The sequence below is a fragment of the Olea europaea genome, unplaced genomic scaffold (assembly GCF_002742605.1).
Source record: "Olea europaea var. sylvestris unplaced genomic scaffold, O_europaea_v1 scaffold453, whole genome shotgun sequence".
In the NCBI taxonomy this organism is placed as follows: Eukaryota; Viridiplantae; Streptophyta; class Magnoliopsida; order Lamiales; family Oleaceae; genus Olea; species Olea europaea.
This window is the reverse complement of record NW_019262837.1, coordinates 2,754-74,842: the sequence shown is the minus strand read 5'-3', so window position 1 is coordinate 74,842 and position 72,089 is coordinate 2,754. Positions and strand designations below refer to the sequence as shown.

Below are 72,089 nucleotides of genomic sequence, written 5' to 3'. Positions count from 1 at the left end.
TACAAGGGTTTGCACTATGTCAGCGAACCACCCCCATCTAGGCTAGCTACAGGCTGTCATTAATCACACATGTGTCGAAGGAATCTAATGTGACATTGTTAAAAAAATAGTAATGAGTTAATCAATAAACAGTCACCGTCTATCATATTATCCAAATGATTGAAATATCCTAAAGTTTAGAGGAAAATCTATAAGTACCACTCATTTCAGAAGAGAAGAGCATGCATTCCAAATCTTTCTAATTGCTCCAAAATTGAGCTTTGAAACTAATGAGCTTAGTATTTGTTGATTCGTTTTTACCATCAACATATAGCTTGTTTTAATACATTTTCTTTAATTTTTATATTTATAATCTTAACATTTACATGACATTAATTTTAGAAAATCAAAATAGAACTTCCATAAATGAAATAATATAACAAAGTTGATGCTGCATTTAAAAATTAATTTTATCTTAACAAAATTAGTTAAGAGTTAATCAATAAGGAGTCGCCATCTGTTATATTACCCAAATGATCTATATATCCCCAAACTTTGAGGGAAATCTATAAGTACCTCCCATTCCAGAAGAGAAGAGAATGCATTACAGATCTTTCCCTCTCAAATAGCTACATCCCTTTAAATTGTTCCAAAATTGACTATCGAAACTAGTGAGTGTAGTACTTGTTAATTCGATTTTTACCATCAACACTAGTGGGTTTAACGTGCATCACACATTAATTGGTTAATGTTAAAAATAAGTAAATGTAAATTTTAGTGAAATTCATTTCTAAACATAGAAGATAATATACGTTGGTTAAAATCAACTTTTTTTTTGCATATTTTTATATTTTATATTTTCGATATGAAAATTTGGTATTCATTGTATTTAAATTCTCGTTGCAACTGTATTCTTCATATCGTCGTAATTAGATACTAACCAAAATGGTTCTATTTGACAAGGGTAAAAGCATGAGCAATTGAATGTCAATTGAATGAAAAATAAAACAAATTATAATAAAGAACGGTAATAAAGTATGCTCAACCAATAAAGGAATTATTTTGGCATTTCTTTCATACATTCACATCGATGGTTTACAAGCTTTCTCAATTGAATCAGCCTAAATTTCTATTGAGGGAGGGATGCTTTGTCAATCTATCAGACATACAGCATCATGCATTATAGAAAAAAAAGGATTTTCTTTTATTTTCTTTTATTTTTATTTTTTGGGCAAAGAAGCAACAAACTGAATGAAGAAAATCATCATTAAACCTATTATGGAACCCACGTACCAAAAATCTTCTTTACGGATCTCATAATAGAATCATGAAGCATGAATACCCAATCAAGATAAAACAAGAACATTTAAAATAGAAATAGCACGTGAAAGCAAAATTTTCAAAAGCACTTGCAGGGGATATATTTTGAAAATCAGCAATTTGCACTATCTCATAAGAATGATGAAGGCAACTGAAATCCATGAACCATAAGGGCCAAGAGATAATGGTTTGTCAACCATTTGCTGGAAACTTTGATCTCCATATGGAATTTCCATAAACATGATATATGGGTCATAGTTAATTCAACATTACCTACAGGGTCTCAAAAGCAACGCTTGAAGGCTAAATGAACAAGAAGAAAAACATTGATGAACTTAATATTCCATATGTTGTCATGCATACACTTATCCTACAATAACAGGTGAAAAAATAATGTTCAGAAACTTCTAATGAAAATAGCATTTAGCAATGAAGGGTTCCATAATTATTAGAAAATGTTGATTAATATTGTACGAGGGGAAAATCTTGATATTGGGATAAAACAATTTTATAACTCAATAACTTGATCCTATTGTTCAAATTGGTAAAATAACTTGCAAGGTGTCTTACATACAAAACATGTGCTTGAGATTACTGATCGATGTACTCTACCATTGCATTGACAATGTCAATTTGCATATTTTCCTGGTTCTCTTTCATGCATGGCTATATAAAAAGGGTTTCGCAGAAACATCTCATCATAAAAGCAACCTTCAGTCTAAAAATATTGACACATCCTCTCAAGTAGAATTCATCTAGAACATATGGTCACTGTTGGATTTGACATACAAGGAGTGGAAGGAAGAATTATCATAAATGAGAGGAAGAATCAAGTCTAAATTATAGTAATAATATAGCCTGAATGCAAGTGTAATACACCCAAGGAAACAAGTGGCATGTGTCATAAACTTGGATCGTTGTCAGCGATATAAGCTTTATGAAAAGGGTTCCAAATATTAATATGGAACGGGCATGCTGGAGAAGTCCATAGTGAGGTGACCAAACAAGTCTTGAAAGGATCCTTCAAAAAATGAGATGGCGTTGGTTCTCTCATTAATATCATAACATGGTCGGTGCAATGCCTCAAGGAAGTGCAATTGACATATATCTTCCAGTAACTAAAAGAAGCCTATATATATATAAGCAAATCAAAAGGCATCAAGTGGGTGCAACACACATGCCAAGGTTCATACATATTTTGTTTTGCTATTGTTATGAAAAAAATTATAAATCCCAAGCCTAGCTCGAGGAGCAGTCAATGTTACATTTCAAATCATTTGATGTTCTCTATTTACAAGAAAAAGTTTAAGAGTCTTTTGAACAATGGCAAGTACATACCAGGGTGTGGGCACCAGAGAGTGCAAAAATATCCTTGTCGTTCAGACCCATTTGTTTGATAAATACATCCCTTGGTCCGATCCGACAATAGTAATTTAAGATTAGCATGAGACTTGCCATTTTTTAGGCTGAGGACGCTTGAATTTTCAGTAATTTGGTTTACTCTTTGTAGCACCGGGCAAACGATCTTCAACAGGAGCTCCTTCTTATCCTGATATTAGAGAAGCACAATCATGAACATGTGCTAATCTAATAAAGATGCATTTATTAAATAAAACATATACTCATTTTTTTGATCAACGAGTAATTGATGGAAGGTATAAGTTTCTTTGTAGGAGAAGGTATCAAATATATAGGGGTTGGATGCATATAATAAATATTTTAGCTCCATATTAATGCCAGAGTTCAATTAGAGTCTTTCTAGGCATATTCACATTTTTAGGAAAAACAAATTCACTAACTTGCCTTCCTGGATTGAAAGGCATTTCTAGTCCTCCGGCAACTTCAACAGCAACAACTCCCACCAACTACTAAGTACAAGTAAGGACCATGAAACATTCAAATTATCTAATAAATAATTCAAAAACATGTTCAAATTTCACAATACAAATTTCATGCATTAATGAATTGAAAGGCAAAAATACTTGATGGAAGTTAGCATAAGAAATAGTAGGGAATTGCTCCTTGATGAGTTCCAAGAGTTGCCTTGAACCTCATGGTCCCAAAAGGACCTCCAATCTGGCTTTGCACATCAAAGGTATCAGTAGAATGCCACCTAGAGTCACAGCACACCACATTCCAATACAATCGAACATGACCTCTATCATATCATCAAAATCACTCATATACAATGTGCTGAATACACTACTAGACAACAAAATAGAATAGCACTACATCATTTCAAAATGAATTGGGTTCATTGACGTATTTGTACAAATAGGAATTTACTGAGAGCCACATCCCATTTATCTAAGATTTGGAAATCTTTTGGATTTGAATCAGGAAGTACATACAAGTATCTTGCTTACGGTTCATTTTAAGGGTCTGCCAACAAAATCAGGCCAATGACATTTTAAATGTCTCTTTCTAAACGCTAAGTGCAGCGTGGTTATAAGAGTACAAAAATCTAAACTCTCCGCGAAGGGCACATAGGAGAGATCTTATAATCTCCACGACAGTTCAACTTCTTGAATAACTTTGATATCTTCAGACCAAAACCAACAAATGTTGAAGCTCTATTTTACACCAATATTTATTTAGTTGTTCAAAACGGTTGGAAAATATGGGTCATGGGTAACCCATGTGATGTAACCCGACCTGCAAGACATCAAAAGGGTTGGAGGAGTGGTTTGAACTTGAAATTTAAATCTACAATTCCCCATAACCTCTCTTTACTTCCCACACAACCTCTAATCATGGTCTAGGACAAGAGAAGGAAAACGATGCCAAGAAAATATAGTGAAATTTGTATCTAAAAATGCAACAAAACTAGAAAGACGCTCCAATATAAGGCATTTATATTGTAGAAAATAATACTTTTTCACTGTCATCGGGGAATTCGGGACATAAGTAGCAAAGTGATTTAATCACACAAATATTGGAATACTTGAACCAAATTTATTCAAGCATGCTACGATTTCTTTCATTATGTTCAAAATAATTCAGCAAGTACGGGGAGATCTTCGTGTTATTACAATGCATATGCAATAATATCATTCAAAATGTAACAAATAATTAAGATATATTTCACTAACAGAGGATCAATATTAGCAAAAAGTCTATATTCACAGAATACTAAAAGTGAATTCCAATTTAAATGAAAAATTGAAATTTTAAATAGGAGGGTTGGGGGAACATAGGCAATACGTAGCATGATAGGAGCGCAATTCTTCTCGGCAAATAGACCTCTGAGCTTCTTCTTCTGGCATTTCTCAATAGCCTTTTAGTACTCCTCATTCACATTTGGATACGACTTCACCATTTTTCAGCATCGCTTCAATCGATTTTCACAAAATTACACAATTCAAATAACCAACTTGTAAAAATAAATAAATAAACATGAGCATTCATACAAAAACTTCGGGTCCATCAGTTTAGAAATTCACATAAAAATAAGGGAAATTTTTCATAAATCCAAGTATATATAAGAAATCGGCTAAATGAAAATGAACCCTTTGGCGGAGTTGTGACGGTGAAGTTTCGGCTTCTTAATGCCGTTAACTCCACTTTGAATCACATCAAGATGTCCCTTAGAGAGTGAAAAAAATGATGCATTATAAACAAAGTCCACAAGGGTATTTGAATTCTTGTGAACGAAACTGTACATAAACAGTATTAACATTGGACAATTTGTATCATTGTTCAATCTACTTCTAAACCAAGAATCAAGAAATCATCACGTAGCAGCTGCCCTGCGTCGGCTTGACGTTACTATGAAGGTCAAGCATCTTATTCTACAGGACTCTCTCTTTATCAAGGTTGAGTCAAAATCATCTTGTATGTGAATGGTTGTTTACTTACTAATGAATAGAGTTCTTATGTGATATTATATTTTTCCCTGATTTTCTGCATTGATGTTTAAATATGATTTCATGCTAATTCCAACTGTGTCTTTCCTAGGAGATAATAGGCCTTATGACATTTTTCATCAAGTATAGTAAGTACAGTTTATCTTTTATCATACTGAGTTATGGTTCAATTTTTTACCCATAGAGGCAGATGAGAGCACCATTTTCAAAGGCCGTAGGACTAGTTGAGTCAATGATGTGTCTAGCTGAGAAGAAACAAGAATGAACCTTCCCGCCCTAATCACTTCCACAGCAGATGCTCTGTCACCATATTTGGTTCTTTTGTGTGAGAGGACGGTGATGGATGGGGGAGTAGTATCAACTAAGAAGAGTGTGAACACCTGAAGATCAAAGAGTGGGATGGATAGTTTTTGAGTTTGAATGTGAAAATGGATAAGACGATGATTGTGTGTTGATATGTGTTTTTACACACTTATTTAGCTCACAAACATGACTTAAACATGGACAAAGTAGTTGAATTGTGACTTAATCTCATTAAATTTATGCAATGTAGGTGTTTCTATGGAAAAGATGAAATTCAGAAGAAAAGAGCCGAAAAAGGACCTAAACGGAACAAAGCGATAGTTCGGGGACCAAAAGTGTAAATATTGGAAAGTTGAGCTAAAGTGCAGAATGAGAATGAAAATATGCCAAGTATGAGATTGAGGTTGATACAAGACGATCGGAGGAAGAAAGAAGTAATATTGGATTGAATTGAAGAAAAGTGAAAGATGAAGGACTAAATTGCAATTAATCAAAAGATGAGCCGAGCAAGTGATCAAGGAATTGATTGAGTCAAACGTCAAATAGGAGTCAATATTTGATGATGGAACAAAGGAAAGAAAGAAAAGAGATCATGAATAGAGAAAACGAAGTTCAGGGACCAAAATAGCAAGGTTGAAAGTTACAATCATGCGGCCGCACAAAACTATGCCATGCAGACACACAGAAGGATGCAAGGATTTCATAGAGCCATTTGACTTGAACCATGTGGTCGCATGGTTTAACACCATGCGGCCATATGGTTATAAAAACCAAAAAAAAAATCTGAACTTGCATTTTTAATTGAAACGCTTTTGGGGCTCCGTGAGGACATGATATAAAAGCCAAAATTCATCAAAAATAGGGTAGAACGTCCAGGGAGAAGAAAATTACAACTTTTGGAGGCAAGAAACACGATCTTGAAGCTGATTCCATAAGAATTCAAGCGGGTTTTCAAGGCTTTATTCAAGATTTCAAGAAATTTTCATACGGGTGCTATTCTTTCAATTTATTAATTTCATTTTTTATTCTGTAATTATGAATATTCTAGGCTAGGTTTTCAATTCACTAGGTGATCGATGAACCATTGTTTGTTATTTTAATTCCATATTTCATGAATTTAATATAAAGACTCGTTTGGATAATTTGATTGGTTTATATGCATTGATTTTCTTCCGCAATTAGTGGCCAATGATTGTGTGAGTATTGATGACTTATTTCTTACATTCGAGAGAAGTGGAATAGGTTCGATAGGGTGTAAATCAATATAGGGTCAGATATCAATATAGGGTCAAATAGGGGATAGAGATATACCCCTATGCTTTCTGCAATTCTCTAATTGTTCACAAAACCACATGCATTCTTGTATATTTACATCATCCATAGAGATATGGGCTGGTGGTGTGCAAGAATAGGTCTAATATATATCGAGAAAATATGTTGGATAGATTTAGGAACATTGAATTGACAAATTTCCATCGGGTCATTGATTTTATGAAATTAGGGTTTTTATAGCTTCAATTGGGGATTCATGATCCTAGTGACTTTATTTTAATTCATTTCCATAAATGAACTTTTGAATTTGCATAATATCATTTACTTGAGTGTTTGAGTCGTTTAATTAGAGAAATTTCGAGATTAGGGTTTCTAATTAAGAAATTAGGGTTTTTAATTGAAATTAGGGTTTTTTGCATTTTGACCATATTTTTACTCAATTAGATTCGGTTAAGGCTAGATTATATAGAATTGAACTACTCAATCTTTGTGAGACGATATTCGGACTTTTAAAAATTCACTTTATTACTTGTTACGATCCGTACACTTGCGGTAGTTTTAAATCGAAAGAATTATTTCATGAACGAGTTTTTGGCGCCGTTGCCGGAGATTGAGTATTCATTTAATTTTATTCAATTTAGCACTAATTCAAACTTTTTATTTTTAATTTTATTTTATTGCTTATTTAGTTTTATTACATAAGTGCATATTTTAGTTATTTAAGTGTTTAAATTGAATTCTCTTGCAGAAGTGCATGCTAAGATCTGCTGAAAGAAATTTACTCCTAGCCAATCCAGAGATCGAACGAAGCTTAAGAAGAAGGCAGAGAGAAAACAGAGCAGTGAGAAATCAGATGGAGAATGTACAACACAATCCTGTTATACAAGCCAATAAAAGAGGGGAAGAAGATGAAAGAAACATGCTCATTGGAGAGTTCATGACCCCTCAAATCATTCAAAGCCAGTCCAGCATAGTATATCCACCGTTCGGGCAGCCAAATTTCCAGTTGAAGACAAATGTGATACAACTGTTCCAGAACGGACATCAATTTTATGGAAGAATTGAAGAGAATTCGCACACGCATGTCTCACGTTTCTTAGAGATGTGCCAGCACTTCAGATATCAAGGAATCTCTGACGACGCCATAAGATTAAGATTGTTTCCACAAACTTTGCTGGACAAGGCGATTGAATGGCTTGATTCTCAGTCGATAACCAGCATTACTACCTGGAATGACCTAGCTCAGAAGTTCTGTACTAAGTTCTTCCCACCGGCCAAGACAGCAAAGCTAAAGCACGACATATCTATCTTCAGGCAAGGTGAATCTGAGAATTTTGATGAGGCTTGGAATAGATTCAAAAATCTACTAAGGAAGTGTCCACACCACGGGATTAGCAAGGGACTTCAGGTCCAATATTTCTATCCGGGGCTACTTTTAGCTTTCAAGAGCATGGTCGACTCTTCAGCTAATGGGTCATTGTCCACGAAAACAATTGACGAAGCATTGAAGTTATATGAGACAATGGCTACGACCTCAGCAATGTGGACCATGGAACGAGTAGTACCAAAGAAGACACCAGGAGTTTATGAAGTGCATGTATATTCAGCATTATCCGCTAAGATTGATTCCTTATTTCACAAGGTGGAAAACTTTACCCAGTCAGCTAACGCAGGGCAGACAAAGAAAGCAAATTGTGAGGAATGTGGAGCTGAGCATGTGACAGCAGAATGTCCAATTTTGACACAAGGAAAAGAGCAAGCAGATTTTGCTCAATGGGGACAGCGCCAGCAGAATAACACGTATGGAGAGACCTTCAACCCAAGCTGGAAAAAGCACCCCAACTTTTCTTGGAGCAACCAAAATCAGAATAGGTCGCAGGGGCAATATCAACAGTAAGAGAAGAAGCCTCAATTGGAAGAAATGTTCGGCAAATTCATAGAACAGACCAACTAATATATGGAGGCGAACAACCAATTCATGAAGAAGATAGAAGCCACTCTTCAGGACCAGAATGCAGCCATCAAAAATTTGGAAACTCAGATGGGACAGATGACAGTTGCATTAACAGGTAGAGCACCAGGCAGCTTGCCAAGTAACACAGAAGTCAATCCGAAAGAGCATGCAAAGGCTATAACAACGAGAAGTGGAATGGAATTACCTGAGAGACAGGTGAATAATCCCGAGGCAAACAGAGAAGAGATGTCTCCTGAAGTAGAAGAGATTTTGGAGCAAGAAGAGTAGACAAAAGAGCCAACACCGAGAGCAAATAAAGGAAACTCAAGGGATAAAGAGACTGTAACTGTGAACCCATATGAGCCACCCATACCGTTTCCACAGAGGCTGAAGAAGCAAAAGATGGAACACCAATACAAGAAGTTTCTCGAAGTCTTCAAGAAGCTCCATATCAACATCCCATTCGCTAAAGCACTGGTTCAGATGCCTAGCTATGCAAAATTCCTTAAAGACATCCTATCAAACAAAAGGAAGTTAGGAGATCACGAGACAGTTATGCTAACAGAGGAGTGCAGTGCCAGGATTCAGAGAAAGCTCCCTCCAAAATTTAAAGATCCAGGGAGTTTCACTGTCCCTTGTACCATTGGTGAAATTTATTTTGATAAAGCTTTATGTGATCTTGGTGCAAGTATTAACTTAATGCCATTGTCTGTTTTCAGGAAATTAGGATTGGGAGAAGCTAAAGCTACCACGGTGACCTTACAGCTGGCTGACAGATCATTGACACATCCACGAAGAATAATTGAAGACGTATTGGTTAAAGTGGAGAAGTTCATATTCCCAGCAGATTTTCTGATCCTGGATATGGAAGAAGATAAAGATGTTCCTTTAATATTGGACAGACCATTCTTGGCCATAGGCAGAGCTTTGATCGATGCTCAGAATGGGCAGTTGATACTGAGATTGGGAGAAGAATAGGTTTCATTCAATGTCTTCAAGGCTATGAAACTGCCAATAGAGACTGACAGATGTTTCAGGGTTGACATGATCGATAAAATGATTGAAGAGTCGTTTACACTGCAAAATCCATCAGATGCATTGGAAGCCTGCATTGCACATTCTCAATCCACAAAATTTGATTCTGTGGTCATAGAAATGTGTGCAAGATTTTTGGAGTCCAACCCATCCTACACGCGAAAACGATACTTTGAGCACCTTGGGACAGGGCCTGAGAAATCACAGCCATCTATTCTGAAGCCACCAAAGTTGGAACTTAAGCAGTTGTCCCCACACCTAAGATATGCATATTTGGGGGAGTCTAATACACTTCCAGTGATAATTTCAAACATGATTAGTGAAGTGGAGGAGGAAAAACTGCTTAGGGTGCTTAGAGATAACAAGCAAGCAATTGGGTGGATCATAGCAGATATCAAAGGGATCAGCCCTTCCTTATGTATGTATAAAATTCTCATGGAGGAGAATTTTTGACCAACAGTTGAAAGTCAAAGGAGGCTAAACCCAAACATGAAGGAGGTGGTAAGAGCTTAGGTGATTAAACTTCTGGATGCTGGAATAATCTACCCAATATCAGATAGTAAATGGACTAGTCTAGTGCAAGTTGTGCCCAAGAAAGGAGGAATTACAGTGGTTCAGAATGAAAAGAATGAGTTGATTCCGACAAGGACGGTAACAGGGCGGAGAGTTGCATTGATTACCGCAAACTAAATACCGCTACAAGGAAAGATCACTTCCCTCTTCCGTTTATAGATCAGATGTTGGAGAGATTGGCAGGCCATTCCCACTACTATTTTTTGGATGGGTATTCAGGTTATAATCATATACCAGTGGCACCGGATGATCAGGAGAAGACCATCTTCACATGCCCCTATGGTATCTTTGCATACCAAAGAATGCCATTTGGACTTTGCAACGCTCCTGCCACATTTTAGCAATACATGATGGCAATTTTCTCATATATGGTGGAGAAATTCATTGAAATCTTTATGGATGACTTCTTGGTCTTTGGGACCTCATTTGATGAGTGTTTGGATCACTTAAACTTGGTTTTACAAAGATGCAGAGAAACGAACTTAGTATTAAACTGGGAGAAATGTCATTTCATGGTTCAAGAGGGAATAGTCTTGGGACATAGAGTATCGACAAAGGGGATAGAGGTGGATAAGGCGAAAATTTAGGTTATTGAGAAACTACCACCACCTACATCAGTAAAAGGAGTTCGAAGCTTCCTTGGGCATGCAGGGTTTTACAGGAGGTTTATAAAGGACTTCTCAAAAATTACCAAGCCCCTGTGCAACTTGCTAATGAAAGAGGTATCTTTTGAGTTTAATGAGGCATGTTTTATAGCGTTCAATACTTTGAAGCAAAAACTAACCACAGTGCCTGTGATTGTGTCACCTGATTGGGATTTGCCCTTTGAGCTAATGTGCGATGCGAGTGATCATGCAGTTGGTGCGGTATTGGGACAAAGAAAGAATAAAATCTTTCATGTGATATACTATGCAAGTAGAACTTTGAACGATGCCCAAATCAACTATGCGACAACCGAAAAGGAATTGCTAGCTGTGGTTTATGCATTCGACAAGTTCAGATCGTATCTTGTTAGGTCTAAGGTCATCGTCTACATGGATCATGCCGCTCTGAAGTACCTTATGACAAAGAAGGATGCTAAGCCGAGATTAATCCGCTGGATATTGTTGTTGCAAGAGTTTGATATTGAGATCAAGGATAAGAAGGGCAGTGAAAATGTGGTATCCGACCACCTATCAAGATTGGAATGGGATGAACCTGAGATGTCAGTTGACATCAATGAAATCTTTCCAGATGAGCAAATTTTTGGAGTAGAAATAGTCGCATGGTACGCTGATATTATTAACTACCTTGCTAAGTCCATTCCTCCACCAGAGTATTCTAGCCATCAAAGAAAGAAGTTCTTCGCAGAGCTGAAATATTACTTTTGGGAGGATCCCATTCTCTACAGAAGAGGGGCAGATCAGATAATCAGAAGATGCATTCCCGAAGATGAAGTACCGAAGATTCTAGAGCATTGTCACTCTTCTGCATATGCTGGGCATTTTGGAGCTTCAAAGACTGATACAAAGATACTACAGTCGGGTTTCTATTGGCCTACTTTATTCAGAGACACATTCGAGTATGTAAAGAAATGTGATAGATGCCAACGAACCGGAAATATCTCAAGAAGAAATGAGATGCCACTAAACTACATCTTTGGAGGTTGAAATATTTGATGTATGGAGAATGGACTTCATGGGACCTTTTTCCCCATTGTACTCAAATTAATATATCTTGGTGGTCATTGACTATGTCTCTAAGTGGGTGGAAGCTGTTGCATTGCCCACCAATGACACAAAAGTGATAATAGAGTTCTTGAAGAAGTACATATTTACAAGATATGGTACACCGAAGGCGATAATAAGTGATGGAGGCAAACACTTCATAAATCGTCAATTAGAGCAGCTGTTGAACAAATATGGGGTGAAACATAAAGTAGCAACTCCATATCATCCACAAACCAATGGGCAAGTTGAAGTTTCGAACAGACAATTAAAGAGAATACTGGAAGTTGCAGTGAACTCATCCCGAAAAGATTGATCTAAGAAGTTGGACAATGCACTGTTAGCTTACAGTGTTTAAGACACCAATAGGAATGTCTCCATACCGCCTGGTTTTTGGGAAAGTGTGTCATCTACCATTGGAGTTGGAGCACCGAGCATATTGGGCCGTGAAACAGTTGAATATGGATCTCAAGGCTGCTGGTGAAAAACGACTGCTGCAACTTAATGAATTGGATGAGATGAGAATGGAAGCTTACGAGAACTTAAAGTTGATCAAGGAGCGCACCAAGAGATGACATGATTTACACATTCAGAGGTGAGAGTTTGAAGTTGGCCAGACAGTGTTATTGTACAATTCTAGACTCAAACTCTTCCCAGGAAAGCTAAGAACAAGGTGGTCGGGTCCCTATACCATAACTAAGGTGATGCAATATGGGGCTATTGAAGTGAGTCACGAGACCAAAGGCACTTTCATCGTCAATGGGCAAAGACTAAAATATTATTGGGGCTGTAATTTCCCTAAGCAGAAGTCCACTGTGCAACTCAGCAACCCAACGTGAAGAAGACACAGGAAAGTCGAGCTATCGACTATAAACTAGCGCTGAGTGGGAGGCAACCCACTGTATCCTTCAATTTATTTTATTGCATTAGTTTAGCAATTTATTTAAATTTCATATGTTTTACTAGGTCATCGATCATTCATGCATGATAGTCTAGGCACTACACGCTTATAGTTGCATGAGTCGGGGCTAAATAAAGTGTTTTGGGTGTTTGAGTGTGAAGTAATGCATTTCGTGGTTCAAAGTCGTTCGTTTTATTTTATTTTTCGAGATGCTTTTCAAAAACTTTTGTAAAGAATTGGTTTTGGTGCCAAGTTTTTGATAAGCATATTCTCTTTCAAGTAAATATATATATTTTCGGAATATGGCGAGTCTAGTCAATTTTGAAATTGAAAACCAATTTTGGTGGATTTTTAAATTTTAAGTTGTGTTTGGGGTTATAATTGTAAGTTTGCTTTAGTTATATATATATATATAAAGGCTTTGTCCATGCGGTCGCATGGACCCCTACCGGAACAAAATTGGTGGACCTCAACTAGCATGGTGTAACACCATGTGGCCGCATGGTGTATAAGTGACGGGTTTTAAATCCGTCACTTGCAAATCCCACCCCATTTTCCCCATTTCACCCTCACACGAACACGCCATTCCCCCTCCCCCCCAATCCACCTTCACACGAGCACAATCAATCACCCACGCATCCACTCTTCATCTAAGCACCACATTATTCTCTTCATTGGCATTGATATCAAGAATATTGAAGCATAACTCTCCACTTTCATCTCACAAAAGCTCCCAAGGTAAGAAATTTAACTTTCTATGCAAAGATTGAAGTATTTCTTTGATTTTATGAATTTTTCGAATTGGTTGAATGTTGAAATGTGATTGAGTTGTGATTTGTGGTTTAGCTCTAAGTGTAGATCAATAACAAATTGTAAGGAATTCCCAATGCACACAACGTGTTTGATCAAATGTCAATGAGACATATGATTTGAAATTTTGGACTTTTCATTTATGTGATGATTTACATTGTTATTGTGAGGCGTAATAGATGAGAAATCTCGTGGAATTTCATTAGAACACATTTGCTTCACATATTTGTGCACATAAACACATAATTGCTAAGCCATGTCAACTCACGTCACTAAATTCGTCCACGTAATTTCCTAACCAAACGACCTCCGATTGTAGTGAAATTTGGATATATACTAGACACAATGAGTACTTTCATATGTCCGGACCTTGTCTGGGGAAATTTCAATATTTCTCGGTGATGCTCGGGGCTGAAGATGGTCACTTAGTCATGGGTCTAATTTTCAAAAAGTGCATGTTAGAGCCATAGTTTTGAGTTTTTCTCATTAATGCAATATTGATGTTACATTGACTTCCATACGTTGAATATTGCACACATTTTGAAGAAAGTTTGGGGGATTCTTTTATTTTCTTTTATTTTTATTTTTTGGGCAAAGAAGCAACAAACTGAATGAAGAAAATCATCATTAAACATATTATGGAACCCACGTACCAAAAATCTTCTTTACGGATCTCATAATAGAATCATAAAGCATGAATACTCAATCAAGACAAAATAAGAACACTTAAAATAGAAATAGCACTTGGAAGCAAAATTTTCAAAAGCACTTGCAGGGGATATATTTTGAAAATCGGCAATTTGCACTATCTTCTAAGAATGATGAGGGCAACTGAAATCCATGAACCATAAGGGCCAAGAGATAATAGTTTGTCAACCATTTGCTGGAAACTTTGATCTCCATATGGAATTTCCATAAACATGATAGATGGGTCATAGATAATTCAACATTACCTATAGGGTCTCAAAAGCAACGTTTGAAGGCTCAATGGACAAGAAGAAAAACATTGATGAACTTAATGTTCCATATGTTGTCAGGCATACACTTATCCTACAATAACAGGTAAAAACTAATGTTCAGAAACTTCTAATGAAAATAGCATTTAGCAATGAAGGGTTCCATAATTATTAGAAGATGTTGATTAATATTGTACGAGGGGAAAATCTTGATATTGGGATAAAACAATTTTATAACTCAATAACTTGATCCTATTGTTCAAATTGGTAAAATAACTTGCAAGGTGTCTTACATATGAAACATGTGTGCTTGAGATTACTGATCGGTGTACTCTACCATTGCATTGACAATATCAATTTACATATTTTCCTGGTTCTCTTTCATGCATGGCTGTATAAAAAGGGTTTCACAGAAACATCTCATCATAAAAGCAACCTTCAGTCTGAAAATATTGACACATCCTCTCAAGTAGAATTCATCTACAACATATGGTCACTGTTGGATTTGACATACAAGGAGTGGAAGGAAGAATTATCATAAATGAGAGGAAGAATCATGTCTAAATTATAGTAATAATATAGCCTGAATGCAAGCGTAATACACCCAAGGAAACAGGTGGCATGTGTCATAAACTTGGATCGTTGTCAGCGATATAAGCTTTATGAAAAGGGTTCCAGATATTAATATGGAACAGGCATGCTGGAGAAGTCCATAGTGAGGTGACACAACAAGTTTTGAAAGGATCCTCCGGAAAATGAGATGGCGTTGGTTCTCTCATTAATATCATAACATGGTCGGTGCAATGCCTCAGGGAAGTGCAATTGACATATATTTTCCAGTAACTAAAAGAAGCCTATATATATATAAGCAAATCAAAAGGCATCAAGTGGGTGCAACACACATGCCAAGGTTCATACATATTTTGTTTTGCTATTGTTATGAAAAAATTATAAATCCCAGGCCTAGCTCGAGGAGCAGTCAATGTTACATTTCAAACCATTTGATGTTCTCTATTTACAAGAAAAAGTTTAAGAGTCTTTTGAACAATGGCAAGTACATACCAGGGTGTGGGCACCAGAGAGTGCAACAATATCCTTGTCGTTCAGACCCATTTGTTTGATAAATACATCCCTTGGTCCGCCTACAATAGTAATTTAAGATTAACATGAGACTTGCCATTTTTAAGGCTGAGGATGCTTGAATTGTCAATAATTTGGTTTACCCTTTGTAGCACCGGGCAAACAACCTTCAACAGGAGCTCTTTCTTATCCTGATATTAGAGAAGCACAATCATGAACATGTGCTAATCTAATAAAGATGCATTTATTAAATAAAACATATACTCATTTTTTTGATCAACGAGTAATTGATGGAAGGTATAAGTTTCTTTATAGGAGCAGGTATAAAATATATAGGGGTTGGATGCATATAATAAATCTTTTAGCTCCATATTAATGCCAGAGTTCAACTAAAGAGTCTTTCTAGGCATATTCACATTTTTAGGAAAAACAAATTCACTAACTGCCTTCCTGGATGGAAAGGCATTTCTGGTCCTCCAGCAACTTCAACAGCAACAACTCCCACCAATTACTACGTACAAGTAAGGACCATGAAACATTCAAATTATCTAATAAATAATTCAAAAACATGTTCAAATTTCACGCATTAATGAATAGAAAGGCAAAAATACTTGATGGAAGTCAGCATAAGAAATAGTAGGGAATTGCTCCTTGATGAGTTCTAAGAGCTGCCTTGAACCTCATGGTCCCAAAAGGACCTCCAGTCTTGCTTTGCACATCAAAGGTATTAGTAGAATGCCACCTAGAGTCACAGCACACCACATTCCAATACAATCGAACATGACTTCTATCATATCATCAAAATCACTCATATACAATGTGCTGAATATACTACCAGACAACAAAATAGAACAGCACTACATCATTTCAAAATGAGTTTGGTTCATTGACGTATTTGTACAAATAGGAATTTACTGAGAGCCACATCCCATTTATCTAAGATTTGGAAATCTTTTGGATTTGAATCAGGAAGTACATACAAGTATTTTGCTTACGGTTCATTTTAAGGGTCTGCCAACAAAATCAGGCCAATGACATTTTAAATGTCTCTTTCTAAACGCTAAGTACAGCATGGTTGTAAGAGTACAAAAATCTAAACTCTCTGCGAAGGGCACATAGGAGAGATCTTATAATCTCCACGACAGTTCAACTTCTTGAATAACTTTGATATCTTCAGACCAAAACCAACAAAAGTTGAAGCTCTATTTTACACCAATATTTATTTAGTTGTTCAAAACGGTTGGAAAATATGGGTCATGGGTAACCCATGTGGTGTAACCCGGCCTGCAAGACATCAAAAGGGTTGGAGGAGTGGTTTGAACTTGGAATTTAAATCTACAATCCCCATAACCTCCCTTTACTTCCCACATAACCTCTAATCATGTTGTCGGACAAGAGAAGGAAAAAGATGGCAAGAAAATATAGTGAAATTTGTATGTAAAAATGCAACAAAACTAGAAAGACGCTCCAATATAAGGCATTTATATTGTAGATAATAATACTTTTCAACTGTCATCGGGGAATTCGGGACATAAGTAGCAAAGTGATTTAATCACACAAATATTGGAATACTTGAACCAAATTTATTCAAGCATGCTACGATTTCTTTCATTATGTTCAAAATAATTCAGGGAGATCTTCGTGTTATTACAATGCGTATGCAATAATATCATTCAAAACGTAACAAATAATTAAGAAATATTTCACTAACAGAGGATCAATATTAGCAAAAAGTCCATATTCACAGAATACTAAAAGTGAATTCCAATTTAAATGAAAAATTGAAATTTTAAATAGGAGGGTTGGGGGAACATATGCAATACGTAGCATGATAGGAGCGCAATTCTTCTCGGCAATTAAACCTCTGAGCTTCTTCTTCTGGCATTTCTCAATAGCCTTTTAGTACTCCTCATTCACATTTGGATACGACTTCACCATTTTTCAGCGTCGCTTCAATCAATTTTCACAAAATTACACAATTCAAATAACCAACTTGTAAAATTAAATAAATAAACATGAGCATTCATGCAAAAACCTCGGGTCCATCTATTTAGAAATTTACATAAAAATAAGGGAAATGTTTCATAAATCCACGCATATACAGGAAATCAGCTAAATGAAAACGAAACCTTTGGAGGAGTTGTGACGGTGAGGTTTCGGCTTCTTGATGCCATTAACTCCACTTTGAATCACATCAAGATGTCCCTTAGAGAGTGAAAAAAACGATGCATTATAAACAAAGTCCACAAGGGTATTTGAATTCTTGTGAACGAAACTGTACATAAACAATATTAACATTGGACAATTTGTATCATTGATCAATCTACTACTAAACCAAGAATCAAGAAATAATATCAATCTACTTCTAAACCAAGAATCAAGAAATAATCACGTAGCAGCTGCCCTGCGTCGGCTTGACGTTACTATGAAGGTCAAGCATCTTATTCTACAGGACTCCCTCTTTATCAAGGTTGAGTCAAAATCATCTTGTATGTGAATGGTTGTTTACTTACTAATGAACAGAGTTCTTATGTGATATTATATTTTTCCCTGATTTTCTGCATTGATGTTTAAATATGATTTCATGCTAATTCCAACTGTGTCTTTCCTAGGAGATAATAGGCCTTATGACATTTTTCATCAAGTATAGTAAGTACCAGTTTATCTTTTATCATACTGAGTTATGGTTTAATTTTTTATCGGTAGAGGCAGATGAGAGCACCATTTTCAAAGGCCGTGGGACTAGTTGAGTGAATGATGTGTCTAGTTGAGAAGAAACAAGAATGAACATTCCCGCCCTAATCACTTCCACAGCAGATGCTCCGTCACCATAGTTGGTTCTTCTGTGTGAGAGGACGGTGATGGGTAGGGGAATAGCATCAACTAAGAAGAGTGTGAACACCTGAAGATCAAAGAGTGGGATGGATAGTTTATGAGTTTAAATGTGAAAATGGATAAGAGGATGATTGTGTGTTGATAAGTGTGCTTTTACACACTTATTTAGCTCACAAACATGACTTAAACATTGACAAAGTAGTTGAATTGTGACTTAATCTCGTTAAATTCATGCAATGTAGGTGTTTCTATGGAAAAGATGAAATTCAGAAGAAAAGAGCCGAAAAATGACCAAAACGGAACAAAGCGATAGTTTGGGGACCAAAGGTGCAAATATTGGAAAGTTGAGCTAAAGTGCAGAACGAGAATGAAAATATTCCAAGTATGAGATTGAGGACGATACAAGACGATCGGAGGAAGAAAGAAGTAATATTGGACTGAATTGAAGAAAAGTGAAAGATGAAGGACTAAATTGCAATTAATCAAAAGATGAGCCGAGCAAGTGATCAAGGAATTGATTGACCCAAATGTCAATTAGGAGTCAATATTTGATGATGGAACAAAGAAAAGAAAGAAAAGAGATCATGAATAGAGAAAACGAAGTTCAGGACCAAAAGAGGAAGGTTGAAAGTTACAACCATGCGGCCGCACAGAACTGTGCCATGTGGCCGCACAGAAGGATGATAGGATTTCATAGAGCCATTTAACTTGAACCATGCGGTCGCATGGTTTAACACCATGCGGCTGCATGGTTATAAAAACAAAAAAAAAAATCTGAACTTTCGTTTTTAATTGAAACTCTTTCGGGCTCCGTGAGGACATGATATAAAAGCCAAAATTCATCAGAAATAGGGTAGAACGTCCAGGGAGAAGAAAATTACAACTTTTGGAGGCAAGAAACACGATCTTGAAGCTGATTCCATAAGAATTCAAGCGGGTTTTCAAGGTTTTATTCAAGATTTCAAGAAATTTTCATACGGGTGCTATTCTTTCAATTTATTAATTTCGTTTTTTAATCTGTAATTATGAATATTCTAGGCTAGGTTTTCAATTCACTAGGTGATCGATGAACCATTGTTTGTTATTTTAATTCCATATTTCATGAATTTAATATAAAGACTCGTTTGGATAATTTGATTGGTTTATATACATTGATTTTCTTTCGCAATTAGTGGCCAATGATTGTGTGAGTATTGATGACTTATTTATTACATTTGAGAGAAGTGGAATAGGTTCGATAAGGTGTAAATCAACATAGGGTCCGATAGGGGCTAGAGATATACCCCTATGCTTTATGCAATTCTCTAATTGTTCACAAAACCACATGCATTCTTGTATATTTGCATCATTCATAGAGATATAGGCTGGTGGTATGCAAGAATAGGTCTAATATATATCGAGAGAATATGTTGGATAGATTTAGGAACATTGAATTGACAAATTTCCATCGGGTCATTGATTTTATGAAATTAAGGTTCTTATAGCTTCAATTGGGGATTCGTGATTCTACGAACTTTATTTTGATTCATTTTCATAAATTAGTTTTTGAATTTGCATAATATCATTTACTAAAGTGTTTGAGTCGTTTAATTAGAGAAATTTCGAGATTAGGATTTCTAATTGAGAAATTAGGGTTTTTAATTGAAATTAGGGCTTTTTGCATTTACCATATTTTTACTCAATTAAATTTGGTTAAGGCTAGATTATATAGAATTGAACTACTCAATCTCTGTGGGACGATAATCAGACTTTTAAAAATCCACTTTATTACTTGTTACGATCCGTACACTTACGGTAGTTTTAAATCGAAAGAATTATTTCGTGAACATATGTGCAAGGAAAATAGTGTGTGAAAATGGAGATGAGGTGATGTTGGGTGAAGATGAAAAAAAATTAGGGTGACAATAGGAAATCGCGACACATATCTAGCCATGGTTAGACTCATATATATGTAGGATATTGTTTTATCTAGTAACGATCTCCTAAACACCGTGTTTAGTTTATGCTAAGCATCGTGCTTAGGTGGCACACTAAGCATTAGGAGATCAAATCCGTTATTTTAATACATTTTCTTTAATTTTTTTTATTTATAATCTTAACATTTACACAACATTAGATTTGGAAAATCAAAATATAATTTTCATAAACGAAATAATATAATGAATCCTTCCCTAACGAATATTTTATTGAAAAATCTACGTGACAAAAATATGATTAAGACGCAATCACCCTATTTTTGGGGTTATCCAAGAGAGGATAATTTAACTCTCTTTAGTGTAAACACAATTTAGATTAAATGCATTGTAGGTCGCTAAACTTTCAGTGGGTTGAATTCTGATCAACCCAAGCAAATTGAAGTTGAGTGGCTTGATTTCACAACAATGAGAATGAGTGGACCCTGATGCAACTCTTGGAAGTTAGCTGACTTGCAATGCATTTAATCCCCAGAATACTGCTATCTTGGTAGAACATATTAGGAGAATGAGAGAGAGGTAGGATCATTAAGTTGTCCTAGCTAATTAAATATCACTAACTTTTCAAATTTGCTTCTTACCAGTCAACTAAAGGCTCATGATCCAAAAATATGAAAATCTAAATATATCCAACTTCATCAGACAATGAATAAGTAACACTAATATTCAGTATTACTCTTTGTAATCACATATGCATCCTTTTGCATACAAACTTGAACTTTCTATTTCATAGTAGATTTTATTGAAATTAAGAGTGTATCCAATTTATCCATCCATCAAAAACTGCATAATTGAAAGGCTGAAGACATGCACTGCAATTTCACCCTCCCTAAATTTCAAGAGTAAGAGAAAAAGGAACGTTAATCACAATAGCTGATTAAAAAAAGAAGGCACGTAATAATAGAGTTATGCTAAGAGTAACCAAAATGATGGTTGAAACATTGGATAAATTTATAAGGTGCACATAAACCCGTATGCACAGTGGAGCAATTTCAACTCGTCACTAGAAAATAACATGAAATCAACGCTAAAAATGAGTTTGCAACAAATTAGTAAAGCCCGCAGATTCATAGTAGGCAAGAACGAATGTGTCAGATTGCATTTCACCATCAAAAGCCCCATGCTTAATGTCCCCAACAGGTTAAGCTGCAGAGGAAAAAATTACTTGTATTAATACCACAAACTATTAACTCAAAAAAGTATGGGAACAATGTCTATGGTCAGTCGTCAGCAATCAAAATCTGTAAATAGAAAACATAAGGAACATATTACTATTGTCAATTGTCCAAACTAGCATAGAGAATAGCATTATGGACAGTGTAAAGGCATATAGGGACTATGAGAAATCAGACACGGCAAACAATGAAAATGGCCGAATATACAACATCTTCCGAACAAATAAATAAATAATATGGAGGAAAAAAGTCATTCACAAAAGTTAACCTTCACCACACGTAACTGGGACATTAAACTTATCCCCATATTAATTTTATCTAAAACCAGTTATTTTCAAGGATCGACAAGTAAAACAAGAATATTTTCTCAGTCAACTTATCCAAAAGTCTAATATACAATCTCGTCACTCCCAGACTCTAAGTCCATTCCCATCCCTCTGAATTTTATAGCATTCTTTCGTAGCCAAAAAACCCAAAAAGCAGTTAAAATCATTTCAGTTTTTTTACGTTAACAAAACCATCATAATACTGAGACATCATCCAAAGACTAAATCAAATTCAGTTCCCAATAACAGCTTGTTCCAACCCTTGATTTCAACTTACAGTGCAATAAAATATAAACCTGCATCAATATGTTCTTACTTGGATCAATCATTCAGTCAGTTCTCACATAGACCACATCGTTCATGCTTACACTGTCTATATGCAAATTAGTTGCTTATTACATTCTTTGGTTACAGATAACAGTCCACATCATTCATCATTTGAAATTGTCTAGACACAATATCATGTGATTCACGTTATCATTTCTTGGAAGGTAACAATGATCTCTTTCATTATCTAAACTCTCAAATACGAAACACACCAACAAGCACCAATAGAAAGTTATTATCTTCACAGAAAAATAAGCAATATAAATAAGTCAATGAAAGGCAGGTAGGACAACTTACAGCATGAATTTGTTGATCTCTAATGGCTCTTGATGACACTATTCAGAACAACTCCACTGCGCGAGCAAGGGAGTACATAGTACTCTTTGGAAATCCCAACATCACAACAGCTCAACAGATAAAGGAAATAAAAATCCTTGGTATTGTGATTATAAAATAGTATGACACAAAGAAGGCCCAGAAAAATTTGATCCTCATTCGGATGAAAAGCATAAAATTTGAACTTCCTGAAGTCAGGATAAAATTTTAAAATATTATGCAGCGGTCGGTGCCAAACGGAACCATGAAAGTTGGTGATGTGCTTGAGCACCCAACAACAACTGTCATCAAACGTCCAGATTAGTATCCTATAATTATCTTTGATGAAGTAAAGCAAAGCCCCTTTGGATGTCCCAATAGATCCACATTGATCGAATTCATCCTTTTGAGGCAGCTCAAAAGCCTGAGCTTTCAATTTCACATTTGTTTTTGTATGTTCTTTTAATCCGAGATTGATACACACCAAGTACTTGGCCATTGACAACCTGTATAAAACCCCATTCAAGTAAACAGAACTTTGAACCCAGCGGCCAAGGTCAAGAACGGGCTCAAAATCGATAGTATGGCAAGCCCAACCGCCAGTCTCAGATGAATAAACATCCAGATTCAATATTTGAGTGACTCTGGCAAACCTAATAATTTTATGGTGAAGCGTAACGGTAGGATCAAAAGCTAGCGAGGAGTACTTGAAATCACCATGTAAGGGGTTAACAGGAATTCTGATGCATTCAGAGGTGGTGGGGTTGCACACGAAATATTGAGTCGGATTGGAAGATCTGGATGCTAGAAGAAAAAGCCCTCTTGCAACAGTCTAGAATGTGCTCCGCCTTGTGTTCGGCTCTAAAGCTTTCAATCAATGCCGTCAAATTCCGCCACAAATTATTAGAAACGACTCCATACTTAGAATCAGGAGCTAATGTAAGAGAATTTTCACCCACTCGGCTGTAGATTAAGCCGTAAAAAACGGCGGATGGAGAAGGGGAGGAGAATCTAGGAGCACATGCATTTGAAATCAGAAAGTACAAAGATTTGCACACACACTTGAGCCTGATAAGAGGTTTATCCGGGATTCGAGACAAGATCTCAACTTTTAAATCATCCGGTAAATTTGACCAACTGAAAACACACGAACTTGAAACTCCATCTTCTTTTTTCCCTTCTACACTAGGATTACAATTGAAGGAAGATAAGGACATGACTCAGAATAAAATACAGAGGCCTTTCGAATTGGGAAGGAGGCTGCGGCCGGTTTCATTGACATAACCCTATACATAGGGGAGGAATTAGTGGCAGATTACCGGTTGATCCGTCCATTTTTTCAAAAGGCCTTTGACCAAATAAAAAATCAAAAAACAAAAATGTTTAAAAACTTGAAAAAAAAAAAAAAAAAAAAGGCAAAAATCCCATTACCATTTCAAAAAAAAAGAGAGGAGAGCAAAGAAGAAAGGTCCAAGTTACTGTAGCAACACCGACGACCCAGTTGACCATATCTCTTTGAAGAAGGTAAGCTTTTGATTAAGTAAAAAGCGTTTTTATGTTGATTTTTGAAAAAAAAATGATTCTATGTATATTTGTTGAGAAATCCTTGTGTTTATGATTGTGAGTTGTAATTTGGAGAAGGTTTTAATGCTAGGGGTGCCAAAAATGGTGAAGATCGTCAAAAATGGAATTTCCAAGCAGCCTGCAAATTCGCAGGCCCAGACGACCCATTATCTAGGCAGTCTTGGCGGGCAGACTTTGTAATTTATTTTTTAATTACATAATATTGTTTATTTAGCATATTTATTTACTTCCTTTAATTATTGAAGTTAATTGTTTATTTGAATACTTAATTATTTATTTTAACTGCTTATATTTTGTTGTCTAATATTTAATTATTTATTTGAATTGTTTAATTTTAATGTATATTATGTATTTAAAATTATTTATTCAAAATGCTTGATATAAATGTTTAATTATTTATCAAATTATTAATTATTTCCTAATTTAGTTTAATTACTTATTTTATGTTCCATAATAGTAAAATATTTAAAATAAACAATTAAAATATTAAAATAAGTATTTAATCAAAAAAATAAAAAATTAAATTAAGTATTAATAAAATAATTAAAATAAGTATTTAAACATAAAAATAAACAATTAAATTATGCATTAATAAAATAATTAAAATAAGTAATTAAAATATTAAAATAAACAATCAAAATAAGTGTTAGTAAAATAACTAAAATAAATAATTAAATACTCAATAAGTAATAGTACACATAAAGAATTTAAATTAATATTTAAACATTAATAAAGAAATTAAATTAAGCAATTAAATTAGGAAATGAAAACATTAATCAAATTAAGTACTAGTAAAATAATTAAAATAAATTATTAAATATTAAATAAGTAATATACATAAAGAATTAAAATAAGTATTTAAACATAAAAATAAAAAATTAAATTAAGTATTAATAAAATAATTAAAATATCAAAATAAATGATCAAAATAAGTGTTAGTAAAATAAATAATTAAATATCCAATAAGTAATAATATACATAAAGAATTTAAAAAATATATATTTAAACATTATTAAAAAAATTAAATTAAGCAATTAAATTAGGAAATGAAAATATTAATCAAATTAAGTGCGAGTAAAATAATTAAAAAAATGATTAAATATTAAATAAGTAATATACATAAAGAATTAAAATAAGAATTTAAACATAAAAATAAACAATTAAATTAAGTATTAATAAAATAACAAAAATAAGTAAATAAAATATTAAAATAAACTATCAAAATAAGTGTTAGTAAAATAATTAAATATTAAATATTAAATAAGTAATATACATGAAGAATTTAAATGAATATTTAAACATTAATAAAATAATTAAAATAAGCAATTAAATTAGGAAATTAAAATATTAATCAAATTAATTATTAGTAAAATAATTAAAATAAATGATTAAATATTAAATAAGTAATATACATAAAGAATTAAAATAAGTATTTAAACATAAAAATAAACAATTAAATTAAGTATTAATAAAATAACTAAAATAAGTAATTGAAATATTAAAATAAACAATCAAAATAAGTGTTAGTAAAATAAGTAAAACAAATAATTAAATATTAAATAAGTAATATACATAAAGAATTGAAATAAATATTTAAACATTAATAAAATAATTAAATTAGAAAATTAAAATACTAATCAAATTAAGTACTAGTAAAATAATTAAAATAAATGATTAAATATTAAATAAGTAATATATTTAAAGTATTAAAATAAGTATTTAAACATAAAAATAAACAATTAAATTAAGTATTAATATAAATGTTTTAGTATTTATCAAAATATTTATTATTTACTAATTTAGTTTAATTACTTATTTTATGTTAAGTAATAGTAAAATATTTAAAATAAATAATGAAATATTATAAGTAATATACAATAACAATTAAAATAAATAATTAAACTATTAAAATAAACGATCAAGATAAGTGTTAGTAAAATAATTAAATATTAAATAAGAAATATACATAAAGAATTGAAATAAATATTTAAACATTAATAAAATAATTAAATTTAGCAATTAAATTAGAAAATTAAAATATTAATCATATTAGCAAATTAAGTATACGTAAAATATTAATTTATGTTCATTTCCTTTATTCTGTTATCTGTTGATTATTTCATATAGTAGCAGTTTGTTAGTTTATTTTTCTAATATTTTGGTTTATCAATTATCTAGTGCACAAGGTTCTACTATTTGAAATTTTGTAGGATAGAATATTATCCGGACGACGCTGTCAAACAGATCCCTGGTAAAGTTACAGTTCGGTAAAGCTAAATTGTAACTTTACTAGCTTCTCTACGGTACTAGATTTGCTAGATGATGAGCACGCAGACATATTACGTCGATTGTGCTTATAGCCATTGTATTCGTTGCACGACGTATAGTGGTCTAGGTTGCTAAAGCCAGTTGATGGAGTTGTCCTACATTTTGATCTTGGGGGCAAGATATCCACATTCTCCATATTTGAGTTTGCCCCTCGTCACTGGATTGCGATGTACAGACGAAGAAGCGGCGAGGGCCCATGTTCCTAAGAACAGGAGGCTATTGAATGAATATTTTCGTTGATAGACAACATTTACTCTAGCACAATTGAGAGATGCATTGAGGGGATGCGATCAAATGTCTGATAGGCTGAAGTTGGGCTTGGTGCTTATCATCGAGAGCGTACTCCAGTGTCACCACAAGAAGACATCGATAACTTTTCCATTTAGAGGTTGTTGATGACATTGATACCTTCAACAACTATCCATGAGGACAGAGATGTTTTGTAAATACATTACGTGTATTTAGGAGGGATTTTTGATGCCTAAAGGGGATAAGCCCGAGCGTAAGTACGATGTATATGGACTGCCGTTGATGCTGCAAGTATATGTTTAAGTTAACGAATTATCTATGCTTTTTTTATTAAATTCTATATATAATAATTGTAATTACTGCAAACATGGGTCTACGAGATTGTCTCAATCTTAGTCAGTCGGTATACGACGAGAGAAGAGACATGCTGCCCTCGGATTCATCACTGGCGAGCACAAGACAAGTCACTTGTCAGACAATTATCGACTCTCCTAGACGATTTTGAGGTACGTATTATACATTTGCAATTTATATTTTATGTCCTTTTACAATCACAATACATGGTCATTAACTATGAAATGTCAAAATGTCAGTTTGAAGTTCTCACTGAGTTGGCACCGTTGATCGAGGAGGAGAGTCAGATTTATATTCGTAAACTGTCTGTTCCGACTGAGCATGAGGATCCGATGCTTGAGTCCTGCGTGAATCGAGATAGGGTATGTTACTTGAATATAATTTGTTGAATATCGCATTGATATTGTAATTAAGTGCTTCACTTGTAATATTTATTTTTTCAGGAGGGTAGCCAGTATTACCTCCGCCGAGGAGATCACGTCTGGCTGCGCCAAACGTTTAGATGTCCGAGTCACGCGTGGATCGAGATAGATTATGTTACTTAAAAATAATTTGTCGATTTTTGTTTTATTTTTTTGATTAAGTTATTCATTTGTAATATTTCTTTTTTCAGGAGAGCCGTCCAGTATCACCTCCTGCACCTAGTCATCGTGCTTCGACGGTTGATTTGTCCGAACTCCTGACGGAGATGAGAAGAGACATGGCAGAGTTATGAGATGATGTCGAGATGCTACGAGCCGGGTTAGGAGACCTTCATGCTGAGGTTGCAGCGATACAAGGCGACGTAGCAGGCCTGCATGGGACAGGCGGCTATCAGGATGGAGGGGATGGCGGAGGGACTGGCAGCTATCGAGATAGAGGAGATGGCGGAGGCACTGGCGGCTATCAATATGGAGAGGCCGTGGTTATCAGGGACGAGGGGGTTAGATGGGGTATGTTGACTCGTCATGGCCATCGGTTGATGCATTCGATTCATTTTTAAATGGCTCGCCGGAGATGGAGATGGAGGAGCAGAAGGGGGTATCCGAGGCAGAGTGGGTACCCGTGTAGGGGATACCTGAGGAGGAGGAGTATCCGTGTAGGGATACCTAGGGATGCGGAGGTGGTACCGGAGGAGGAGGTGGTGAGGGTGCCAGAGGTGGAGGATGTATTGAAGGTGGAGAGGGTACCGAAGGAGGAGGGGGTAGTGGAGGTGGAGAGGGTACAAGAGGAGAAGGTGGTGAGGGTGCCGAAGGAAAAGGTGGTGAGGGTGTCAGAGGAGGAAATGGAAAGGGTACCGGAGGTGGAGGTGGTACCCGAGAAGACGCCAGACTCGCCGGACGTAGTTTTTGTGTTGGAGGAAGTGGTCTCGGTGACTGGCAAGGGGTGGTCTCGATGGCCGGGGATATGGAAATCCCCGAGACGGAGGAAGAAAGGATGCATGCGGTTGACGTGTCGACGTTAGTGGTCGGCAAGAGGCCGAGGGTCCCATCACAGTACATCGTTTCTCCCTTTACCGCGGAGGCGAAGAGAAGGAGGTTCGTCGACGGAACGCACCCCAATTTATTTAGGGAAGTGGACTACACCAAGTGGAAAGCGTTCGAGACGAAGTGGAGAGCAATTAGGCCTGAGTAAGTATTGTATTTTATACAATTAGTACAGTACGTAGACGCTAACACATGTTTACTTCTTGTAATTAATATTTCTGATCTTATTTTTTCAGGGCCAGCCGCACGATTACTCAAAAGACAATCTCGAACGCTTATAAGGGGTTCCACGATGTCACCACTTCGGGGGCTTGGCTCGTCGACGATGTAAACGAAATAGTAATATTGTTATTTATTATATATACATAATTTTGATTTTTGAATCAAATCCATGGAATAACTCCTTTTTTTATTAGTGTTTCTTGATGTAGCACATCAACTTGGCCTTGGATTTACTACGAGATCAAGCTAAAAGACATATAAAATCGTTCAACATTCCTAGTCAACTCATGTTGAACACCGAGTTCTCCGTGCTGTTGACATTGAGTACTAGTCGCTCCAACCTATAGGTAATGAGTATACGGTGCCGACATATATGATGGAGTGGGTCGTAGGGATGTGGCCGAGTGTCGGGGGAAAGCCATAGGAGAGTTGTATATATCTGTACATACCAGCGTATGTGAATCATAACTACATTGCAGTGGAAATCGTTTTCGTTGACTCCACTATGTATGTGTACAACCCCGATCATTTATGCCTGACACAAGGTTAACTCGAGCAAAATTTGGAGCAGGTGTTTGTGATCGTTCCCATGATGGCTAGACGAGCAAATATCACCGTGCAGGACAGATTGGCCACCGTGCGGGACACGACGATGGTGAGATAGCAAATATCGTAAGTGTTTGTAATTTTATTTTTTTAATTTACAACCTAAGTTCTAACTAGATGGTGATGTGCTAATACAATATTATTTAATTGTAGGGGTAATTGCGGCATATTCATCATCAAGTACATAGAATTTTTGAATGTAGCACATAAGGTTGATGCAATCAACCAGGCATGGATACAAAATTGGATAAATAAATTAGCATATAATTTATTTGAATTTAATGATGATCCGTAAATAATTGTTCATATCGTAATATTTATTTAAATATTGTACATTTCATTCATTAATTTGTAATTATGAAAGAATTGTAAAATGTATATTATTTATTTAATATTTAATTATTTATTTATAATGTTTGTGTGTATTGTGGAGAATGCAGTGTGTTTAAAAAAAATTTCGAATACTACGATTTCAAATAATTAAGATAAATAATGTGTATAAATAATGTACATAACCAATGAAACTAATTAATGAAATATTTAAATAAAAAACTAAATCTAATAATTAACATAAATAATTAATATTAATGTTATAAATAATTACATTGTCATTATTTTATTAACAAATGTAAAATTACACATCTGTTACATTGTTTTGCAGAGGAATCTGACTTGTACCATATCTCCTAGTATGTCCTGTTGCACCGCACCTACCACACTTACGAGTTTGGAAAATTTTTTCGGTAGATAGTATTCTAGATGTACGTGTACGTCGAGGAGTACGTAGTTCGACTGCTGTTGGCAACAAGTTATTCAGTGAGAGAATGTGATCGGGAACTTCCCACTTGACTTCATTCGTACAAGAAATATTGTTTCGACATACGCTGCTCTCCAATAATCAATCATGTAATAAGTACTGCATAAGGTGTGTGGTGGAAATCCTCTATGTATAGCCACTGCCACAACATGTGTACACGGAAAACTTTCCAACTGAAATTGTCTACACGTGCACGTGTTATCATTCAAGTCCATGATGTATCCGAAATTACATGTACATCTTGCGGAGAATCGAAACTAATCTAGTGGTTCAACATATATCTTTCTCGCCACATCTAGAGTCTTGAAGAGTTTATCTTCCTGAGTTGGGGTTAGCACACTTGTGCAACTTTGATTCCTCACGTCAATCATGAAATTACTGTTGTAGCTTGTCAATGTAACGCCCTGACTCCTTGTGGACCGGAACGCTACTTACTTTACTTAACTAACCGATGGTTTAGTTATAAGAGAATATGTTTTAACAGAAACTTAATTTTTACAATGATAATTCTAACAATAACCTTTCGAATACTTTAAATAAAACACTGAATAACAAAAATAAAGGAACGTAATTTATTTGAAGAAAACACAACTTGTTCTCGCGTTCAGCGTTATTCAAATGCTTTAAAGAAATAACATTGAAAAAGTTCACAAAAAAATCTAAATAACTTGTTCACCGGGTTTTTTCATGGGCTCGTTGCACCACTCTCTATTTTTTCCATCATCCAGGCTCAAGGTAGAATTATATCAATCTGTAGAAAAGGGGTTAAACCCATGAGTTAAAAAAACTCAATAGATATCATTGGTGCACTCGTGATCAAGTTATACATTTTATAGCTGTAACTTTAGAAACCTTTTCATAGTAGGATTTCCGATAGAATCTCGAACACGTAGAGTTATGACTTAACACGATGCCTCGACCGAAAGTATATGCTGTATCCGGAGGTACCATTAGACATGGAGGTGTATGCCGTATCAGAGGTACCATTAGACATACAAACATTGACATAAATTTTCATTTGCTAAAAACTTATAACTTAATACGAATTAACACTTTGCATCTCTACCTACCTTGATTGATGCTTTGAATTTTGTTGAAAAATGCACTCTTTTGATATTTCAAAAAAAACACTCCATTGAGAATGGATGCTTGGAAAACACTTCTTGATAGCACCAAAACTTCTAGGAAAAACTAATTTTTCTCCCTCTCCTTTCTCTTTTTTCTAGACTTGAAAACTCTCTCTTTTATGCTTAGAAGCTTTTGTCTTGGTGTAAAAAATGTGGATGCATTGGGGCCTATTTATAGGTGAAAATCTCACAATTTAAGGGCAAGTGAAGGGCCTAATACTTATTAATACGGGTGCCATTTATGTGGGAGTTATAGGTTTAAGAAGGTGCTAGAAAATCGTGTAGGAATTTGACTTTTCATATTCCATGTACTTCGGTTGATACTGTATAGCATTTAGTATTTCTATTATAATTTCTTCTCCCGATATTCGATTGAGGTAATTCAAAGTGTGTTGGAAAGCTAACTCAAAGAGCTACAACTTTTTTTATATCATTTTCCAAATCGAATGTTTTCTATGTCGTAAATGGGTCTCAAATGAGACTAAAAATCTGAAGTTTACTTTAGCCATCCAATATTCATGTCTTAGTACCACTAAGGTGTTTAAAATTATTTGGGGTTCTACAGTCACGAATGTTTTCAATCATTGCGAGAATTGGTAACTCTCGATCCTTCTTGAATAAGGCATTAAACGACTGCACATTGTTCGACGTCATCATGTTGTATCAACATCCTAGAAAATGTGATCGTGCCCAATGTTCGATCCCCATCTCTGTTAGATACTCCCATGCAACATGCAATTTACTGTCTATTTCGACCATGAACTTCTCAAACTCTTTAAAACTGTAAGTTTTTGCAGCTCTCCTAAACAACGTAACGATGCCACTACCTCGATACTAAGTCTTCAGGTTTCCCTGTTTATGGTACATACAATAACCATGATGTGCCTCGAGGAAGACTTTGGTGATACCATTTATTAATGACTGCCCTCGGTCAGTTACGAATGCAAAGTTCTCGACATCCCCAATTAATTCCCTCAATGTCGTGAAAAATCAACGCATCGCTAGATCATTTTCTCCGTCGACTAAGATGAATGCAAGATAGTAAATTTGGATGTTGGCATCTTGACATGCTGCAATAATCAATTTGCCCCCATATGTTGCCTTAAGGGTTGTACCATCGACTATGATTAGGGGTCACATTACGTTTTGAAATCCTCGAACGTATTGTCCAATGGCCATAAAGAAATACTTGAAACGATTCTCGTCATCCTTCTCAATAAAAAATGCTGATTCAGTATTAATTCTTCCCATATTATAGCAATACCTGGCCAATTTAAATAAACAACAATCATAATTTAAATAATCAATTAAATATTAAATAAACAAAGAATTAAAATTTGAATTAAATAATTAATTATATATTAAATAAACAATTGAATTAAATAATTAAATAAATAGAAAATTAAACAATTGAAATAAAATAATTAACAATTAAAATAAATATTAAATAAACACCTAAACAATGAAATATCTGGTCAATTTAATATAACTCTCCTCGGTCGAACTCATTAAGTCCTCCAATGCGCATTCTTTGACCTTCTAAGCCTTCTGATAGTTCATAACCACCCCGTATTCTCGACAAACGTCATTAATGATATCCGAAGGTCTGTAGATCGTTTGTGAGTCCTGAAACTTGTGCATTATTTCTCGACCAATGAACCATGATCATTTCAACGAATACCTACTTCGCAAGTATGTTTCCGTACATACTTACAAACTACAAAGAACTCAATCGTGTCCATCTTCGTCACTTGCAAATGCCAATGGCAACTATCGTCAACGTAGATAATTATGTACGTTGACTTGTTTGATTTCTTCACTTTAAACTCGAGGTTATGCTTCAAAGTAATTTGGTGCACAGCTTCCTGCAATTCTTTCTTTGACTCAAACAATTGTTCAACATATACGTCTTCATCATCGGGAACTATACGCGAACAATTAGAGGACCGTGTACTCGGTCCGGCCTGTGAACTCTCACTCGACTCATGTCTCTCACGGGATAAAGCAATCAAATCATCATTTATAAATGCATTTTCATCCTCGTTGTCTTCAACTGTCGATAGAATTTTATGCGTAACAGTGTGATCATGGTGAGTAGCAACTATCTCGAAAATAACCACATCATCTTCATAAACAATCTGAACTGTATTCCAAACATCATTTACATTACGATCATCTTCATTGGAAATTTTGTGTTCACCTTTGGGGACATTCTTCCTCAATAAAGTTACGCAAATAGGAGTCGACTTTCGGTATTGGTTCATTTTAATTAGATGCTTTATCTCCACTTCAGAAGTAACTTTCATAGGTGGAATCGAAATGATTGAATACTTCTGAAATAAAAATCTCAATTTCATATCATATTGAGAGGGATCGACGTTAAGCATATTTTGTATATCATAGTACATTTCTGTAAATGATGTACTCTTTGTTATAAAAATTGCTTTAACCCAATCTTCTTCACTTGTTCATTTCCATTCCCACTGAACATTTTCATTCTTTTGAAATTCACCAAAGTAACATATTTGGACACATGTGATGCCATAGCTGCATCACAAATTAAAAATATTAGAAAATAATTAGATAAAAATTAAGGAATTAATCTATAATTATTTCAATTGTTCATTTCATATTTAATTTAATTTTTTATTTAAAATATTTCATTAATTATTTTAATTATTTAATTAATATTTATTTCATTTATTTCAATTAATATATTTACTTAAATAAACAATATATATAAATAATTAACATAATTCATCAAATATAAACAAATAAATTATAAAATAAATAATTAAACATTATTTTAAAAAAAAGACATCACAGCTGGCCTAGATGACTTTTTTTCCCCAATAAATACAGGTGAATTTTTTTCCTCATATTTGCTAAAAAAAAATAATACATCCATTTAAGACTGTGATAATTTATCCTCCTAAAATTATACGTTAAAATAAGATTTAAAGATTCAAAAAATATATTAATTTAACTAAAACGAAATTAAAAATACGTATTTATGCTTACCAATTTCAAGTGATGGCTATGAATAGTATTTTCTCGTTCAACATTTGATAACTTTGTGAGATTTCAATATTGAAGCAGATGAAAAACAAATTTATTTTTACCTGTGTTGGAGAAACTGATAAGAAAACTGATTTGATTTTGAAATTTAAGTGGGGAAGTGTTTGGATTTATTAAAAAGGGTATTATTGTCTTTTGAACAATAACATGTTTTTGTAATTACAAAACATAATAAGGACAAAACTGTCTTTTTCTCTTCAAAAGGCCAACGTGGTGAATGCAGAAAAAAATAATAATAAATAAATAAATAAAATTAAGAAAATGCTCAAAGTGAAAAATGAATTCTTTGACCAAGCCAATTTAAAAAGTACCCCATGCATAGTGTTGTATGGGAGTTATACTCTCAATACAATACACATTCTGCGAAGGTTTACTGTTAGGGTTGGACATGGTCTGAATTTAAAGAGAATCAAATCAAACTCGAATTTTGGAGTATTTAATAAGTGAAATTGTCGAGTTCAAAATCAATTATGGCTTTGATTCCTTTCGATTCTTGAGTTCCATACCATAATTTTTTTTTAATATTTACAACAACATTACATTAATTTAACTGATAACATATTCAATCTTAATTCTTACAAAATAACGTAGTCCAATTTAAATAATACAAATAACAAGTTATCTAATAAGATTCATTCACCAATTTATAAAAATTACCAAAAAGTAAATAATAAAATATCGGTGATTTCATCTCGTTGATTTGATTCGGCCTTTAAATATAGAACAATTATATTTTGGGTTTGGGCTAGATTAATTAGTTGAAAAATGAAATAGGAAAATAATATTTTTGGGCTCAATTAATTAGTTAACAAATTTATTTAGACAATATTAAAATAATTTAACTTATTTAATATAAAAAATTAAAAAAATTAGAGAGATACGATTCTTTGATTCTTGATCTAGAACCGAGAACCGAAATCAAACTTGTCACTTTTTCGATTGACGTTAACAAAAATATCACCTTTTAATAATTTTGACAAAAATGTCACTTTTAAACTTTTTCACTCTTATAGAAAATTTAGGTCTTGTTTGACTTACATTCTTTTCAAAAAATATATATTCTTACACAATGATTTGACATCATTTCACCTACACATTAATCAATAAAATAATATTACACGTAAATTCAAAAATTTTCTTTACTTTTTAACAATACATTTTTCAATATACTATTCAAAATACATTTTTATGGAAATAATCTGGCTCAAACAAGGACTTAAATTCCATGTATCTTTGTAGATAAACGTCACACCAAATCCCCCCAATCCATGCACTCCACCCCCACGTCACCCCACAGCCTCACCCAACCCCATTTTCTAAACCAAATGCTAATCGTTAAAAATATTTTCATTTCTTCTTCTCAAAAACTCAAGAAAGCGATTTTTTGCAATTTGTGATTGGCGATTCTTCCCAATTTCTCGTAGAATGGAAGAGTGATAATGTTTCTTGCTGCAATGAGCACATTTTGTTTTTAACATTAGCCTTGGGTTTCTATCTCTACCATGCAAGAGAAATACGAAATGGAGGTCACCAAAAGTCCTAAAGGTAATTAGCACAAAACGTCCATATCTTTCATGATTTTTGTAGAAAACGTTCATACCTTTCATTTTTGGTGAATTTCATCCTTACCTTTATCTTTTCTTGTGCAAAACGTCATTTTCATCATTTTTCTCAATAAAAAATTATAAAATGACTAATATACCGTTCTATTTAAAATAAAACAAAAATAAAGAACTAATTACAAACATAACCCCAATTTTTTAAAAAGTTCAAAAAAATCCCAAAAAAAAAAAAAATAATAAAAAAAAAAAATTCTCCACCTTCACCTTCACACCTTCACCTTCACCTTCACCTTCAATTATTTTCTTGAAAATACTTACAATGATTTCTCCCATTAATTTCTTGGTGTTCTTGTTCATCCTCTATCTCACTCTCCTCGTTTGATGGAACTGCAGTGAGAGGCTTCCTATGAAATTAATTAGCAACAAAATTAAAATCTTCCTGAAGAATCATAAAAAGAGAAACGGGGAGATTTAATAAAGAAAGCCCTCGATTCCTCTTCAACGTCACTGAGTCAAAGCCAAGGCAAAAAGGCGACTTCCATTAACGGAAAGTTTAAACAATGATGAGGTGCAAATTTGCATTAGAAAGAGAAATACCATGTGAATTGGTGCACACAAATTACCAGAAGCTTTGTTCAATGATAGAATCTTCTTGGTTTTGCCAACAATTAGGCACTGCATCTGCAAGTGGAGTCTGTCGGATCTCGGGGACATCATATTGCTCACTCCCCAAATAAAGCATCTTCTCCTTCATCAACAATAACACTCTCTTTATTATTCGAAACCAACTTCAAACTCGCCAGAAAAGGTACTGAACCGCGACCGACATAACTTATATTTTCTTCGCGGTTTGACTCATTTAGCCTCCTTTGCTGGAGGTTATACTGTCGAAAATATGCCTGAAACCTATTTTGGCCTTGAAATAATTGTTGGGTATGGATTTGCTGAAGTATAAGGTATTGTTGGTGAGGATTAAACTCAGTACTGTTTATTTATTTATTTTATTGGTGGTGGGGGTAGTGGTGACTGGTGGAGGTGGAGGTGGAGGTGGAGGATTTTTTTATTCGCGACTTTTTTGAACTTCTTTAAAAATTGGGACTATGATTGTAATTAGTTCTTTATTTTTGTTTTTGTTTTTATTTAAATAGAATGGTATATTAGTCATTTTATAACTTTTTATTGAGAAAAATAATGAAAATAATATTTTGTACAAGAAAAGGTAAAGGTAATGATGAAATGCGCCAAAAATGAAAAGTATGGACGTTTTCCACAAAAAATCATGAAAGATAGTGACGTTTTGTGCTAATTACCCAAACTCCTAATACAAGTTATGAAATTAGAAATAGGTAACTATTAAGTGCTACTCTCTATATGTGTGCTTTGGACCTTTGCATTCTTTATTTACATTCTATAGAATAGAACATGTGTTAGTTCAGATTTATTTGTCAGAGCAAAACAAATTTCTTTTATATGGATCTACATTTCTTGAATTTAATTTAAGATTATTTACAGCATAAAATCTGAAGTATGACGACTGATAAAAATGATTGCACAATTCGAGATTGTGCACCTCCTGAGCAGAGAAAAGAGAAGAAGAGAATTGAGGAATTTAGATCTTGCTTTTTTTCATTCATAAATCCTTCCACATATATAAGGTGAGGGAGGTTATGCGCTCTTGCTTCACGATAGGACAACTTTCCAATTAGTTAAAACAGAATAACTAGAATGGAAATGCTAAGCTACGTCAATCTATTACTAATATTGATATTCCTTCAGCCACATGGGTGGTTTACGTGTCCTATTAACTGACATGGATCTTTCTTGAGTTGTTGGCGTTGCAGGTGTTCCCGTATCATCCCCCAACCCTTCAGACTTGACATTGTCCTCAAGGTCAAAGTTCGGGTATATGAATCCGAACTTATCAAAAGGAATCCAAGAAGCATCTTTAAGCAGCAAACCGTCCCATTACACTAGTAGCTGGAGCTGAATGTCTTTCCCGTCATGCACATGTCTGGTTCGAAGAATGGCAATGGGTTCAATGATTGGATGGTTGTCAACTATGGTAGAGGGTAGAGAGCAACATGGAGATTGGTGTCTTGTTTGTATGGTTTCAAAACTGATACATGAAACACGGGATGCAGCCTTGCATGTTCTGGTAACTAGGTTTTAACTAGTGAAAATTACACCATACCTTGTTTTGAAAGTTCACAATACAAAAAATAGGTGTATAGTTTATTTAATAAAAAAACATGTAACATTCAATTAATGATAATATTACAAAATTAAATTAATTTATATAGTCCATACTACCCTCTTCCACCCTCAACAAGATTGAGCTCATATGTAATATAATGTTGAGATTACGAGAAAATGATTTATATGCACATATAAAGTATGTCAAACAGGTTGAAATTGGTGAACTCACATGAACAATCGCTTTAGACACTTTGGGGTGTGCTGAGATGAGACAAAATGATCGAGTTGTGTACATACTGGACAAGTTTGGTCCCAAAGGTTGATCAGTTAATTTTATTAATCTTGAACATGATCGTGGTTAATTGATTTACTTGGTCGGATGTGTTTTGTATATCCAAAGATATCATACGTGTTTGATTAGAGTATGTTTAATTACCAATTAAGTGAAATTTAATTAGCATCATTATATTTATTATGATGGTATAACGTAATATCACCCAAAGGAGAATTACGCTATACATTTATTGTTATCTGAATTTGAAATTAAAACTCAAAGTATTAATGTTAGAGCATTTTATATTTTGCAGTCTCCGTTCCCGTTTCTCTGCATTCGCATGCTTCATCTGTACCACTGTTCAATGGGCTAAATTTCTCTGACTGGTGTGAACAAGTTCAGTTCAACTTAGGTGTTTTGGACTTGGACTTGGCACTTCAAGTTGAGAAACCTGCTGATCTTACTAATGAGAGCAGTGTTGATGAAAGATCTGTCCATAAAGCTTGGGAAAGGTCTAACAGATTAAGCCTAATGTTTATGCGAATGACCTTGGCAAAGAATATCAAGTCTACTATCCCTAAAACTGAGAGCGCCAAGGAATATATGAAGTTTGTGGAAGAACGTTCCCAAACAACTGACAAATCGCTTGCTGGCACACTAATGGGTACATTAACCACCATGAAATTTGATGATTCTCGTACCATGCATGAGCATGTTACTGAAATGAGTAACATTGCAGCAAGACTTAAGACTCTTGGGATGACTGTGGATGAGAACTTCCTAGTACAGTTTATCATTAACTCTTTGCCTCCTGAGTATGGTCCATTCCATATGAATTATACTACCTTAAAGGACAAATGGAATGTGAATGAATTGCACAGTATGCTTGTGCAAGAGGAGACAAGGCTTAAGAATCAAGGAACTCATTCTATTCATCTTGTAAGTCGTCAAGGAGCTGGAAAGAAATATAAGAAAAGGTTTGGAAAGGGCATTAAGCAAGGACCACTAAAGATAAATAAGTCTTCTGCCCAAATCCACAATAAGGAACACAAGAAAAATGTGTGCCATTTCTGTCGCAAACTTGGGCACCATAAAAATGACTGCCTAAAACGTAAGGCATGGTTCGAAAGTAAAGGTAAGATTATTTCTTACGTATGTTTCGAATCTAATTTGGCAGAAGTTCCTTATAATACTTGGTGGATTGATTCTGGATGTACCACTCATGTTACTAATACGATGCAGGGATTCCTTTCAACCCAGACTATAAATCCAAATGAAAAGTTTGTCCTCATGGGAAATCGAGTCAAAGCTCCAGTTGAAGCCATTGGAACCTATCGTTTGATTTTAGATACTGGACATCATTTAGATTTATTTCAAACACTTTATGTACCTTCCATTTCTCGCAGTTTAGTTTCTTTATCAAAACTTGATTCCGCTGGATATTTCAGTAATGGTGGAAATGGATGTTTGAATTTGTTTAAGCAAAATCATCTTATTGGTTCCGCTATTCTTTGTGATGGCTTATACAAATTAAAGCTTTATAATCTTTTTGCTGAGACTTTTTTAACCTTGCATCATAATGTTGGTACTAAACGTGGTTTACTGAATGAACGGTCTGCTAACTTGTGGCATAAACGTTTGGGTCACATATCCAAGGAAAGGATGGAAAGATTAGTAAAGAATGAAATTCTTCATGACTTGGATTTTAGTGATCTTGGAATTTGTGTGGATTGTATTAAGGGTAAACAATCCAAACACACAAAGAAAGGAGCCACAAGAAGCACACAGCTTCTTGAGATAATACACACCGATATATGTGGGCCTTTTGATGTTTCATCATTTGGTGGAAAAAAATATTTTATCACCTTTATTGATGATTTTTCACATTATGGCTATGTTTATTTGCTGCATGAAAAGTCTCAAGCTGTAAATGCTTTAGAGATCTTTGTCAATGAAGTTGAACGGCAATTAGACAGAAAGGTGAAAATTATTAGATCTGATAGAGGTGGTGAATATTATGGAAAATATGATGAAACTGGACAACACCCTGGTCCATTTGCTAAATTTCTTGAAAGACATGGCATATGTTCTCAATACACTATGCCAGGCACACCACAACAAAATGGTGTGGCTGAAAGGCGTAATCGTACTCTAATAGAAATGGTTAGGTGTATGTTGAGCAATTCATCTTTACCTATTTCCTTGTGGATGTTTGCATTAAAGACTGCCATGTATCTACAAAACAGGGTTCCTAGTAAGGCAGTTCCAAAGACTCCTTTTGATCTGTGGACGGGAAGGAAACCCAGTTTAAGGCACCTGCATGTTTGGGGTTGCCCGCCAGAAGCAAGAATTTATAATCCACATGAAAAGAAGCTGGACTCAAGAACAATCAGTGGATTTTTCATTGGTTATCCAGAAAAATCAAAGGGGTATAGATTTTATTGTCCTAATCATAGTACTAAAATTGTTGAAACTGGAAATGCTAGGTTCATTGAGAATGGTGAAGTTAGTGGGAGTTTGGAACCACGAAATGTGGAAATACAAGAAGTTAGAATTCAAGTTTCTCTACCCTCAACTTCTAATGTTGTTGTTCCTCAAATTGTTGGACGGCATAACAATTTACCTTAACAACAAATAAATGAACAAACACCCCACAATGAAGTTGCTACTAATGAACCTGCATTAAATGAACCACAAGAAATAGCATTAAGAAGGTCACAAAGACAATGTAGAGCTGCTATTTCTGATGATTATGTGGTTTACCTACAAGAGTCTGAATTTGACTTGGGAATTATTGATGATGATCCAGTTTCATTTTCACATGCCATTGAGAGCGCCAATTCTGATAAGTGGTTAGATGCTATGAAAGATGAGTCAAAATCTATGGAGCATAATGAAGTCTGGGATCTCGTCGAATTACCAGAATCATGTAAAAGAGTTGGGTGTAAATGGGTCCTTAAGACCAAGCGCGACTCTAATGGTAATATCGAACGATATAAAGCTAGACTAGTTACCAAAGGTTTTACTCAGAAAAGTGGCATTGATTATAAGGAGACATTTTCCCCAATCTCCAAGAAAGACTCACTCAGAATTATAATGGCTTTAGTAGCTCATTATGACTTAGAGCTACATCAAATGGATGTGAAAACCGCATTTCTAAATGGAAATTTAGATGAAGAAGTTTATATGAATCAGCCTGAAGGTTTTTCAGTTAAAGGAAAGGAACACATGGTGTGTAAGTTAAAGAAATCAATATACGGACTTAAACAGGCTTCCCGTCAATGGTATCTTAAGTTCAACAATATCATTATTTCTTTTGGATTTAAGGAAAACATCGTTGACCGATGTATATATCTAAAGGTCAGTGGGAGCAAGTTTATATTTTTGATTCTGTATGTTGATGATATCTTGCTAGCTACTAATGATCTTGGTCTATTACACGAGACTAAGAAATTTCTCTCTAAAAATTTTGAAATGAAAGAAATGGGAGAGGCAACCTATGTGATTGGAATTGAAATATTCCGTGATAGGTCACAAGGATTGTTAGGGTTGTCTCAGAAAGCATATATCAATAAAATTTTAGAGAGATTTAAAATGGAAAATTGTTCAGCGAGTGTCGTTCCAATTCAGAAAGGAGACAAATTTAGTCTCATACAATGTCCTAAGAACGACTTGGAACGCAAACAAATGGCAGCTATTCCTTATGCATCTCTTGTTGGGAGCCTAATGTATGCTCAGACTTGCACCAGGCCAAACATCAGTTTTGCTGTCATAATGCTGGGCAGGTATCAAAGTAACCTAGGAATTGATAACGGTTTCTTTAATTTTAACAGTTTATTATTTTGCAGATCTAAAATTCTCAATTATTGCCATGGATCAAGGTATGTTTTCTTGATCAATTAAAATTCATATGTGAAAATCAAGAATTCTAAAGATCTTGGTATTAGGGTTTAATGTCTTACATTAATGACTCTCAATGAAAGCAACAAATGGGTGGCTTACGTGTCCTTTTGACTGATATGGATCCTTCTTGAGTTGTTGGCGTGGCAGGTGTTCCCATAACAATGACGCAATTTGTTTCTTAGATGATTAAATTTGAAATTTATAGTTTGAAAGTGATGTTGATCCTTGCATTACGTAAGTTGAAATATTTCACTTATCCTTTCTCAGTACCATGATTCGAAGTGGGGTTATGAAGCTATCAGTTACTAGCAACTTGGTTCCTAGTCTTATGAGAGAACTCACATTTCGGAGGAAGAATTTATCATTAAATTTGAAACTTCATTGAATGGGAAAACTAACTTGAAATTAGTTGTATTATTTTAAAGTTATTTCATGATTAGTATGAGAACAACTTATTTTTGTATTTGTATAGTTCATTTTCTTGGTGAATAATCATTTTTATTGTCTACTAGATTGCAATTTTTTATGGATGTTTTTATGTAATGTGAACAAGGTCGATCTGTTGAGAAATATAGTAGTTTAAAACATGCAGACCGTACCGTCGATTTCGATAGTTTCTAACTGTTGAGATCGCATTTAATGAGTATTATGTGAAAGCTTCTTGATGAAACATTAGTATATTAATCAATGCTCAATTACAAAATAAATAAATATTGACAAATAATTTACATAATGCTATAATATAAAAAAGAGTATTCAAACTTTTCTATGTTTCAAACTAGATATATTTTCTCAAAAAGGTTTACGAAATTAATAAATGAAGAATAATTTACAAAGTAATGTGATGTGAGTATTTAATAAGGCTGCACAAAGAAAAGATCGCAAATCACAAATTGAACTAAACCTGTTGGTTTAGATCCACGTGGACCCGCAATTTTTTCCATTAAATTGAACCAAACTGTTTCAAAATAATTTGGTTTTGGGTTTCGACTTTTAGAAACCGCACCAAATTGAACCAAACTATTTTTCTGAAATTTTTTTAATTAAAAATAATTTTATTAGATTATAAATTTTATAGTTTTTACTATTCAGAAAAAATGCCAATTAGCAATACAAATTTAACTTGCAAGACCTCATTTTTTAAGGAGAACAACACACTAACCCGCCCAAAAAGAAAGCATGTCAAATGTAATTGAGGGACTAAAAAAATTAGGTTTTAACTAGTGAAAATTACACCATACCCTGTATTTAAAGTTCACAATTCAAAAAACAGGTGTAAAGTTTATTTAATCAAAAATCAGGTAACATCAATTAATGACAATATTACAAAATTAAATTAATTTATATACTCCATACTACCCTCTTCCACCCTCAACAAATTTCTCAAACCCTAATCACTTTCCACACTCCATTCTCTCTCTCTGTATCACTTTTCCCAATCTATAATCTCTCTATCACACAATACCACCGGAGCACCGTCGGCAAATGGGCTTACAACATACCCGACGCGATGTCACCGATTTTGCTAATGTTGTGGAAGAATGTCTCGCCCCATCTCGTTATTTCTTTCCTCATCTTCATCTTTCTTCTCCAGTGCTATAGATTGGTGACTAATGTTTCTCTAGCATCACCGATCTGTAGTGCTTCGATGAGTGACAGCCCACACGAGTTATCAAGCTGCGCATACGACCTCGTGAGTTTTTGAGCAGCGCCATGCCTACATCAACCGATTTGGGTTGCCTGCAGTAGCTAAGTTTTCATGCAACAAACTGGTTTTCAATAAAAGTGGTAGCGATATGTTGCATGTTGATTGGTTGGTAGTGCGTAGTGGTCTGAGTCGGCTAACCAACGAGGATTTGAGCAACTAATTAGCACGAGATTTTCCTGTTGATTTCTCGGTAGTGCTTATTAGTTTTGATGTGGTGGTGGTTGGGGTTTTTTTGTTCGGTGGTGGTAATGGTTGTTGGGGTTGTGTCTATGTCTATGTTGCTGGCAATGGGGTTGTGTTGGTGATGGTTGCGCTTTTAAGCTGTTTGGTGGTGATGGTCGAAGTGGCCGTGGTGGTGTGGTAGCGATAGTGTTGGTGGTGGTGGTATGTGACCAACTATTTGATTAATCTGTGACCAACAGTTTGGTTATTTGTGACTTAAAAACTCAATAATTTGTGACTGAAAAATATTTTGTGACCAATTAATCTGAAAATCTGCAACCGACAAATAAATTATGATCTATCAATTTTTTGATTTGTGATATATGAAATAAATTGTGGCCTATTAAAATTTTTGATTGTGACCATGAAATAATCGTGATCAATTAATTTGATAATATGTGATATTGGAACCTAATAAGTATGCACATGTGATCATTAATTGTATAATTATAACCTTAATATATTTAATTAATAAAATATAATTAATTAATTAATACCTAATTTTTGAGTTTTGAAACTTAAAACCTGAAAATCTAATTATCCCACCGGACCGGCTATGTGTTCCTCGTAGGTCGTGGCTCAAACTATCGTCGATGTATATGTCAATGCAGGAATTGACCTGGTACCTATTATACTTCAACGCATAAAGCCTAGTACAATTTGAAGCTTTATGACATAATTTGTCTCTTTTTCCTTCAGTGAGTTTTACAGGTCAAGGTGCTTTTTAGATTTCAAATATTTTTAGATGAACTTTTGTCTCTTGTGGAGTCAGGGGAGATACCAATGTCTAGGATTGATGATACAGTTGAGATGATTTTTAGAGTCAAATTTGATGCTAGAATTTTTTTACCATATATCTAAACTGTGGATTAAAATTGAACCAAACCGTAAATAATGGTTTGGTTTGAAAAATAAAATTGTTTGTTTGATTTTGAAAAATTTCAAACGGCATGAAATGGTTTGTGTTAAAAATATGACACAGATCGCTCAAATCGAACCATGTTCACCCCTATTATTTAATATTCAAAACTTCAAGTTATAAGATAAAAATATTCAACTTTGATATTTCAATGGTAGAGGAGATTAACACATATTTTTTAAGGGCATTACAAATTACTAATTGGGATGGATTATCATTTGTGACATTTTGCATTTCTTTGACCTCATGATGTTTTTAGTTTCCATGAACTTCCGCCATGACAAATGAAGGATCATGGAAACTTGTATCCTTCATTGTATGGACAGTTGGAAGCTTGGTTTCGAGAAGATTAACGCTAAGGGCAGTTTTCTTATGAATATATTTGTACAAATTCAAATCTCCATCTTCGAGTATTTTGGTCAGAGGTATATCATGTTTGAGACTATGAACTTCAATTCGATTTTAGTGCATGGATCATGAATACGAAGTTTAATCATCAATCGTAACAAGTCCTACTAGGATGATTTTACTTAGAACTATAATTGAAGTGATTTTGTTCCATCGCCACTTCTATTCATCATCTATGTGTACAAACTGTCCCCATGTGATAGGATAAATCTCAATTTATTACTGATACTTGAAAATTTTTTATAGCAATGATAAGCATTTGGCACAACTAATATGCCGACCTTTAATATTACACAAGTGGCACCTATGAATAAATTATAACAAACAATGGCAAACTGGTGAGGCCGATAATTTAAATGTCTTTCTCGATATTTACTAAGTGTCGAGTTTGATATTTTAACTGATTCGTTAGCTAGCAAGAGATTATGAAATTTTTTGGTTAACAATTCTATTACCTTTTGTATATTAGATATATTCAATGATTTTTCTTACAAAAGTCAAAGCACCAAATCATGACATTAATTAGCATTAAATGCATGCATTAATGAGCAAAAAATGCACCCAAAAAGGCATCTACAAGGGTCATTTGGACATTTTACACTAAAAAAGAAGATATTTTTTAGCACCGTTTGAAAAAGTGACAAATTTGTTGCAATTTGAAATTCTGTGACATTTATGCAGAATTTCCTTTTCAATTTGTGGACCTATTGTCAAATACCTTTTTAATCTTTTTAAATTGATGGAAAACCCCATATATGAACTTTGAAGTGTGAAAGGCACCCCCTTTTTTCCTATTTTGTCTATAAATCCTTGTAAAATAATGAATATACCATCATATTTAAATAAAACAATTAGTAAAGAAGAAAAAAGAAATTAACTAATTTCAACTATAGTTCCAAATTTTAAAAATATATGTAAATAAGTCCCAAATAAATAATAAAGAAAATTAAAATTTAAAAAACCCTTTCTCTCCACCTACCCCTCTTCCTAAAATCACCGTTGATGTTGCCGCCACCACCACCATCCCTTTCTCCATAATTCAATAATAAAAATTGAAATTTCTTACAAAATTCAGTTAATCATTTCGCACCTAAATTCCATTCTAACGTTTCAACAATTCGTTCAAGGAATGTGTCCCTAATGTCCCCCATCCCATTTCAACCTACCATGGCTTGAACAAATAAATTTAGGGGTTTCGAAATCTTTTTTCTCAAAAAATAATCCCTAATTGCTTTACAATGGTGACAATGCATGATTTCCTGATCTCTTTCTTTTAGTTAATAATTGTAAAAATTATGAGCAAAAGCTAATAATGGAGGGGTTATTTCCTTGTACAAGAAAATAATGTACATGGGCTACGCAACACCCGTATAGTTGGATTTTTATATTTTTTTACCAATGTCCAATGGGATAATACCACATTCCCCTGCAATGGCACTAACAATTTTTCCCTGTACACTAAGCAAGGTTCAAAATAGAGTTGTGCAATGCATCCAGAATTCCTGATTCCAAATAATGATGTAACTTACGATGAAAGATTCACAGTCTATTGAGACGTAACAATGAGAGCAAAGAAACCCAAAATAAATAAATAAATCCCAACTCAATTACACCTTTAAGCTAAAATCTTCATGAAATAAAAAATCACACAATTTTACATTTGCACGAACATCAATGAAGAAGGTTGTTTACTTTCCTTGGAATTTGAATGAGTGGGCAAGCTGTAACACCTCTCCATTAAAGCTCAAAAAGATTTCCATGTGATTAGGTAGTTGAAGTATAGTGATTGAAGTGAAGTGCCTCGTGCTGCAAGCCACTCAAAGAGAGTTAATCTACTTTCATCATCCTAAGTGCCATTTAAGAGGTCAAAATCTACATGACAGAAGCGGAAGCAATATGATCACATATACAATTGGACAAATATTATCTCATAAAAATATTAAATGAGAGAAAAAAAGTGTAAAATAGTTATACAATATTGAAATAATAAAATGTTGCCTTTTTAAAAACTTTCAAGAAAATGCAATAAAACAAGATTTGAATGAAGATTAGATTGTACAACTATATCCTTGATTTCAATGAATGAAATCATTGTATCGAGTCATTAATATCTTGCGACTCAATATCTTGATCAAAATCCATATGATTATCCACGTATCTGGGCCTAAAAATATAGATATTTAATAGTTATTTTTAAGCATGTAGTCTAATTTATTGTATATTTTGTTTATTAGCTAAAATTTGATGATTGAGAGTGAAATTGAAAGAAAGAAGCGAAAAATGGCTAAGAAAAAAGAGTGAGGACCTAATTGCTAATATCCAACGGTTGATTTAGACCACAAGATGATACTTTGAAGACTTCTAGGAGTCAATTGGATGCAATTAGAAGTAAAAAAAAAAAAGGAATGAAATATGATCAAAATATTACCACAACTCGATTTCCAATCGCACAAGTTATATTTCAGTTTTTCAATCAAAGGTTCATTTTGGCATAGTAAATGTCCGAACTAAAAAAATTCTAATGCAAAAAAGTTTTACCCTTTGAGTTAAAATTTTTAAAATAGTTTGAATTTCTTAAATCGGACATTGGAGAGAAAGTTATGACTAAAATAATGACTGCTGCACAGAGATAAAAACATGCTCGTGCGAAGATAATTTTACTGATTCGATTGGAACTCTTTTGGAACCAATTTTGACGTGGTTTTCAGCTAATTTTCAACTCCTAAAAATACCTATAGCAGAATACATATTAGACACCTCTCATATACATAATATACTCTAATATTCATGAATTATTATCATCAAAGAGGAATATTCATAATTTTTGTGAGAGAATTGAAATGGGCTTGCGAAGATTCCAACTTGATTTTTAGGCAAAAAGGAGAAAGCGCAAGTAGAGATCCATAAAAAAAACCAGAAGAGAAGGCGCAATTAATTTCAATATGTTAGGCTATACATTGTTAGGATGAGATGAACTCTTGTTATGATATTTCTAGTTTTTAATTAATTATTTTGACTTTAATTTGGTTTGATTTATGGATGTTTATTATAGTTTTTATCATTCTTTTCAATCACTTGATCACCAATAAAATTGTTGTGGATTTTATTGTAATCGAGAGAGATGATAAGGTTTAAGCACAATATAATCAACATTTAAGATTTAATAGAGGATAGAAATATACACTTATGCTTTATATAGTTTCAGTAAGTGTTTGAGCACTTTTTAATTAGGTACATTGAGTAACAGTAATGATTTCAAATTGTCATTTTAATTGTTACACTAAAAATGGAATAACAAGGGTTCGACATCTTAGCAATGCATCTCACATATTTGAAAAATGTATTTATTTGCTTTCACTAGTTTAATTGATAATTTGAGGATTTGTGTAGAAAAATCTCAACACTTGTTTGTTATTCGATTAAAGTAACAATTAATTTTATCAAGGTCAATCACATAGTCCTCGTGGGTTCGATACTCTATTCAATATTTTGTTATTTGTTCCCGATCCCGTTCACTTACTGGAAATCAAAGGGGCACCTCATATAAAATAATTCTGATTAATTATATTTCATGTTGTCGAGTTATAAAACTCAAGTAATACCATCTTTATATAAGATATTCACCTATCATTGTTTGACTTTAGTCAGCATGATGGTCCTTTGAAAAAAAAATATTGTTCCTTTTTTTAGAGTCTCTTATACAATTTATAACATATGAAAGTAAAATCATAAAGTTATATTGAAGATAAATTAATTGTATGCGACGGGTATTCTTACACGAAGTATATACCTCATCACAATATTATTAGGGAAAACTATAAGGGAAAATCCTAATAAAGGAATAAGGTACATTATTCCTTTGAATACACTATAAAATTACCTCATTAAAAACTTTTGTCAATGAAATCTAATGTGACAAAAACTTGGTCAAGGAAAAAGAGTACCACGTATATTTATTCTCTCTTGTGATAATCTCATTTGAACTATGTACTCTAGTCATATTAAATCATTCAATAATTTATAAAAATAGTATTAATATGCATGTCGGATGCGTTGATTAAAATATCATCAGTTAGAGTTTAAGATATTATACTAACCGTTGACCCTAAAAAATATGCCAACAGATGTCAGACCCAGAGGGTGAAGTGGGACCTCCTCCCAAAGATAAGAAAAAGAAGAAACTCGGGGAGGTCCCCAAGCAGAAGTATAGATTTTCTGCTACCGGAGAAGATGGGTATATGGCCAGCCCACTACCTCTCTTCGAAGTCTCTACTTGGGAAAAGTTGATGGCTGCTCCATTACTGTAGTTAGAAACACTCAAAAGAGGACAACCACAGAGCCACCGAGGCAAGAATCATCAAAGAAGGCAAGGACTTCGAGTGGTTCGACAACTTCTGACACTGCCCCCGCGCCAAGCTGGCTGTCGCATAAAGGAGCGATGAACTGGCTTCAAAGATTTTGTCCATGCTTTTACCTGAGATTCGAGCTTTTACAAGTTCTGGACGGATAGGTGGCAGAACTTCGTTGAGACTGACGATGATATAGATGTGTTTACAATCGTGGTGAGCCAGATGGTAAGGGCGTTTGGCGTGGCCACAGAGGCAAAGGCCCTATTTAAAAACCTTCAAAATAAAAATATATAGAGTGCTAATAAGGCCTCCAAGGCCAAGGAGGCTATTAGGAAAGCCATGGTTGAGGTGGAGGCTGCATCAACTCTTCCTTAGAAAAAATTGAAAATCTGAAGAAGGAAGTTCACTTATGCCAAAGCGAAATGGCTTCTATGATGAGGCGGGTGGAGACTTCTGATGCTCACCAAAAGTTAGCTGCTGAGGCTTTGGAGGCAAAAAGAGAATGTTGCTCTAAAAGAGCAGGTGAGAGAGTTGAACTCCAGGGCGTCAAGCTTATCTGTGGAGTTGGAGAAGGTGATGGTGGAACTTCAATTTGCCCGCAGTGAAGCTAAGAGGAATTGTATAACCAATTTCAACCTCACGGAGGCATATCAATGCTTTGACCTATATTGGAGGAGGTATGCCTACAATGAGGCAGCAAAGTGGATCGAAGTTAACTTCCAAACCTTTGACATTTCTACACTTAGGTCAAAATTCTCGGATGAGGGATAGAAGCTGCAAACTCCAGCTGAGGGTAGTCTCGTGATAGAAATTGAAGATGAAGCTGATGAAGAGGAACATAAGACATCAAATACTGAAGTGCCATCGACCGCAATAGTTCCCTTTGTACCTTTCCCTTTCCCACCTGTTTAGATAGGGCAACTTGTAATAGAAGCCCAATTTGTACTGTTTATTATCAATAGAAGTTTACTTTTTGTTCATTCTTCTTAAATTGTTTATTACATTTTCATGTATGGATGTTTCTTTTCCATTTTTTGTACTTGTTTTTTACTTGAAATGTGTACAAGTGTTAGCAGTTTGTCTGCTTTTGTTTACTTTCCTTAGCATGAGGTTGAGCAGTTTGCCCATGCTAAATGTTTGTTAGCAACTTTAGCTGTTAAAGGCATGTGCTATCCACTTCACGACTTGGGAGGTGGTCCATTTTGGGACCCATCTCGTCGTCGAAGTGACACTTCTCTGCATAGCACAGTTTATCTAAGCAGAGGTACAATTTATTTAACTTGAAGGCGTTAATAAGATAATTGATGAGATAAAACTTTCATTCTTGAAGACGAACTATACAAAAATACTTTCACGATTTTTTATAATCCTTTTGCAGATGTTCTGCATTCTATGGATGAGGTTGTAAATTTCCATCCATTCCTTCGATCTTGTAGGTCCCTGGTCGAACCTATTCTTTTATAAAATAGGGACCCTCCCAGTTGAGGCCAAGGGTTCCTGTACCGAGTTCCTTAATAGATAGAAAGACCTTTCATAGTACTAGATCGTTTATATGAAACGACTTTATTTTGACTTTAGAATTGTAATACCTAGTTATCTTTCGCTGATAGCCAACTTTGCTTGAGATCCATCTCTCATTTCTTCAAGGAAATCTAGTTCGTATATCCATATTTCATCATTTGATATTTTATTAAAATGTATGCAACCAGAAGATGGTAGACCTATTTTAACTAAGCTCATTGCCTTGGCGCCATAAGTCATGGAAAAAGGAGTTTACCTTGTATCTATTCGAAAAGTAGTTCGGATAGTCCATAAAACCTGAGGTAGCTCGTCCACCCAAGCCCCATTTGATGTGTCTAGCTTCCTCTTCAAAGTGTATTTGATAGTTTTGTTAATAGTTTCTACATGTCCATTTGCCCGTGGGTGATATGGCGAAGAAAAGTGCTTCTCGATTCCCAACTCGTCATATAGGCCTTTTACCTTCTTGTTGTTGAACTATCGCCCATTATCTAAGACAATTGAGTGAGGAATAAGAAAACTGCATATGATGTTTTTCCGCAGAAATTTTGAAGTGTTTGTCTTAGTTATTTTGGTCGGCTTCGACCCATTTAGTGAAGTAGTTGATAGCAACAAATGCAAAACTAGCACTACTTCTTCCTTTTGGTGGAGGTCCAATAAGATCAATTCGCCACTTGGCAAATGGCCAGGGACTAAAATCAGCATTGAGCTCTTATGAAGGTTGTCTTTGAAATGTTGTAAATAATGTAAAGATGAGACAAGCGATGGAATGATGATTTGAGAATGCTAGGGATTAATTGGGTGCAATTAGAAGTACAAAAAAGTGAAATATGATCACAATATTTGCACCAATCAATTTCCAACCACATAAGGATGTTCTAGATTTTCATGCAGAGATTGAGATCCATTTTTGACCTAGCAAACGCTTGAATTAGATTTCAAATAAAATTGCATCTCCTTGCATTAGTTTTCGAACGCACTATGAATCGCATCAATTGGACATCAGGAAAGAAAGTTATGACCTAAATACCAAAAACTGTCGGGCAAACAATAACAACCATGCGACCGCACGACTTTATATCATGCGGTTGTACATTGTGTTATAGAGAAATTGAAGGCTAAAAATTGTTGTTCCATGCGACCGTAACACCAATGACCATGTGGTCGCATAGTTCAACTCTGAGGCGAGAATTCTGGTTTCCTAATTTCAATCAAACACTTATGAAAACAAATCTCTTTCACGATATTTAAGCCCTAGAATGTCCTAAAATGCAGAATACACATCTCCATAAACATTTTCTCTGGTTTTTGCCCAAGATATCCATGGAGAACTAAAGATCTCGGTAAAGCTAGGAAGGAACTCAATCGGTTTTGGTGATTTCATCATCTTTTAATTCATGTAATTTAGTTTTTCATTGTCAAACAATTCTAGGGTTTAGATTTCCTTATTATGAATATGTTTTGAAATTGGTTTAACATTTATTAGATTTTTCATAGATTCAGTCATGCTTTTTCCATTGAACAATTGAAATATCTGTTAAGTTCGATTTTAATTAATTTTATTGGTGTAATTCTTTACTACTTTATGTTTGAAGTATATGGTTGATCTTTGAAAACATGATTGTTTGACCCAATTAACACCTAGAGGGTGAATAGCTGTTTACGTAGAATTTACCAATTCAATTACTAAATGCAACAAGTCACAAGTATTAATTTTTTCCTGATTCATTCACAAGCATTCTATCCTATGTCGAAATTCCAAAACAAGAATAAAAGCACAGAAGAGTAAATAACACAATTATTTGTTGACAAAGAAGACCCAACTGGGTAAAAACTCCGAGCCCAAGCCAGTAGTTATCTACTATACATGAATCAAACTTATAGTACTACCAAACTTGACAAACACATTGACACTCTGACCTCCTGACTATAATATTACAAAGCCCTCCTGGATTGGGAAGTTCCACGCCAATTTCTAGCTTTATGATTTCTTTTATCTCCTATGGATTTACGATAACTCCTCGTCCTCCAACGACCGGATCACCAGTCACCTTCCCAGATCTTCAACCTCTGAGAGATCTTCTGGAAGAGTATATGGTATTTTTAGTGTTTGATTTGATTTAGTTTGATGTTTAGATCATTAGCAAGCAATAGGAAAAGGATTGATCTTCTTGGAAGAAAGAAAGACGTGTTGAAAGGTAATCAATCCAAGAGAGTTTTTAAGAATACGGTGCAAATATTAATATATAGGCTGTTTTGGGTATTGTGGGCCGGTTAAAAACTCCAAAAATCAAAAATTAGGTTTGGCTATATAGCACTGTTGCTTGAGCGATAGCTAGCGAGAGGACTTCGCTCGAACAACCTTTTAGCGAGAAGCGATGAGACTTGTTCTATTTTTGAAGCTCGAGCACTGGCCTAGGGAGCAGCTAGCGAAAATTCGGCACAACGAAAGCCTTGTTCAAAACTTGGACTCGACCATAACTCAACGGTATACATTTGCAGCCAAGTCCTTAACTTTTACAAATCTTTACAATTAGATTCCTTGACATTTACAAAAATCAAATTTGATCTCTTTTGGTCACAGAATTGCCAATTACAACATTTATACCTAACAAACTCCCCATTTGACATTCTGTGACAAAACACAACACAATGTAGTCAAGGACACGAATAGTAAATAACATCTAACACAACTACCCAATTGACCAAAGCAGCATTGCTTGTTAAACCTATTTCTTGAAATCCAAAAACTTAATACCAAGTGTAAAAGCACGTGAAATGGAAACATTAGGAAAAGTAGTGAATGGATAACAATGCAAAAAGATTCATAGTACTCAAAACAATGCAAAATAGATGCAAAGCATGCAAAACAATGCAAAGCACGCAGAACAATGGAAAAAAGGAATGAAATGGGAGGACAACAACGTGATGCCTAGACCCAAGTGGCTATGAAGTGAAACACACATCTAAACTGGAGCAAACGTGGAAAAATACCTCCCAAAATAACCACATAGACATCCTAGGATTGTGTGCCCTATCCAATGACCAAAAAACCAATATAACGACGAATGAGACAATTCATCGAACATGTGGTATGCATGACTTCAATGAACAATTCCATATAATACCTCAAACCACGACAATAATCCACACCCAAGCCAACAATGAGCATCTACTCCTAGTCACAAACCACCCCACAAACTCCCAAAACGATGGTCACAAATGCATGAAAATAATGTAAGAACAAAGGGAAAAAAATGAGAAAATCCCAAAAATGCAACAAAAACCATGAAAAATGGATAAAATGAAATTCAAAACACGTTAATAAACATCAAGGAATCCATAGGGATCAATGAATTGATGCAAGAAACATGCAATAATCAAAAACCCCAAAGTCAAATTCGAAGTGGAAAACTAGGTCTCATGCAAAATACTTTCAAAATTCATGGAAATAAGGAAAAAGAAGTGATTTTTTATGCCTTGAACGAATTCCCCACACACCACAAAGTTAATTCACAAGAGGATTTGAGTATGGGTACAAAAGAGTTGAGAGAAAAAGGAATGGAGAAGAAGAAAAAAAACTGCGCATGAACTAGTTTAAAAATAAGGTTCTCGCTCAAGCGAGCGTCGAGCGACAAGCACATTGCTTCTATAGTTCGAGCAAAGCTCCAGCAAGCGTCCAGTGAAAATCAAAGTTCAAAAATAGCACCAGTTTAAAATTTGAAGAAAAGAACACCAAAGTTCAAAATTTGAAGAAAACAACACCAAAGTTCCAATTTTGAAGAAAATAACACCAAAGTTCCAAGCTTTCAAAAATCGTCCCCTCTTTTTTTAAAGTAAAAAAGGGCACGCACTCCAACGTCTATGAGACCCAAAAAAAATATGCACGCAATCACAAATATGACATTCTCAATGAGCAGAACTACTATCCCACACATAGATCAAAGTCATGTGGAGTAAATTGTATACATGACGTCAACATGTAAAGTGTCACTCAATCCATGTAAGTAAGACTTAAAACCTTATATTTGTGAGAAGGGACACGCAAAGACAACTGTAGAAAGAGTATGTTCCTATCCCATGACAGTCAAATCTGGCACCACTATGACCTATATCCGGTGATATACCGTGTCAATTTTTCTTTCCCTATTTGTGTGCGATTTTTTTTTTAATTTTTTGTTATAAGAACTTATGTTCAATCTCGTCTCCAATAAGCTACTGGAATGACCCCTGTAACGAGCTTTGGGCCAGTAGCTCCCAAGTTAGATGACTATAGGGCACCAGGTTAAAAACCTCTACGGCTTATTTGCTCGAGTCAAATAGGCTCCGAAGTCGGTAATAAGTTAAAAACAAATGAAGAGCATATCCATGAATACTTTTAGGATGAAGATACCACTGTTCAGGTCACACTAGTTACAGATCAAGTCATGTTCAAGGGCAACCCCGAACTAGAGAAGAACACCATCACGAATCTCACACATGCAGTCAAGACTCACCAACAACAACGTAGTGTGTGCTATGTAGAGGATGTATGAGGATACATATACCAAGTGGTCCAAATAAACTTAAGTCAAGTGATGAAACCTCAGAACTGTACATATATCGAATGCACATTTGATCTTGAAATGCAAATTTATTAAGGGCACACATGAGGCAACAGTGACAAAAAAAAAATGAATCACGCATAATACACAAAATGAGTTCTCACTGTACAATATGAATGCAATAATGAATGCATGGTATGAGATGTGCATGTATGAGCCTAAAGCGTGGTTAGAGAGGCACACAAACACCAACATCTTTCCTAAGCAACTTAAACCTCATCCTATCTAACAGTTTCGTAAATAGGTCTGCTAACTGGTTCTTGGTAGAGATATGATCTAAGAAGACAACACCAGTTTCAACAAGCTTTCGAATGAAATGATGTCAAATGTCAATATGTTTGGTTCGAGAGTGTTGGACAGGATTTTTGGAAATGTTAATTGCACTTGTGTTGTCACAGAATACAGTCATGGTCCCTTGACTAATCCCATAATCACTCAGCATCTGCATCATCCAAAGTAATTGAGTACAACAGCTACCTATAGCTATATATTCGACCTCGACCGTTGATAAGAAGATGGAATTTTTCTTTTTACTCATCTATGCTACTAGATTACTACCAATGTAGAAACAACTTCCAGAAGTGCTCTTTCTACCATCAGCATTACCAGCCCAATCAACATTGGAGTAGCCGGCCAAATCAAGATTAGAGTCCCTAGAGTATAAAATGCCAAGATCTATAGTCCCATTCACATACCTAATGATACGTCTGAAGCACTCAAATGTGATTCCTTAGGATTCACCTGAAATTTCGCACACACGCCAACACTGAAGGCTATGTCAGGTCTAGTGGCTGTGAGATAGAGTAGACTAGCTATTATACTCCTGTATAACGAGGGGTCTATGCTCTTGCCTATAGGATCATGACCTAACTTTATACTTGTACTCATAGGTGTACTAGTGTGCTTCTTATTGTCCAACCCAAATATTTTAACAACGTCTTTGGCTTACTTTGATTGAGATATGAACAACTCATAATCAATTTGTTTCACTTGGAGACCAAGGAAGTAACTCAATTCACCAACCATGCTCATCTCAAATTCTTGCTTCTTGCATTCAGCAAACTCATGAGCAAGAGACTGAATGGGAGAACCATAAATTATGTCATCAACATAAATTTGGGCAATGGTGATGGTTTCTTCAATACATCAAATGAATAAAGTCCTATCAGCACCATCTCTGGAGAAACCACGTTCCTCGAGGTATGTTGTAACTCTATCATACCAAGCTCTAGGGGCTTATTTCAGACCATACAATGCTTTGTTGAGTTTGAAGACATAGTGAGGAAACTTAGGATCTATGAATCCTTAGGGTTGTTCAACATAGGCTTTTTCTTGAAGTATTCAATTCAAGAAGACACTCTTGACATCCATTTGGTAAAGTTTGAAGCCAAGGGTACAAGCAATAGCAAGGAGAATGTGAATGGATTCAAGGCATGTAACAGAAGCAAATGTCTCATCAAAATCAATCCCTTCAGCCTGAACAACTAGTGTAGCCTTATTCCTATTTATAGTACCTTCATCATCGATCTTGTTTTTAAAAATCCACTTATACCAATTACATTACAATTTTCAAGCCTAGGGACTAAGAGCCAAACATTGTTTCTTGCAAATTGATTTAGTTCTTCATGCATCGCATTAACTCAACATTCATCTCTAAGGGCTTATTCAACTTTCTTAGGCTCTATTTGTGAGACATAGCTAGTGTAAGCTAGATTATTCAGTACCCTCTTACGTAACCTCATGCCTTCATCTAGGTCCCCAATAATATTTTCTTTAGGATGATTAGACTTAACTCTAGACGATGGTTCCTTAGAGAGTTAGTTTTTGTCACTAGGGGATTGCTACTTGTTAGAAGATTCTGGATCCTTAGAGGAAGATTCAGGACTAGGTGGTTCTTTTAGTTTACTAAAACACATAGGATCTATACTTAGATCAGCCAACCTATCCAAATTTTCAACACTCTCCCCCTCACTCACAGAATCATTTATAATAAAATTTACAGACTCCATAACTACACGTGTACGTGTTTTATACACTTGATAGGCTCAGCTGTTCCTAGAGTATCCTAAGAAAATCACCTAATCACTCCTGACGTCAAACTTTCCTAAGTTCTCTTTGTCACGCAAGATGTAGCACTTGCTGCCAAACACACAAAAATATTTGACAGGAGGCTTTTTACCTTTTAAGATCTCATACGGTGTCTGATCAGTTTTGGATCTAAGATATACTCTGTTGACTACGTGGCATGCAGTATTGACAGCTTCTCCCCAGAAATGTAAAGCTAGTCCTTTGCCAGGAAGCATGGCCCTAGCAATTTTTTGAAGAACGCGATTCTTCCTTTCAACTATCCCATGTTTTTGAGGAGTGATAAGAGAGAAGAACTCATGAAGTATTCCTTCATCCATGCACAAGCTCTCAAAGTTGGAGTTTTCAAACTCTTTTTCATGATCACTTCACATTTAGGATATTATGTGATTGAGTTCATTACTAAGCCTTTTACACAAGGACATGACAAGGTCACATGCATTGGATTTTTCCCTAAGCAATTCTACCCATGTAAACCTAGAAAGGTCATCTACCACAACCAGAATGTAACGTTTACCTCCTAAACTCTTAGTTCTAGATGGTCCCATTAAGTCCATTCTAAAGGACTTTTAGTCAAGATTTTACCCTGAGTTGTTTACCTAGTTAACATGGTCCACACACAACATTTTCTATAGGTTCTAGTTTAGGCAAACCATCTACACGTTCCTTTTTAGCCAATTTAGACAGATTCTTATAGTACAAATGATCCAATCTTTTTAGCCAAAGTTCGGTCACGTCAATTTTAGCACTACTACACAAATAGTTAGTGTTTGGCAGAACTCCATGACAATTATCAGATGTTCTAACTCCTTCAAGCACAACATTTCCGGACGGATCATACAAAGTACACCTTTTTTGCACAAAACTTACCTCATAGTCGGCCTCACAAATTTGGCTAATGCTCAACAAGTTTGACTTAAGACCTTGCACATACTGCTATTGGATATAGTAGGTAAACCAGATAATTGGATAGTACATTTACCAAGGATAGGTGCACTTGCACCATCTCCAAATGTAACCATGCCGTCATTACATTCATCAAGTGCAGTGAACAAAGCCTTATTTCCACACATGAGCAACATAGCAAATTAATTGACCTTCACCCTTAGCTAGATCATTCTTCTTAACCCAAACCTTCCTAGAAGTTGAGGTAATCCCAGTCAGCTTAGTAAGCATCTCAGTTAGGTGACTGACCTGATTTGATAGAAAACTTACCTAACTAGGAGTATTATGTCTTCTCTGCTCCTTGACTAGCTTATAATACCTAGCCTTCATGTGTCCCAAGGCACCACAGTGGTGACAGGTAGGAATGAACCTAGGCTCAAAAGTATGTAATTGTGGATGTTGATTTCTATGAACGACAATCTTATGTGTTTTGTGATTTTGTTCCCCTAAGATATTCTTGCCTCTAGGTTCCAGATTGACAACCATGCTCGATTTTTTAGAGGCTGGGATGAAGGTGGTCTTGGATGGGCTAGCAACATGCGTATCACTCATAACATATCCTAGACCTTTCCTATATCTCCCTAGCTTATTCATACTTAACAGATCATCAAGCTTTTTAGTTCCACTCACGAAGGACTGAAGTTGGGCATTTGATTTTTCCAGGTTACTTGACAACGTCCTCACCTTACATTCTAATTTTTCATTCACACATCTCACTCAACTAAAGCTCTTAGAAGCTTCTAGTAAGTCACCAGTAAGTCTCTCTTTTCCCCTCTCAAGTTCATCCACCTTTTTCAATAGGGATTTATTGATCTTTTTTATCCTGAGACTCTCCTTAAACAACTATTGGTATGCTTCTTAGATGTCAGGCTCATCCTTTGAATTGTCCTCAGAATTCTTACTATGTTCCATTTTCCTCACCTTTCTCAGCTTCCTGATCCGATTCACACTTAGCACTAGACACGAAGGCCGTGTAGTTTCCTTCATCCTTACTACTAGATGATTCATGTTGATCCCTACAACTAGTTTCGTCATCTGTTAGTGAAACTACCAAAGCCTTGCCCTTCCCTTTCTTCAGATTCTTCTTATAACTAGGGTACCTGTTTCTATAGTGGCCTATACCCTGACATTCATGGCACCTAATGAAACGGGGTTTATTACTAGAACTCTTACAGGCTTATCATGTTTTTCTTTGGTGAATTTGCTAGGAACTCGACTTCTTCTATCCTGAGGTTTTCTCCTATTCCTGAGGACCTTCTAAAACTTTTTAACAAAGTAGGCAATTTTCTCGTCCCTAAGAGACTCAGAATCATTAGACTTTGACTCTCCTTCCTTGATGGACTTTAATGCAATGGACTTACTTTTCTTAGGCTGTGACAGGGTGAGTTCATAGGTTTGAAGAAATCCCTTGATTTCTTCTACCTTAACAGTATTTATGTCTTTACTTTCTTCAATGTCTCTGACCTTAGGTCTAAACCTCTCTGGTAGGGATCTAAGTATCTTTCTCACGATCTTGGATTTAGGAATCTTTTCACCTAACTTGAAGCTAGAGTTCACAATGTCATTCAGCTTGTCATAAAATTCATCAAGAGACTCTTCATCCTTCATTTTGATTTTCTCAAACTCAGAGGTCAACATTTGTAGTTTTGAGTTTTTTACGATTTTGGTACCTCGTGTGTGGTCTCTAAGATTTCCCAAACTTCTTTAGCAGTTTTACACATTGGGACTCTTCTAAACTCCTCGAGAAACACAGCCATGAACAACGCATGAAGTCCTTTGCTATTCCAGTTACACTTAGTTAACTCATCCTTAGTCCAAAGAGATATGTTTGTAGGGGTATTAATACCTAACACAACTGTAGAGGGGGTTGACCAACTTTTTTGCACACTAACCCAAACATGCTCATCTATGAACTTAAGGAATGCTCTCATTCTTACCTTTTAGTATGCATAATTGCTTCCATCAAAATATAGAGGCACAGACAAGGATTGACTCATCTAGACAAAGTATGGGTCAGGACTCGAAGTTAGGCTTTGATACCACTTGAAAACAAGATTGCTTGACCTAACACCTAAAGGGTGGTGAATAGGTGTTTATGCGAAATTTACCAAATCAATTAATAAATGCAACAAGTCATAAGTATTAATTTTGTCCAGATTCATTCGCAAGCATTCTATCCTATGTTGAACTTCCAAAACAGGAATAAAAGTGCAGAAGAGTAAATAATACAATTATTTGCTGATGGAAAAAAGCTAACTGGGTAAAAACTTCGGGCCCAAGCTAGTGGTTATCCACTATAGATGAATCAAACTTACAGTACTGCTAGACTTGACAAACACGTTGACACTCTGACCTCTGGACTGTAATATTCCAAAGTCTTCCTGGATTGGGTAGTTTCACGCCAATTCCCAGCTTTATGATTTATTCTATCTCCTGTAGATTAGTGAGAACTCTTCGTTCTCCAATGATCGGATCACCGATCACCGTCCTGGATCTTCACCCTCTGAGAGATCTTCTGGAAGAGCATATGGTATTTTTGGTGCTTGATTTGACGTAGTTTGATGTTTAGATCATTGGCAAATAATAAGAAAAGGATTGATCTTGTTGGAGGAAAGAAAATTGTGTTGTAAGGTAATCAATCCAAGAGAATATTTAAGAATACGATGCAAATATTAATATATAGGCTGTTTTGGGTATTGTTGGCCGGTTAAAAACTCCGAAAATCAAAAATTAGGTCTAGCTATATAACACCATCGCTTGAGCGATAGCTAGCGAGAAGCTAGCGAAAGGACTTCGCTCGAGCAACCCTCTAGTGTGAAGCGAGCGAGACTTGTTTTGTTTTTGACACTTAAGCACTGGCCTAGCGAGCAGCTAGCAAAAATTCGGCACAACGAAAGACTTGTTCAAAACTTAGACTCGACCCTAACTTAGCAGTATATATTTGTACCCAAGTCCTTAACTTTTACAAATCTTTGCAATTAGGTCATTGACATTTACAAATATCAAATTTGATCTCTTTTGGTCACAAAATTGCCAATTACAACATTTATGCCTAACAATCTTGAATCTGATTTCAATAAATAAATGTGGGAATATGTTTTGAGAGATGTAATCTTTAGAATTACTATTGAATTAAATAGGAGTTTAATGTTATATTTTCCAATTAGATAGTTAGGTTTAACATCTCTAATTGAGTTATAAGAATGAATTATTAATGTTGAATGATCCAAACCAAGTGAGGGAATTTCGGGGCTTCACTAATTCGAACCTTGATATTTAATTTTCATTCCAATCAATAAACAAATTCTTTTCATACACTTCGCGAAAATCTTAATTTGTTAAATCCTTTGAGCAGTTCATCTATCTCCCTATGGAATTGACACCCCAAAGCTGTGCTATACTGCGTTATTCTTTAGGCGTAATCAAATTTTGGTGCCATTGCTGAGGAGATGGTACAATAATCTAAAGGATTTTCGAGCAAACGGGTGATTTCATTCCCTTACCTTTTTTATTAGTTAATTTATTTTCATCATTGTTATACTATTATTTTATTTCTCATGTAGTTCCTTTTTGTGTTTTATGAGCTGGAATCAAGATGAGCGAAGAAGATTCACTAAAGGATCGCTTAAAGTTTTGAATCTCTTTCTAACCCTATTTTCGATACTATATCTATTGGCCTGAGCAATATACTACATAGCACCATGAGTAAAAGTGAGCATGAAGACCAGCCTTATAGGACCCTTTAAGATTTTCTTTACCCACATTCACATCCACACCAACGTGCATTATGTTTCCACCTAATATGCCATGTATGGACCTTAAACTAAGAATGATTCAACTTCTTCCCACTTTTCACAAACTTGAGAATGAAAACCCATACGTGTATATTAGGAAATTTTAGGAGGTGGTTGCAGCTTTCCACAATCAACATGGTACAACAGATACAATCAGGCTTAAATTTTTCCCAATTTCACTTAAAGAAGAGCAAAAATCTGGCTGTACCCATTGAGATTGCATTCGATTGGAACCTGGGCTAAAATGACTCAGGCATTTTTCAGCAAATACTTTCTCCATCGTAAGACTAGTGCCCTAAAGAAGCAAATTTCTTCATTTGCCAGAAAAGATAATGAGATTTTATACCAAGCGTGGGAAAGATTCAAGGAATTGCAAGCCCTTTACCCCCACCATAGTTATGAGAGTTGGCGCATTATGAGTTATTTTTATGAAGGACTAACACTTAGGGAGCGTTAATTTGTTAAGATGATTTGTAATGGTGACTTTTTGGAAAAAGACCCTAATGAGGCTATAGACTCCTTAGATAGCCTAGCTGAGAAAGCCCATACTTGGACTAGACCTAGCGCCATTGAAAATACTAACAAGTCACGATCCACAGAGAACCCCACTAGTACATATATTTAAGCACTCACTAGAGAACTGGAAATCTTACGTGCGAAGGATTCGAAGCCTATACAAGCTATTTTTTTGTATTGAATCTCTAGGACCTTATTTTGTGTGGTGGAGTTGATCATCCAGCATAAGAGTCTTATACTTTAGCTGAGAAAAAGGGGTTTAAGAGGAACACTATAATGTCATAGGTATGTACAAGAAACCTTATACTCCCTTCTCCGAAACTACAATTCGGGGTGGCGAAATCATCCCAATCTTAGCTAAAAATCTAAAGGTCAACAATTTGCCTAGCCAAATAGAGCTTATACTACACCTTTATATCAGCCCACATCTTCTAGGAACTCTTTAGACGTCACTTTACATGTTTTTATGGAGGCACAAGGTAAAACCAATTAGAAGTTTGAGACTATGATTACCCAAGTTGTTGAGGAAAGAAAAGAGATGAAAAATCATATGTCCAAATTGACTGATGCTGTAGCTATAGTGGAGCGCTGGAAATTTCCAGCACAAGCTCAACCAAATCCTAAGGGACAACATATGGCACAAACCTCAGGCTCAGAAGAAAACAACCTTAAGGAAGTAAATGCCATACTACTCAGTCTGGAAAGGTTATAGAACCAATCCCCAAGCCTAGGGAAAATAAAAAAGACTCTACTAATTCAGAAGAGAGTAACGCAAGTGAATTAGTAGTGAAGAACCTAGCTAGAGTGTCTTTCCCAAAAGCTCTCAAGCCTACCCTAAAAGCTGTTGGTCAACACAATGAGATCTTAGAACATCTTAAACAAGGAAAAATCAATTTACCTCTCTTACATGTGATTTCCCAGGTTCTCACATATGCTACAGTCCTTAAAGACTTGTGCACTGTGAAGAGGAAATACATGTCAAGAAAACTGCTTTTTTAATGGAGCAAATGAGTACTGTGCTTGAGCAAAGGATCCTGCCCAAGTATAAGGACCCTGGTTGTCCAACCGTTTCTTGTGTCATTGGGAACGATGATTTTGCACAAGCTCTTCTTTATCTAAGGGTCATTGTTGACCTCATGCCTTATGCTATTTACTTGTTGTTAGGCTTAGGTGAGATAAGACCTACATCTGTAGTCCTACAATTGGCTGATTGGTCCACTATAAGACCAAGAGAAGTAGTTGAGGATGTCTTAGTACAAATTCATTCATTTTACTACCCTGTTGATTTCTTAGTTTTGGATCTAAAGGTTGATGTGAATGTTAACTCTAAAACTCCTATCATTCTTGGTAGATCCTTTCTTACCACGACTAATGCTCTTATGAATTGTAGGAACTGTCTAATGAAGCTATATTTTGGAAATGTGACTTTAAAAGTTAACATTGTTCGCATCACTAAGTAGCCTGAGGAAAATGATGAGTGTCACCAAACATACATGATTGATGCACTCACCGAGGAGGAGACACCTGCAACTATTGACTTCGACCCTTTGAACTCTCTTCTTTCAAATTTTGAAAATTTGACAAGTTATAATGATGAGGAATATGCAAACATTTGTCCTGTTTTTGCAAAATTGCTTGATTATGGGACATCATCATGACAGCCCAAGTTTGAAGAATTGCTACAAAGGAATGGAGGACAGCAACCATCAAGCATTGAGAGCCCTAAACTAGAGTTGAAATCATTGCCTCTAGGATAAAAACGTGTGTTTCTTAGACTAGATGATATCTTTCCTATAATTATAACTTCGAAATTGAATGCATCACAAGGTAAGTAGTTTTTAAACATTCGAAATGATCATAAATCTGCGTTAGGCTGGACCATAGCTGATATTAAGGGTATTAGTCCTTTAATTTGCTCACATATAATTTACCTAGGAGAAGGAACCAGCCCTAGAAGAGACCCACAACTTAGGTTAAACCCCATAATGAAAGAAGTGGTGAAAAATAAGGTACTAAAATTGTTAGACGTGGGTATCATCTACCCAATTGCAGACAGTAAATGGGTTAGTCCTACCCAAGAAGTCCCTAAAAAGTTAGGTTTCATAGTTGTAAAAAAATGAAGTAGGTAAAATGGTTCCCACAAAAATAGTGGCGGATGGCGTATGTGCATTGATCATAGGAAGTTGAACGCTGCCACTCATAAGGATCATTTTCCTCTTCCCTTCTTAGACCAAATTCTAGAACGTGTGGCTGGCTATCCTTTTTACTATTTCTTGGGTGGTAACTCTTTTTACTATCAAATTGAAATAGCCTTAGAAGACCAAAAAAAGACCACATTTACATGTCCCTTTGGTAGTTATGCATTTCGTAGGATGCCATTTGGACTCTATAACACCCCTGCCACATTTCAAAGATGTATGATGAGTATATTTAGTGACATGGTAGAGGACTGCATGGAAGTTTTTATGGATGACCTGACTATTTTTGGAACTTTTTTATGCATGCTTGTTGAATCTGAAAAGAGTTTTAACCCAATGTAAGTTAAAGGGTTTAGTTCTGAATTGGGAAAAGTGTCATTTCATGGTACCATTAGGTATTGTCTTAGAACATGTAATTTCTTCTAAGGGGATAGAGATTGATAAATCCAAGATTGAATTAATCTCTAAATTGCCTACAGCTAAGACCGAAAAAGATATTAGAACATTTCTTGGCGATGCGGGTTTTTATAGGAGGTTTATACAGAACTTTTCATCTATATCTAGACCATTATGTAACCTCCTAAATAAATATGTAACTTTTGAATGGACCCAGAATGCTAAGAGCCATTTGAAACGTTGATTGGTAAGCTAACCTTAGGACCTATAATGCAACCACCTGATTGGACATTAACATTTGAAATTATGTGTGATGCGAGTGATTATGCGGTAGGTGCTGTCCTAGGGAAACGAAGGAAAGGTAGGCCTTTTGTAATTTACTATGCTAGTAGGACTCTAAACAGTGCACAAATGAACTATTCCACTACTGAAAAAGAGTTACTAGTTGTAGTCTTTGCACTTGATAAGTTTCATTCTTATTTGATTGGCTCTCCTATCACAATTTTCACTGATCATGCAGCCCTTAAGTATCTTCTTTCTAAGAAGGATGCTAAAGTACATTTAATATGGTGGATTTTACTCTTGTAGGAATTTGATATCACCATCAAAGACAAAAAAGGAGCGGAGAATATATTAGCAAACCACTTGTCAAGATTAACTTTTGAGGACAACACGAATTATTTGCTAATTAGAGATGAATTTCCAGATGAGCATTTATTTCTATTTCCTCACTACCATGGTTTGCTCACATTGTAAATTACTTAGCTGCAGGTGAAATCCTGAGAGTGGACTACACAAGATAAGAGAAAGTTCATGGTGGAAGTACGTAATTTTTATTGGGATGACCCATGCCTGTTTAAATACTGCGCCGATCAGATTTTGAGATGTTGTGTCCTCGATGAGGAGATACCTAGCGTCCTCAATTTTTGTCATGCCCAAGCATGTGGAGGCCATTTTCTATGAAAAAGACTACTGCAAAAATTTTGTAGTGCAGTTTTTACTGGTCTACTTTGTTTAAAGACACTAATGCATACTGTAGATCTTGTGAGAGGCACCAAAAGCTTGGTGCTTTATCCCAATGTAATATGATGCCTTTGGACTCCATCTTAGCGATAGAAGTATTTGATTGTTGCGAGAATTGACTTTATGGGACCCTTTCTACCTTCTTTTGGCTATTTATATATCATTGCGACGGTAGACTATGTGTCTAAATAGGTAGAGGCAGCAACTTGTAGGGCTAATGATAATAAAATGGTTGTTAAATTTCCGAAAAAAAATGTATTGTCTAGGTTTGGCATACTACATATTATTATTAGTGATAGAGGCACACCCTTTTTGCAGTCGTTCATTTGAAGTACTAATGTAAAAGTATGGGTTTGTTCATAAAATTTCTACTGCCTATCATCCCCAAACTAGTAGACAAGTGGAATTGACTAATAAGGAGATAAAACAAATTTTGGAAAAAGAGTGAACCCAATCATAAAAATTTATCTTTAAGACTAAATGATGCACTTTGGGCTTATAGCACACCTTTTAAGACTTCCTTAGGCATGTCACATTATAGACTCATTTTTGTAAAGCCTTGTCATTTACCTGTAGAGCTTGAGCACCGAGCCTTGTGGGGCATCGAGCATTTAACTTTAACCTAGAAGATGAAGGTAAGCTTGGGAAATTTCATTTGACTGAGTTGGAGAAGTTGAGAAACAATGCTTATGAGATTTCTAGAATCTACAATGCAAAAATGAAAACATTTCATGATAAAAACATTTTGAGAAAAACTTTTGAACCAAATCAGAAAATATGCTTGTATGATTCTAGACTCCACAAGCACCCAGGAAAACTTTGTTCTAGGTGGACCGACCCCTTTGTGGTAAAAAGAGCTTTTGAAAATGGGGCGGTTGAAATTTCTCTGTCATGCCCAAGCAGCTTTTTAAAACATTCTGAATGAGCATAATCTACATTAAGTTGGACCGTAGTTGATAGTAAGGGTATTAGTCCTTTAATTTGCTCAATATGATTCACTTAGACGAAAGAACTAGCCCTAAAAAAGACCCACAACGCAGGTTAAACCCCACAATGAAAGAAGTGGTGAAAAATGAAGTACTAAAATTGTTAGACGCAGGTATCGTCTATCCAATTGCAGACAGTAAATGGGTTAGTCCTACACAAGTAGTCCCTAAAAAGTTAGGTGTCACAGTTGTAAAAAATGAAGTAGGTGAAATGGTTCCCACAAAATGCCACTCATAAGGATCATTTCTCTCTTCCCTTCTTAGACGATTGATGTTGGGAATTGAAAGGTTGAGGAATGCATTGAGTAAATATGTGATCTATTGAAATGATTGATGAGATACCTAGCTATATACTTGGAAGTTCTTGAATCCTTAAGCCTTTCTTTTCATATAGCCCGACTTAACCCTCATTATAACCTTTTCATTGGTTGTTTTGATCCTAAGTAGGATTGTGGTAAGAAGTTGATGAATTCTCAAATGATAGTATGCCTATCTATGATCAATGTTTGCTTGTTGCTTGTTCATAAATATTTAAGCCTCCATGTTATGAGTGAACATCTTTCTCAGCTCCACAGAGAGAAATCATTCACTAAACACTTTAATGCTCGTGAGTTATGGGACTGAATATTTAGCTCGAGACATACTTGATGTTGCTCGTGTTAGGGTTGGTGGTGAGATGGCTATGACTTGACACATTTTGTAAGTGTTTTTGATATCCTGATATTCATGACACTGTTAACTTCTTGTAGTATTGAGTTTGAAAAGAGCATGAAATGTGATTGAATCAAAACTTAACAATTTAACTTGTTATATAAACTAATCATTGATTGTCTTGTTTTGCATTAAATTGCTAGGGACTAGCAATAAGCAAGTTGGAGGGTATGATAACAACGTAAATTGTTAAGTTTTCATTCATTAATACTTGCATTTCTATGATATATTGACATTTAAATGTACTAAGTACCTTTATATTTTGATTTAGGTTGCAAATGGATGAATACAGTGGAAAATAAAAGAAACAAGTGAAAAAAGACTAAAGTGGAAGAAATTGAAAGTTCAAGGACAAGATGAAAATAATCAAAAGATGAGACGGGCGATGAAATGATGATTCGAGAATGTAAGGGGTCAATTGGGTGCAATTAGAAGTCAAAAGAAGTGAAATATGACCATAATATTTGCACAAATCAATTTCCAATCGCATAAGGATATTCCAGATTTTCAAACAGAGATTGAGATCCATTTTTGACCTAGTAAACGTTCGAATTGGGAAAGATCTATTTCTAAAACAATTGTATCTCTTTGCATTAGATTTCTAACACACTTTGAATTGCCTCAATTGGATATCGAAAAAGAAAGTTATGGTCGAAATACTAAAAACTATCCGGCATTGAAAAATAACGACAACCATGCGACCGCACAGCGTTAAACCATGCAGTTGCACATTGTGTTACAAAGAAATTGAAGGTTAAAAATTGTTGTTCCATGCGATCGCAACACAAATAACCATGCGGTCACATAATTCTACTCCAAGGTGAGAATTCTAGTTTCCTAATTTCAATCAAACACTTATGGAAAAACCTCTTTCACGATATTTAAGCCCTAGAACGTTCCAAAATGCAGAATACACATCTCCATACATATTTTCTCTGGTTTTTGCATAAGATATCCATGGAGAACTAAAGATCTCAGTGAAGCTACAAAAGAACTCAATCGATTTTGGTGATTTCATCATCTTCTAATTCATGTAATTTGCTTTTTCATTGTCAAACAATTCTATGGTTTAGATTTCCTTATTATGAATATGTTTTGAAATTAGTTTAACGTTTATTAGATTTTTCATAGATTCAGTCATGCTTTTTCCATTGAACAATTGAAATGTCTGTTGAGTTTCAATTTCAATGAATTTTATTGGTGTGATTCTTTACAGCCTTATACTTGAAGTATATGGTCGGTCTTGCATTTGATTTCAATAAATAAATGTGGGAATGTGTTTTATGAGATTTAATCTTTAGAATTACTATTACGTTAAATTGGTGCTTAATGTCATATTTTTCAGTTAGAGAGTTAGGTTTAACGTCTCTAATTGAGTTATAAGAGTGAATTATTGATGTTGATTGATCCAAACCAATTGAGGAAATTTCAGCGTTTCACTAATTCGAACCTTGATATTTAATTTTCATTCCAATAAGTAAACAAATTCTTTTCATACACTTCATAAAAATCCTAATTTGTTAAATCCTTTGAGGAATTCATCCATCTCCCTGTGGAATCAAAACCCCAAAGTTGTGCTACAATTACTGCGTTATTCTTTGGACGTAATCAAGGCATGGAAAAACCTCTTTTGTATAGTATATTATCTTGGAAAACTAAGTGTGCGACTCGTCTTCTTAGCTTCTGTGCTTCCTCTTTTTCAGAGGGTAGGATTTGATCCTTCAGAAAGGTCATGATTGGCTTCATCCATGAGGGGATATCTTCTACCTACATCACCTCTTCATTCTTTGAAATGAAGGGCCTCGGAAGGTGCTCTATAGGAACCATAATGAGTAGCTTGAAATATTTACTACTTGCCAACTTTGATATGGCATCGACATGCAAATTTTCACAACCTAGGATTTGTGTCAACTCAATCCTTTCCAAAGTAAGGATGAACTCCATGATTAATTTTTAAAAAGTAGCCATGCCCTTGTGTTTAGCTGAAAAATTGCCAATGACCTGGCCAACAACTAACTGGTAGTCATTGTTTATGATTTGTCTTTTCACTACATCTCTTTAGCTAATTTGAGGCCAGCCAGGAGGGCCTAATATTCGGTTACATTATTGGTTGCTTTGAAATCGAACCTCACTACACAATTTAGCTTATGCCTTTCTGGACTGATAGAACCACACCAGCCCTGGATCTACTCTCTCCTGAGGAGTCATCAACAAAAAGGCCCAGAGTGGGCGGTTGGACAGGTTCCATTTCTACTTCCATTTTCTGGAAAAGGGTGAACTCCACTATGAAATCTGCCAGGGCCTGCCCCTTAACAACAGTCTTTGTTTTGAAAATAATGTCAAACTCACTAAGTTCCATTGCCCACTTGAATAATCATCCTGAGGCATTTGGCTTTTGTGACACTTACTTGAGAGGTAAATTAGTCAACACCAATATAGCATGGGCTTGGACGTATGGTTTTAGCTTTTGCGAGACTATTATAAGAGGTAAAGCTAGCTTTTCCATATTTGGATAAGGGTTTCTACCACAAAGCAGTGCTTTACTCACATAATACAATGGCAATGGGCAACCATTTTCCTCCCTTATGAGTACTGAGTTGGTAGCCTCAGCGGTCATTTACAAGTATAGTTGTAGAGGTTCTCCTTATACGGGTTTGGAGAGGAGGGGAGCCTATCCCATGTGCTTTTTCAATGCTTGCAAGGTTGCTTCACACTCCTCAATCCATTGGAACTTACTTTCACCTTTCAAAACTTTAAAAAAGGGCAAGCATTTGTCTGTTGCTTTTGAAATAAAGCGACTTAAAGTCCCTATACATCCGGTTAGACTCTATAATTCTTTGGGCCTCTGCAGTGACCTCATCTCAAGTAGAGGCTCAATTTTCTCTAGGTTGGCTTCAATGACTCTTTAATTCACCATGTATCCCAAAAAATTTTTCGAGGCTACTCCGAAGGCACATTTGACATGTTTAGCTTCATTTTGTATCTACGAAGTATTCGGAAGGCTTCTTCGAGGTGTTTGACATGGACTTTCGTTTCCAAACTTTTCACAAGCATGTCATCCACATATACCTCCTAGTTTTTCAATGGGGTTTGTAAACATTTTATTGACCAATTTCTGATACTTAGCCCTTGTATATTTCAATCCAAAGGGAATCACTTTGTAGCAATACAAATCTTGGTCTGTAATAAAGTATGTGTGTTCCTTGTTAGTTGGGTACATTGGAATTTGATTGTA

At 35.1% G+C, this 72,089-nt stretch overlaps 4 protein-coding genes and 2 pseudogenes across 4 annotated transcripts; 1 reads left to right on the top strand and 5 right to left on the bottom strand.

Annotated features, from left to right (window-relative positions):
- Nucleotides 1-1,582: 1,582 nt before the first annotated feature.
- On the bottom strand, nt 1,583-4,618 carry LOC111388094 (annotated as a pseudogene).
- Nucleotides 4,619-9,750: 5,132 nt separating this feature from the next.
- LOC111388093 lies at nt 9,751-12,324 on the top strand. Its single transcript, XM_023012755.1, has 6 exons — nt 9,751-9,996; nt 10,522-10,584; nt 10,890-11,168; nt 11,265-11,451; nt 11,536-11,946; nt 12,056-12,324. The coding sequence occupies exons 1-6, from the start codon at nt 9,751-9,753 to the stop codon at nt 12,322-12,324; spliced, it is 1,455 nt and encodes a 484-aa protein (XP_022868523.1).
- Nucleotides 12,325-15,301: 2,977 nt separating this feature from the next.
- On the bottom strand, nt 15,302-17,693 carry LOC111388092 (annotated as a pseudogene).
- A 3,720-nt stretch (nt 17,694-21,413) lies between these two features.
- LOC111388091 lies at nt 21,414-23,923 on the bottom strand. Its single transcript, XM_023012754.1, has 3 exons — nt 23,621-23,923; nt 22,689-23,538; nt 21,414-21,709 (listed from the first exon to the last, which is right to left on the bottom strand). Exons 1-2 carry the CDS (start codon nt 23,921-23,923, stop codon nt 22,708-22,710), a joined length of 1,134 nt encoding a protein of 377 aa, XP_022868522.1. The 3' UTR covers nt 21,414-21,709; nt 22,689-22,707.
- Nucleotides 23,924-56,369: 32,446 nt separating this feature from the next.
- On the bottom strand, nt 56,370-57,088 carry LOC111388090. The gene is made up of 4 exons (XM_023012753.1): nt 56,896-57,088; nt 56,759-56,853; nt 56,604-56,642; nt 56,370-56,504 (listed from the first exon to the last, which is right to left on the bottom strand). The coding sequence occupies exons 1-4, from the start codon at nt 57,086-57,088 to the stop codon at nt 56,370-56,372; spliced, it is 462 nt and encodes a 153-aa protein (XP_022868521.1).
- A 2,412-nt stretch (nt 57,089-59,500) lies between these two features.
- LOC111388089 lies at nt 59,501-61,161 on the bottom strand. Its single transcript, XM_023012752.1, has 4 exons — nt 60,901-61,161; nt 60,495-60,832; nt 60,152-60,369; nt 59,501-59,922 (listed from the first exon to the last, which is right to left on the bottom strand). Exons 1-4 carry the CDS (start codon nt 61,159-61,161, stop codon nt 59,501-59,503), a joined length of 1,239 nt encoding a protein of 412 aa, XP_022868520.1.
- Nucleotides 61,162-72,089: the final 10,928 nt, after the last annotated feature.

Excerpts from the sequence above, each read along its gene's own strand:
- LOC111388093 (XM_023012755.1), top strand. The coding sequence starts at position 9,751 with ATGATTGAAGAGTCGTTTACACTGCAAAATCCATCAGATGCATTGGAA. Across the intron at positions 11,169-11,264 it reads GTGATCATGCAGTTGGTGCG|GAATTGCTAGCTGTGGTTTA; the intron begins GTATTGGGACAA and ends ACAACCGAAAAG. Across the intron at positions 11,452-11,535 it reads GATCAAGGATAAGAAGGGCA|ATGAGCAAATTTTTGGAGTA; the intron begins GTGAAAATGTGG and ends AAATCTTTCCAG.
- LOC111388089 (XM_023012752.1), bottom strand. The coding sequence starts at position 61,161 with ATGAGAGCATTCCTTAAGTTCATAGATGAGCATGTTTGGGTTAGTGTG. Across the intron at positions 60,833-60,900 it reads TCTTAGAGACCACACACGAG|GATGAAGAGTCTCTTGATGA; the intron begins GTACCAAAATCG and ends ATCAAAATGAAG. Across the intron at positions 60,370-60,494 it reads ATTGCCTACTTTGTTAAAAA|GTGCCATGAATGTCAGGGTA; the intron begins GTTTTAGAAGGT and ends CCGTTTCATTAG.
- LOC111388090 (XM_023012753.1), bottom strand. The coding sequence starts at position 57,088 with ATGAGTACAAGTATAAAGTTAGGTCATGATCCTATAGGCAAGAGCATA. Across the intron at positions 56,854-56,895 it reads TGCTTCAGACGTATCATTAG|GGACTCTAATCTTGATTTGG; the intron begins GTATGTGAATGG and ends TTTATACTCTAG. Across the intron at positions 56,643-56,758 it reads TGGAAGTTGTTTCTACATTG|ATGCTGAGTGATTATGGGAT; the intron begins GTAGTAATCTAG and ends TGGATGATGCAG.
- LOC111388091 (XM_023012754.1), bottom strand. The coding sequence starts at position 23,923 with ATGTCCTTATCTTCCTTCAATTGTAATCCTAGTGTAGAAGGGAAAAAA. Across the intron at positions 23,539-23,620 it reads CTCCTGATTCTAAGTATGGA|ACTGTTGCAAGAGGGCTTTT; the intron begins GTCGTTTCTAAT and ends AGCACATTCTAG.